Source organism: Bidens hawaiensis, unplaced genomic scaffold (assembly GCF_021521415.1).
Source record: "Bidens hawaiensis isolate Kalapana, Puna unplaced genomic scaffold, B.hawaiensis_p1.1 tig00026600_1, whole genome shotgun sequence".
Taxonomy (NCBI): Eukaryota; Viridiplantae; Streptophyta; class Magnoliopsida; order Asterales; family Asteraceae; genus Bidens; species Bidens hawaiensis.
The window spans coordinates 146,403-198,735 of record NW_027505074.1 but is presented as its reverse complement, the minus strand read 5'-3'; the positions used below and the strand labels follow the sequence as shown (position 1 = coordinate 198,735).

General features: G+C 37.7%; 3 protein-coding genes across 3 annotated transcripts in view; 2 read left to right on the top strand and 1 right to left on the bottom strand.

Annotated features, from left to right (window-relative positions):
- LOC143610504 (legumain-like) overlaps positions 1-3,037 on the top strand; it is a 4,585-nt gene extending 1,548 nt beyond the window's left edge. The window contains exons 2-9 of the mRNA XM_077084966.1: positions 961-1,125; positions 1,237-1,393; positions 1,470-1,555; positions 1,683-1,882; positions 1,982-2,030; positions 2,117-2,323; positions 2,410-2,610; positions 2,700-3,037. Of these exons, the coding sequence (XP_076941081.1) occupies positions 961-1,125; positions 1,237-1,393; positions 1,470-1,555; positions 1,683-1,882; positions 1,982-2,030; positions 2,117-2,323; positions 2,410-2,610; positions 2,700-2,879 (1,245 nt within the window). The 3' untranslated portion in view covers positions 2,880-3,037. The remainder of the gene's footprint in view (positions 1-960; positions 1,126-1,236; positions 1,394-1,469; positions 1,556-1,682; positions 1,883-1,981; positions 2,031-2,116; positions 2,324-2,409; positions 2,611-2,699) is intronic.
- A 13,386-nt stretch (positions 3,038-16,423) lies between these two features.
- On the top strand, positions 16,424-20,304 carry LOC143610507 (vacuolar-processing enzyme-like). Its single transcript, XM_077084969.1, has 9 exons — positions 16,424-16,672; positions 16,758-16,922; positions 18,357-18,513; positions 18,625-18,710; positions 18,799-18,998; positions 19,090-19,138; positions 19,224-19,424; positions 19,500-19,706; positions 19,999-20,304. Exons 1-9 carry the CDS (start codon positions 16,475-16,477, stop codon positions 20,179-20,181), a joined length of 1,446 nt encoding a protein of 481 aa, XP_076941084.1. The 5' UTR covers positions 16,424-16,474; the 3' UTR covers positions 20,182-20,304.
- A 7,330-nt stretch (positions 20,305-27,634) lies between these two features.
- On the bottom strand, positions 27,635-29,242 carry LOC143610513 (uncharacterized). The gene is made up of 2 exons (XM_077084974.1): positions 28,271-29,242; positions 27,635-28,063 (listed from the first exon to the last, which is right to left on the bottom strand). Exons 1-2 carry the CDS (start codon positions 29,240-29,242, stop codon positions 27,635-27,637), a joined length of 1,401 nt encoding a protein of 466 aa, XP_076941089.1.
- Positions 29,243-52,333: the final 23,091 nt, after the last annotated feature.

Here is a 52,333-nt window from a genome sequence, read left to right as displayed (position 1 = left end):
ATTGATCACGTGTCTTGAATTATAATTATAAACTTATATGTAAAACTACATATATGTAAAACCACACACATATATATATATGTATCTTTTTAAATAAATTGATTAAATTTTAATAAATAATAGTTGATCAGAAAATGATGTCATGCCACTGCCACCACGTAAGCAATAGAGCATTAACTAACCAAACCACCGAAAACAAGAGTAATAGAGGGGGTTAATATAGTCATTTACGTTTCTTTGCCAACAAATTAATGTTGATGAACTTTGCCCCATTTTATATTTTGGCCTTTACCTGGTAACACCCCCCTCCCCCCAACCAACCACCAAAAAAAAGAGGGTGTGGCATCGTTTTTGTGGTGGTTTAAAGGTGTTTGGTGGTTAAAGTGGATTAGGTGGCCGTCATTAAGTGTTAGCTAGCCCACCACCTCTTCACAACACTTAGTCTTAACGAATTCCGAGGCCAATAAGCATTCTATAAAACTCCACTAGCTTTGATCTTTTGTTAGTTTAAAATCTCATATATCCATACATCAACTTAACATATTTAGTCCCCTTACAACGTACACATATTATATCAGTTAATAATTAGTGTCTTTTGTCTACATTTTCTATCTTATTACTTTTATGTTTTGCCACTATTACTTTTTGTATAAGTGTTAATTGGTTTAACCCCAAAAGATCGATTTCCTTTTAAATGCTGATTTAACTTAAAACAAATTGGTATGGTTTTCTGATGAGACCGGAATTATCGGTTAATAGTAGCATTTGAAGTAACTAATCATAAGTGTTTCTGTAAAATAAATTAAAGATAATTTGTTAAAAGTCTAGATAGAAGATGTGAATCAAATTTCAATCGAAATATAGTTATAACCGGCTTCTGCCGTAAATATTTACGAAGTATAAATTGTTGTTGGTTTATGCTATTGAATATAAATATAATATAAGATTGTTGTATCACAGGCGGATGTTTGTCATGCGTATCAAGTACTTAAAAAAGGAGGATTGAAAGATGAAAACATAGTCGTGTTCATGTACGACGATATTGGAACACATGATTTGAATCCAAGGCAGGGCGTCATCATCAATAGCCCCAAAGGTGACAACGTCTATGCCGGTGTGCCAAAGGTACATTGCTAAAACAAAAAGAAGTGTCAAATGGTTTTTGATTTAATATCTGTTCGCTATTGAGTGACAGTGTCCATCAATTGAGTATAGAAGGTGTTATTACATATGTAGGATTACACAGGGGAGAATGTCACGGTAGATAATTTGTTTGCCGTGATTCTTGGTGACAAGAATGCAGTAAAAGGTGGAAGTGGAAAGGTTGTTGATAGCAAACCTGATGATCGAATCTTTCTTTTCTACTCTGATCATGGAGGTCCTGGAGTTCTCGGTAAGGTGTTCAAGAATATTGTTGAAGAATATATGCGACTATTAATTATTTCTCAACAGTTTAACTTTGTTTGTAGGGATGCCCAACACGCCACATCTCGTAGCAAAGGACTTGGTAGATGTTCTGAAAAAGAAACACGACATGGGTACATATAAAGAAATGGTAACGTATATGGAGCTAGGACAGCTAGTCCTGATAGACCTTGCTATGTATTATAAAAACCAATCATATGTATCCAAACAAAAGGTTGTAAATTGTAATTATCTCTGAAAAAAGTTAATGTGTGTAGGTTATATACTTGGAAGCATGTGAAAGTGGAAGCATATTCGAAGGCATACTTCCCGAAGACCTTAACATATACGCTACAACTGCATCGGGGGCTCAAGAGAATAGTTATGGAACATATTGTCCAGGGACGGAACCACCTCCACCGCCGGAGTATATGACTTGCTTGGGAGATCTATATAGTGTTGCTTGGATGGAAGATAGGTATTTTGTTTCATTCATCCATTTAGTATCCTAAAGTGTCTATTAACATGAACTTGTTTTGTGTTTAATTTGATGCTATTTATATGGTTAATTCACCAGCGAGACGCACAACCTGAAGAAAGAAACTCTCGAGCAACAATTCAACAAGGTCAAAGCTAAGATTTTAGTGTACTTTTTTGTTATCGTAAATTCTCGTAAAGAGTTTTTTTTAAATCAACACATTTTCATGCACAGGTGAAGAAGAGGACATCTGATGCGAATACTTATAATTTGGGTTCACATGTGATGGAATATGGCACCAAAGCTATTAAACCGGAGAAGGTCTCTTTGTATCTAGGATTTGATCCAGCAACCGTAAACTTCCCTGCTAATCAGATTCACTTTGATAAGCTGGATGGTGTAAATCAAAGAGATGCTGATCTTGTATTCTTGTGGCAAAGGGTAAACTATATTGCTTTCTAGATACACGAGTAAGCTTTTTGTGCACTATTTACTAATTTTGGTTTCGCTTGCGCGTATATGTGTAGTACAAGAAATCACCGGAGTCGAGAAGAGCTGAAGTTCTTAGAGAGATTACAGAGACATTGACACACAGGGGGCATTTGGATAGTAGCATCGACATGATCGGTGTGCTTCTTTTTGGACCACAAAATGGTCGTTCGATCCTCCATTCGTCTAGAGGTCCCGGGTTACCTCTAGTGGATGATTGGGAATGTTTTAAATCTACGGTATGTTTTACTTATAATTACAAACTTTTTAACATGTTATCGTCATTCTATTATAACGATATTTACTAAAATTGTGATTGGTAATGAAGGCTCGGTTATTTGAGAAGCATTGCGGGTTGTTAACTCAATATGGCATGAAGCACATGCGAGCCTTCGCAAATATCTGCAATAGCCTAGTTGAGAAGAAGACAATTGAGGAAGTGTTTATCGCTACATGTAGCGAGAAAAACAACGCACCGTATGGAACCTTGGGTGCTTATAGTGTTTGATTTTACACATGTTCTCAGGTTATGTTTATTTATAGCATCACCGTAGTTGATGGTGCTTGGTTCTGGTATATGTTTTTGCATGTTTCCGGTGAAAATAAATGTATAATGTGTATAATCTTTGGTAAGGTGAATGTTCGTTTATAATTTAACTTTGAAAGTTGGGGTTTGGGTTTATGTAGGGGTGTCAATTCTTGACACGACCTAAAACCCAACCCAAACTCGACACGAAAAAAACAGGTATTGGGTCGGCTAACATGATCCGTTTAAAAAACGAGTCGGGTTCAGGTTGACCTGTATAAAAACAGGTTGACCCGTTAACCCGTTTAATTTTTAGATATTTTAAAATTAATATTATATTCCCTCTTTAGTTTTATAATGTGTTGAAGAATTTAATTATTTTTAATCTCCATATTATTCTTTTAGGTCTCTAAAATTCTATTTTTCGTGAACGACACTTTTAAATTCTCAACTAAAATTTCAATACTTGAAATGCATTTCTTCTGTCAGTTTATCACCAATATGCATGAACATATCGTCAAATCCATCTATATCTTTTTTTTTATTTTTTTTTTTTGTCAGTTTTACCAATATGCATGATCTATATCTAAATAGACTCATGAGACTTATGTTTAAATTTCATTTGAATTTTGTAATTTGCAATATATGGTTTTGATATTATTATAATTTGTATGTCTGATTATATATATTAACTTATTTAAAAAATATGGGTTAAACGGGTCATGTTCGGGTCGACCCGAATTTATGTGTTAGTGGGTTAGGGTTGACATATTTGACACGAATAATAATATGGGTCGGGTTCGGGTTCGGGTTGCATATTTTAACCCGACACACTTGACTCCCTAGGTTTATGTCTGGGTGCACTTGATTACGGGTTCATTTGCTTGGGTTTAGTAAAACTTGCATAGAAAAAGTGGAAATCATTATAGCAACACATAAATAATAAGATATTAATTTATTTCATTATTGTATTAGCTTACGATAAATTCGTCATTTTAAGTTTAAAGTACCTTTTGATTTCTTACTATATGGTTTAATAACCTTACCCCACGATAGTTAATGGTGTAGTGAATAATGCTTTAATTAATAATTTATTATAAATGGATATGGATTATTACCCATTAAAATATGACGTTTATTCACCATCGGCAGTATGGGACACTACTCCCAAATCACAATCCATTCCTTTGTGAGTGAATGTGTATTACAGGAAGTGTGTCTCTCTCTCTCTTCGAACTTTGTGAGTGGCTCATGTAAATGGTGGCTCTGTATTTACATGAAGTAGTTATAGTTATAACTAGTCATGAGTGAAGGAGAAAATAAGTATTATTATTTATTAATATGTTTTTCTTTTTCTTTTTTTAAAAAAAAAAAACAAAATTAGGGTTAATATTTCATCACATAGAATTTGTATTGATATATAAAATCAGCCAAACGATTTACAATGAAGTGACAGGTAAACGGGCAACAAGCTACGTTGCAACCCCTTTTTAAATTGCAAACTCAATTCTACTAAAAAAAAGGTTTCGGTTCTTATTTTCTCGTTCACTCATAAATATGTTTTGAAAAAATATTTACGAGTGAAGGAGAAAATAAATATTGTTTGTTAGTATATTTGAAAATAAATATATGTTTGTAGGCCAACACCGCAAATTTATTGGTGATTTCCAATATATCACCTACATATATAAAAACCATTTTTATTGGTGGGTAAGATGTCATGTCTAATAATGTCCCATCGGTGATTACCACGAGTTTACAACACTTTTAAAAGTTTTGTTAAAGCTGATTACTTGGTTCGTTTCTATGCTTTGCAGATGTTGCACTATTGGTCCTCAACATTTATATTACACATTTGATCTTAATAGGTGTAAACTTATTACTTAAGTAGCAGTCCAGACATATGAATATTGTAATTATGGCGGTTTTTACTTAAATTTTAAAGAAAATTCTATGTAAAATAACCAAACTACACTCGATAATAATAATAAAATAAATGTGGGCCCCACCCAACCCCACTTCTTCATCTTCAACCACTTGAAATTGAGAACCGAGCAACTTCGTATTTGATCGTCATCGAGAGAGGAGTGGGTAGAGTTGTAACTATTTTGATTTGGTTTGAGTTGACATTTTTTGCAAATTAGGCTTTGGTTAGTAGTTTTTTATTGGGCTTTAGTTATTTGATGTGTTACAGATAAATAACAAATCAAGTTTCCTTACGTATTTTATTGAGCTTTAGTTATTTGTTTGCTTTTTATTCATTTTTAGGGCATATATATTTGTTTAAACTTGTTACAGGGGTTCATGTGTAAAGGAGCGGAAACCGAGGCTTAATCGTGGAAGAAAGGCGCACGAGAAATCAAGTTTCGATGTGAGAGTTCGTATTTCAAAGCAAGAAACAAAATATGTTCGAGAAGAAAACGTTAGTTCGATGTTTAAATGAGAGGAATAACATTCGTGTGGGATTAAAGATTGAATCTGGATGAAATTTGTTAACATCACGTCCAGATTCGTGACGAATCTAGACAATCTGTATGTCTAGGTTCATTGTGCTCCGCGAAGAACTAAGGGACCCTTAGCGACGCACGAGAATATCAAAACTTGGAAAATAATCAGCTGACTATTTTGCCCTTAGTGACAAGTGAGAAATCAAGAGCGCAACCCGTGCTACATGCGAGGGGCCGTTTTGTCGGCTGAAAACCCCTAATAATCAGGTTTAAAAGTTTTAAACCATTCTAGTCGATGACATTCGATTCCAAACGATTTTGGTAGAGACTTGGCGCGATTTTGGTAGCGAAGAAGCCATTGGGGATTGAGATTGAAGATTGGAGTTCATAATCGGGTATTAGCGAGTGCTTGATTCACTTTTCTTGATTTCTCTTGTGCAATCATGTTGTTTGACACCATGATTTCGATTATTACTTCTCTTTTATTGTGTTTGAACATGATTATTAGCTAAGCACGTTATTTTATTAGGTTTTGGACGATAATTTGTTAAGTTTTGGCTCGTTCATCGGTTTCGAGTACTGTTAATGGATTAATGATATTGTAAACGACCTGATTTCAGTTGATGTGGTGTATTAGTATATATCTGCTTCTGATTATTTGTTAAATATCGTTCTAGATGTTATCTTGTTGAACGTCTTTTAGTTATAGATGCATGTTTAGGTTTGCTTACTATGTGCGTGTGAATGTCTTTCAGTTTACTATTTTTATTGAGTGTAGTTTGGTTATTTTACATACATGGAAAGTTTAAGGACCACCATAGTTATAATATTAATACCTCTTGACAACCTTAGTAATAATTTACAAATATTAGGATCCAGCATGTAATTATTAAACGTTAAGGACCAATTGGGCAATATCTGCAAAGTATAGGGACCAACCAAACAATTAACTCATTTTGGTAATTTCCTTTTAGGTAATTTACAACTATTAGGATCCAACATGTAATTATTAAACGTTAAGGACCAATTGTGCAATATCTGCAAAGTATAGGGACCAACCAAACAATTAACTCGTTTTGGTAATTTCCTTTTAGGTTTTACCCGTCACAAATTAAATTTTCCTTTCATACTTTTTTTTCATGTGTTTTAACTATTGTATGTGCGTTCTACCATATATTTGACTCCTCATAGCATTTCACTTTCATTAAGTTTACATTAATAATAGCATTTGTTGATAAACCCAACAACTTGGATGGGTATAATGTCTTGTCCATTTCTACATTATTTTGACACCAATTAAGACGTATTTGGCGTCAAGGTTTTGTCTGTTGATGTGGAATCAATCAAGAATCTTACATTTTAATATAATTATGTTTGCACTGATTGAGAGACACACACCCAAACCCACTAATTTATAAATTTGTGCATGTTGTGTGGTCTATGTGTAAACCCGGTAGCCTGTTTACAGAAAATCGATCAGCCTGTTCATAGAAAATCTCTCAGACCGCTGATCAAAAGAATCGCGCAAAAATACAGATCATAAAGTCTTTACGGTCTAAGTTTATAAAGAAGGAAAATTGAATTTGAATAATCCAAACTATTAACCATTGACTAGCAATAGTCCCAGCTAACAATCTGGCCAACGTCAATCTCAACTTGTATGTTGCTTGATCGGTTTAGAAAACATAGATCAGGCCCGACTCCGAGAACAATTAAAAACTTTTGGGCCGAAGGACAGGTGAAATTTTTTTGGGCCTTAATAAAGAAGAATATCTTGTTGGGTTGAAACAATTTAATATTTAAATGAGTCTTACATTTTTGGACCTTATGATTTGGTTGTGTAAAAAACATTTTTTTTAATAAAATAAGGTTAAAATGTCTTAAGTAAGGTTATAACCCACAACCTTTTGGTTGAAAGTCATACCCCTTTGCCACTAAACCAAGCTATTGGTTGTGTAATTAAGTTTAAACATTATATATACATATTGTTTCTCATAAAAATATACATATAAATTTTTCTTTAAAAAAATACCGTCCTATCGGGGTTTCGGGCCGGGGTCCGTCAATCACCCGGCCCTCCCTTATAGCCGGCCCTGTCATAGATAATGTACAGTAGAGGGCAATAAGTTTAAAGTCACCGTAAAGAAACGCATGAAGTTAAAATGTTAAAAGTTAAAAGTTTGAATGGAAAATCCATCCCTGCCAATCAAGTAGCGGATCTAAAAAAGAAAAGTTGAGGGGTAGCCGATACAAAAACGAAGAAGCAAAAAATTGCACTAAAAATGTATTTTGTCAAAAATTTATTTTCCTTCTAATTTACAAAACAAATATTATTTTATATATCAAAGAAACGTCTCATACAATGTAATACTCTTTTACAATTTCCAAATTAAGGCTACAATTTCCTAAAATTATAAATCCCATCTCACGTATTTCAGCACATTATGGGTTGCTCTAAATTGATATGTTCATTAATATCTAAATATAAGTGTAAGTATAGACATTGCTTCAACTCATCAAATTGCTATATATATCAAGGCGTGTATCAAATGTTGCACGCATTGTGTGTACAGAATTTACAAGAGGTAAGTGTCATTAAAGCTTTTAATTGATAGAACACACTATAATAAGAAGTTATTAGATCCGTCGGTAAAGACTTGTACCATTTGTGAAGGCTTTTTATCATCGTTAATACTCGTTAAGGTAGTATTGATAACGTTTAATTAACTTACGAAATAAATTTCTTCATGTTTCTTTCTTTTTTGCTTTTTCAATACCAATCCTTATTGCTATCTTAAAAACGTATCCAATCCTTATTACATGCTATGATTTTGATTTTCGTAGCATTAGTAACTCATCAATAAATGATCTGTTTTTGTTAAAAAAGTTCTATAAAGTTTCCTTGACTCGTATCAAACATTACATATACACCACAATAATTGTTGCTTAGACTCCTAAAAGACTTCAATATTCTATTCACATTGAAATGATGAGACAATGAGGTGTGGATATCAATTTGATACCTTTTACATTACGTCATATCAGCGTCACATCACCCACTCATTCCACCTCATTCTTTTCATGTATCAAGGAATTACTCTCTAATATATTTCCTTCAATTTTCAAATAAAATAATAATTTTAATTTAGTAAAGTTATTAATATAGCTATTGTCAGCCATTTCTTTTAAGCACGCCAAATGCCCCATTCGATATCCTTTAACGTTGCCTCTTGAGCTTTTGCAAATATTATATGTTATTTTTTTATTGAAGCTATATATGGGTTTATAAACACGACCCAATCATGGCAAAACCATCTACAAGATGTTAACCTTTCTTGTATGTTATTCCTTCAAGTTCATAAGAAGAATTAGGTGCAACTCCGCTTTCAATGTCGTTAAATAACGGTTAATGTTCAAGAACATTTAAGTCATCAGCCGACCCAAAGAGAGGACAAGGAGGGCGACATATCAATACCCACTCTCCCAAGACGCCATAATTGTTAAAAAAAAGTAGATATTGTTTATAACTAGTTTCAATTTAAAATAAACATAAACAAAATGACTTCTTATTGCAATGGAAATAGTGTTAGTGTATCAAATTAAATTTCATCGGTTCAATTCCAATAAGTATTCTTTTTTTTTCTATAGAAAAAACTTTTTTTTTATTTATATGAGTCATTTTAATAATTTGTTTTTTTAGGTTAGTATTGCGTTTGGAAATTCAACCAAATTGATAAAGTTGACAAGTTATTTATCACATAATTTAAAAAGTGATTTTAGTGGACCTTTTTTTTACTCGTCCTGAGCCCCTAAATTTTAAGAGATACTCATAGACGGCTCTATAAGTCGTTATTTGAACATGTAACACCAAAATAGGAATGCCAAAAAAAGGCAAGAACTTGCTGGTTGAATAACATGTATATAACTAATAGATCATTGTTCAACCCGGCGGGACTAAAAAAGGCATGCCATATCCATAAATCCCGCGAGCTAACCACTTCGATGGCTATCGTTGAGTATTGATGATCTCCTTGAATGAATTTGCATCACTACTTCATTGGACAATTCCGCCAATAGCAATGCATATAATCGATGCTTCCTATCATCCCCAGAAATTCATGGAGTTTGTCGTGTGCCTCGTATAAAAGTTCTATGTCATGACTGGTTGGTTGACTCAAATACTCTTTTCCACATAAATGAATTGTAGTGTCAAATATTGTAATGTGTCGTGTAATGTTCTTTTCAACATCGCTAGAAATTCGTCATATGCGTCGACAACAACCCCATATGCTAGTTGTCGAATAGCGGACGTGCACTTTTGAATGTATGAAAATCCCGGTTTCCCCTAGCATCAATACGTTGCTGAAAATATTCAAAATTGGCCTCCAAACCACCAACAATTCGCAAAAGTAATGACCGCGACATCCGAAACCTTTGCCTAAAGTTTTTTGCGTTGAATTTTGGATCTTCGACAAAGGAATCTCTCATTAGTTGTTTGTGTACGGCTTCGCCATCTCTGTGTATATATTGTCTTGTTGATTTAGGTTGATGAACTGCTGCTCGTCCGACTAAACCAACTAGTTTGACAACTGTTTGTTCGTCATCGCTGGACAACGGAATACTAAAAGTATCCATTTTTTCTATATGGGTAAAGAATTTTTGTAGATGGAGTAGAGATTTTAATGTGAAGAATGATACTGGTTTTTAAATATATAGATAGATTAGTAAATTCATTTAAAAAATTTATTACCTTTATAAGGACCCTATAATCGCTCTTTAATGTTATAGAAATATAAATTATGTTTAACTTTATAAAGTCAAAATAGGCTCGAGTTGATCGACTAGATCCAATTATAGTGGAGGTTGACCACTTTTGATCGATTCCGAGTAACCAGGCGGAATTAAAGAAAGTAGTCTCGGCACCATACATTGTAGCGATTACTCTTCGAGTACTCGACGCCTAGTCGGGATTTTTACAAGGACGTAACACATACAATTAAATACCATACCCTTTAGCCTAAGGGTTAATGAAACATAATTCTGTCATGCTTCAACTATTTTGTTAGTAATATCATTTTGCTTCTTTATATTTTACAATTATTGCATCCGTTGGTGACCATGATAAACCCAGCCACTTCTTACGAATTTGATGTTTCGTCCGTATCTTCACTATTTGGATACTAAGAGCCAATTGACAATGGCATATTGTCATGTCAATTGTCAAGCATGTTAAATTTAGACCAACTGGTATATACCCCTCATTTTCATGAGGGGTCCTATGTGACGCATAGAGAGGGGTCACGCGTGCCATTGCCAACTGGCTCTTACATTTGATCGGAAGAACAATACGATTCATCTGATGTCAAACTTATCTCGAAACGGTGATTCAAATGACTTGATTTATGTTAATTGAAAATTTCAAACACCCGAATTGAAACATTGTGTCGTCGCTTGGATCGCCGTTTCGAGATAAGTTTTACATCGGTTGACTCGTATTGTTCTTTCGATCAAAAGCTCTAAAACATCGGTTTGAAACTCGGGAAAAAACTTAACGAAGTTAAATGTTTTTTAACAGAGGTCCATTAAGACAAAAATAGTTGAAAGTTTGGAACTCTTATAGTGATTTTTAAAGTTAAGATTATTATTGGTCAATACACAAACGTTAGGATTATTTATTAATAATTTGCCTTTTAAAATTTAGTTAATTAGTACATGAGCAGACTCACTAAGTTCACATGAACTCACTGTTATAAAAAATTTACGTACAAAAGATATATAAAAATTCTATGTGAACCCATAACAAAAAGTTCAAAGGAATTTCCTTAGTGGTAAATCCTATGCCTTTAGTTCCTTGGCATTAAATAAAGAACTATGTCCCCACCGTATAGCTCAGTTGGTTAAGGGGAACGTAAGACTTGGAACAATAAATAAAGAACTGCAACCTCCCATGAAAATTGAAGCAGTTCTTAAAAAGATATCCAACTGGAAAATTGGCTATTTCATCTTCAAATAGTGATGGGTGTGGATGGAACTTTCAGAATAAGTCATAAAACGCTACAAAACATTAGGTTTAACAAGACTCGAACTAAAGGCATTAGGATTATCATGGCAAGCGGGCAACAAGCTGCGCCGCTACCTCTTTTTGAATTGCAAAACTGAAATTAAAAGAACCAACTGAGCCTTCTTTATTCTAGCTTTTATACCTCCATTTAATGTATTTCATGTATTTATACCACCATTTCACGTATTTATACTTTCATTTCATATATTTATACCTCAATATTTTTATGTGCATATATCTTCATTACATGTATTTATGTATTCGTTCCATGTATTGCTAAGCAAATATTTAGTTGAAATTTGATTTTGGTTATTAATCGAAATTAACAAAATCAAACCAAAAACCGATCAAATAGTTTGTTTGAGACTAATAACTAAACCGAACCATAGACCGTTATATATGGTGGAAGACATAGTCAATTTCCATTTGCACATAACCTTTTGATCCTAGTCAATTCTTCTAAAGTGGAGGCCTGGGTCAAAAGTAAACTTATCACGAAAGATCGTGGATTTGGTTCACATATCTTTCTATTGTGTGTTTTTACTTTACCTCGTAAATTTTTGGTATTATTTATCACATCTTTTAATTGCAATTGCATATTTTATATTGTTCAATTATTGGAATTTAAAACGAAATAGTTTCCATTAATCCTAAACGATTACAATAACAATACCAACCAAGTGACAGATAAACGACTAAACAGGCAATAAGTTACGACACAACTCCCTTTTTAATAGTAAAGCCGTATCAACTAAAAACGAAGCTTTTAGTCTTAGGGGCTGAAGAATTGTCATGCAGGACTCGCTGAATCATAGTCAGAAAATCCAAAGCTTCCGGGGTCACCAAACCAAAAGTATCAAAAGCAAAGGGAATAAACACGCGTTAATTCTTTAAATAAGATTTCTCGTATTTAGCTACTTTGTCTGGTTCTGTTTTCAACGCAACCTGACATGCCACAAACCCATTGTCCCTAAGCCCAACATGAGTGAATTCTTGTAAGGCCCACACAAGCGCGTTACCCACTTGTCCACCAAAACACAAGAACATCAGTTGATTGTAGTGTAGACCTCCCTTCAAGTGGATATGTCAGCAAATTGATGGGGGCCTTCTCTTTAGCAAAATATCATACTCGTTTTAAGAACATCAGATGTCACACCCCAACCTAAGTCGGAAATGTCGGGGCGTGAGCTGATTGTCACAGCTCGCAAGGTATCTTGAAATTATAAAGCGACAATAACTAATTAATTTATTAATTGACAACGAACATTTAAGTACAACAAAAATAGAGAAAATTACAATACATAACCAACTATTATTGTTTATGTTTAACATCCTAAGGTCATCTCTACGTGAGCTTCAGTTCGATAAGCAATCCAATCTATAACCTGCAAATGCGTACAAAATATATATATTTGTCAACAACACATGTTGAGTGAGTGATTCACCAGTTTTGACACGAACAACATGATAATATATAATGATATAAATAATAGAGTAAAAATAAGCAAAACTGTTATCTGTGAGTATAAACAATGAAAGTGTTAAGCAAGTAATGAATGTCGGTGAAACCATTGCCAATGTGATCGGGCTCCGGCCACTACGATGGTCGTATGATCATATTATATTGAGATTATGTTGGACCTCTCCTAATGCGATTCAAGTAAGCAAATAGCAAGTAACAAACAGTCATTCAATTGATACACAACACAAAGATCACAGTTTACGGTTGATAAATAATAAGATAAATAATATGATAAGTGGTACGTAAGTGTCCCCAAAATACTTGAAAACAAGTAAAATAGGGGAGTGATTACTCACCTGATTAGAGGAACGAAATACGAATGCGGATGTGAGAAAAGTAAACCCTTCGGGATATACCGTCAAGGATTCCTAGTCAAATGATATGAATTAATTATAAATTATATAACTCGATTTAATGAATTAAGATTCAGATGTGATTTGAGTTATGTTTGGAACTATAATATTATGGATTGAACGATTGTTTACTATTGCTATTGCGAAATCATTAGTCTAAATAACTAAATATGAGTTGAATAACTATATGATTATTCAATTAATATTTAACTAAATATAACGCAATTATAAATGTGTACTTATACAAACATAACTTGTAATATATTAAATAATTTAAGACAAACGTTAAAATATATATATTTATTCTACAATATACATTGTGGACTGTTGAACGAAAATCTAGTTTTATAAATATAAGTATAAATTAATACATTTAAAATACAATTTGTATAATTTTTAAAGGATAATACATATATATGTATTATATTTAAAACAAATATAAATAATTTTATAAGGACGTTCCATGACGAGAAAACACCAATATGGGTGTCGGTTTTAAATAAAGTAATGTCAATTTAATATTATTAAAAAAAATAAATAAAATACATATATATATATATATATATATATATGTAAACGAAAGTTTTTACGAGTTTTGACAAGAAACACAAACTCCAAGATGTCGGTTTAATAAACTAATAATGATTAAATCATTTTTATTAATTATAATTAATTAATTAATCCTTTAAACAATTGAAAAAAAAAAATTAAAATCACAATAAAAACCGCCTCTGCCCAGATTAGAACCTGGGTAGACGGCCGGTTCAGGCGAACAACATAAACACACCAGACCAATTGCTCTGGTATGACAGTTGTAGATTAGATAGATACGATTTGTTATATACATAAACCCCCATAAACCCCCAAATTCATTATAAACCCTAGATTATAGAATCATTCAATCTGATCTACAATTGATGAATTAAGGTTAGGGTTAATGTTAAGCGCTGAAAAAAGACAAATACTCATAAAAATTACCAGTTATCGTTGAGAATTGATGGTCAACGGGGGACGAGAAGCTAGCGGCCAGTCTTGATCTTGTTCGTCGAGTGCAGGGTGTTATTATTCAATTAAACATAGGGTTAGGTTCGCGACGGGTATACGATGCTGAGGATGAATTTAATTGTAATATCATGTTTGTTAACGTGTAAATAGATTATCAAACGATGTCGGCCAAACAAATAATAATTACGGACGCGTTTTGATTGAATTAACAAAATTATAAACGTCGGTGCACCGAGTAAGGAATGGTTGACAATATACATTAATCAATTTCCAAGTTTAGAGCGCGGATTAAGGTTCAAGAAATCAATTAGGATCATCGGTACGGGTAAACGGGTTTGAATAAGGGTTTGGGTAAATGGGTAAAAAGATTATAATATATTAATTATCCAGATTTGCATAAAAGGTCCCTGCAGTTTAAGTGTGGGTGCAAAAGAGGTTAAAACAATAGTTTAGGGTGTAATTTGTAGATGAATGAAAGTTATTTTGATAAAATAAGTAAGTACAAAATAATAATAATAATTAAATGTTAATGACTCGTTAAATGCGATGCTTCGTTAATAAACCCGATAACGAAAACGAGTCGGGTATATATATTATATGAAAATTCGAGTTGTTACATCAGATGGAACATCCCTAACCAATCATGCATGTATTCAAACCCATGTAGCTCCTTACGAATTGCATGCTCATCAAAAGATTCTAAACAAACCTTGCGACAAATTGGACCAGGCTCATCAGCCAGAACGTATTGTTCTTTGACCTGACTCGACACAAACTACTCGAAAAATTAACATTTAGTTGTGTTAAATTTGATCAACAAAAAAAAGTAAATCCATAGAGAAAAAAATTCCCGGATTTATCATCGGTTAAGCATCATATTTAAAGTAAAAACTGTCATCAATATAATTTTAATCCTTAAATTAATTTAATCAACTATCTAAATGGTTTTTCACACACTTTTTAGATCATATTTATTTTGTATTTGATCCTCTATAATTCCATAAATAAATGATTTGTGAGCTACTTTCCATTATAAATAAGTTTTCGAAAATGAATATCTAGGAGAATAATGTGATTACATTGCAAGATGCACGTCAAAGACTTTGTATTAATAAATGTCATTTTCTTAAAGATAAAAAAAGGTTACTATTTTTGTCATCATAGACTCCACAAATTGTGTGAGGTGAACTCCTTGGTTATCCTTTTCCAACTTGTGGTGGACGCAATCAAGCACAAACATGACCTAATCCAATACCCCACGTTTCTTGTACATTCATGCAAATTAAAATATTTTCTTTTTTTTTAAAGACCAACAACAAACTTCTTCATAAATATCTTTGAGCATGAACAATGAACGTAACGAAAGCCACACAAGTATATTATTGACTCAAAATGAGAGTATGTTTAAAAATAGAAAGGTTTTAGATATAAGATTAGACCAATATCACGGTCAGGGGCGGACCTATGTAATAGGTTGGGGGGCGTCCGCCCACCTTAAATTCTTTTTTTAGTGTTATTTGTATTTGAAAATCTCGATTGCCCCCTTAAAATTAGTGTTAAGTCCCGATATCACCTCACAAAAAAAATAATTCCTGGGTCCGTCACTGATTACTGTACGTATAAAAAACTTGATTTTTTTAATTAATTAACGTACTTTAAATAAGCCAAATATTTTTTTATTTGATGATTTTATATTGATTATAGACTTGGTTAAAAGTTTGTTGCTACGAGAAATAGAATAAATAATGAGACCCAATTTGACTTTGATTGATAAAATCATACCAATATTTCCACCACTAGAATATGTTTGAAAAAAAATAACTTAGATCATATAAAGTAACATTATATGGTGCAATGATTGCAAATTGTGAAACATAGTGGAGCAATCACCTTCTACATCATGGATGACAATTCATCTTTGGAGCCAACCTCAATTGCCCAATTACATATTCTATCTCCTTATTTTGTTACTTTGCACTACCATTTTTATACAAAAGAAAATCCGAAAGCTAATCCTTGTATGTTTATCACTTAACGTGTTGCTAACAAATTAGTGGGAGATTTGTGTCATATATATATATATATATATATATATATATATATATATATATATATATATATATATATAAGACTCAAGTGTTCCCCTTCATATCTCCAATATCCCTCTTAAGCCATTCACTTGTGTTGCAATGGCGTCGTGTCGTTTAGTTCTTAAACTGATCAACCTGTTCTTGTTAATCTTAACACCATCTTTGGAAGGTGCCCAGTTGTCATGCCATCTAAAAGGGTTGTGCTCACTTGACAAGGTACAAAAAGAAGAAAAGGGTAGTACAACATGGGCAGTTCTTGTTGCTGGCTCAAATGGATATTATAATTATAGGCATCAGGTGAATATATCTTTAGAAACATATACCTTATGTGATATATATTTATTTAATACCGTATTTAGCCTTTTTGTCTCATATTGTGTAGGCTGACGTTTGTCACGCGTATCAAATACTAAAAAGAGGAGGATTAAAAGATGAGAACATCATAGTATTCATGTACGATGACATCGCAAATCATGAGAGTAACCCGAAGCCGGGGGTTATAATCAACCATCCTAAAGGCCATGATGTTTATGCTGGAGTGCCTAAGGTACTACTACCATACTTTATTATTATTATTATTATTATTATTATTATTATTATTATTATTATTATTATTATTATTATTATTATTATTGTTCTAAGGTATACAAACACAACTTCTTTGGGTTATATACTGTGTAATAGATTTATTATATATTGCTTTGTTTCTAGTATATGTTCCCTAAATTGCTAAATAAATGTGATCACAATAAACTGAAAGAAATGTCGTAAACTAAAACAAAATATCAATAATAGAATGGTGATGTTATAATTTTATAAATATAGCTTAAGTCACATAATCTTTTATTAATTGAAATAGCTATAACTAAATTATGAAATATTTTTTTTTGTAACTCGCAGGATAATTTATATTAGTAAGTGGGAGACTTCAGACTTCTAGAGGGCCATTGACCCATTGTCCAAAACCTTTATACATTGGCTAATAATAAAGTTTTGATATATTAAATATTTTCAACGACATGACCTTATAACTTATTAACCATTTAATAAAACAGTGTTTCAGTTGTTCCGCAAGGAATTTATTATTCTTTTTTGAAAGGCTAAAGAATCTATTATTAAGATACTATAAAATTGGCCAAAAACTTAAGTTACAAAATAATCATTAAAATTAGGGAAAATTCCCAAAATGATCCAAATGAGGAAAGAGAAAAAAAAAGATTCTAACTATATCAAGATTCCCAAAACAACCATAAAATATGGACTGAGAAGACGCATTGAGAAAATAAACGACTAGATCTTTTAACCAATCAAAATGGGACATGTGTAAGGGTTCTGACACACCAGACGAGATTTTTAAAAATCTCGTCTGGTCCGACCATATTTTTAAGTTTATTAACTTTTTAAAAAACCGTCTCTCCAGACGGTTGTTTATATTTCTCGTCTGGTCCGTTAATATTAATTTTTTCTTGATATTTGAGCTTTTTTAATTTCGTCTTGGTAGACGCATTTTGTTTGAATTTCGTCTTCCAAGTTCATATTTTTAGTTAAATTATAAGGTTAAGAAACAGAAATAGAAGATTTGATGTAAATACTCTAAAGAGTTACTTAAGGTTTTTTGTTTTAACGATTTAAAATTAAAAAAACTCGGTTTAGTCTCTGTAATTTAATTTAATTTAATTTTTTTGCTACGGAGACAATTAGTTTTCCTTTATAATTTCTAAGGAACACGTACCAAGTACCAACCATAAGTCCATAAAAAGTTATATACAAGTTTATAGATAGATCTTTATACTTCATTATACAGTTTGAGAAAATCAATACAATTTCTTATAATGTTTTCATTGAAAACTTTTCTTTTTAAAAGGTTGAACTCATCAATGAAATTAACCATTACCTCATGTTAACCCTCTCTATTCGCCTCGGCTTAGACTCGGCTTTAGTTTATCATATAATAGTAGTTCTAAGTGATTATTTTTTTCAGGATTACACAGGGGAGAGCGTAACATCAGCGAATCTCTATGCCGTGCTTCTTGGTGACAAAAAATCAGTGAAGGGAGGAAGCGGGAAGGTTGTTGCTAGTAAACCGAATGATAGGATCTTCGTATATTACAGCGATCATGGAGGCCCCGGAACACTTGGTCTATACCTTAGCATCCTAACTCTTTTTTATAAAATATGCTCAATAAAAGTTTTTTTATTAGTTATGAAGATAATTATTAATTCTTTAAAATATATAAAAAAAAATATAGGAATGCCAAACTTGCCCAATATCTATGCAAAGGACTTCATAGAAGTTTTGGAAAAGAAACATGCTGCTGGGACATACAAAGAAATGGTTAGCTTTTATTTACCTAATTTTTTTGCAAAACAAACTTTTGATATTTTAAGGAATATATAACCAAATCCAAATTCTATTCTACTAGGTTATATATGTCGAATCCTGTGAAAGTGGGAGCATCTTCGAAGGTTTGTTAAAAGAAGACATGAACATTTATGTCACCACAGCTTCGAACGCAGATGAAAACAGTTGGGGAACTTATTGCCCCGATATGCAACCTCCTCCTCCACCTGAGTACAACACTTGCTTGGGTGATTTGTATAGCGTTTCTTGGATGGAAGATAGGTATATATGCGTGTATATTTGTCTCGTTCTGGTTAACGCTTAGACATTCATTTTTGGATTTACATTCGGTTTTATTTTTATTCGTTGCTAGTGACCAACAAGCTACCGATGGAGAAACATTAGAGCAACAGTACAAAAAGGTCAGTGACCAAATTTCTAGTAAAATAAACTAATTGTCTAGTAAAATGTTCTTGTTATAGCATAAAATTATATATATATTTTCAGGTAAAAGTGAGGACATTCAATAACAATAGTTCTGAAGGATCCCATGTAATGGAGTATGGTACTAAGGACATTAGGTCGGAGCGCATATCCCTTTATCAAGGCTTTGATGCATCTACTGTTGCTGATAACACGCTTATTACCAACGCACCTATGGGTGTAGTAAACCAAAGAGACGCGGATCTTGTGTTCTTCCAAGGGAAGGTAGGAGACGAAGATTTTGGTCTAAGTTTATGGAATGTTTATGTAATAAAAACTAACTTTTGCAATGTTGTATAGTATGAGAAAATGACCGGAGGGTCACAAGAAAAAGCAGACATGTTGAAGCAAATCAATGACATAAAGAATCATCGGTCGCATTTGGATAGTAGTGTGGATGCGATTGGGGCAAAACTATTTGGCTCGGGAAATGGTTTTAGCGTGCTCAACTCTCTTCGGACTCAAGGGAAGCCAATCGTAGATGATTGGGGATGCCTCAAATCCATGGTAATCATAATCTGTCACTACTAGAAAAAAAGGCTTAAACGAATATTCACCAACAGAAAAAATCGACAGTTATTACCAAACCATCTCTCTAAATTCAAAAAGAAAAAAGTAATATTATTATCTGAATTGGTGTTAAATATCCGTTGGCGATCCAAGCTAAATATCCATGGGTATTCCGTAAGTAATTTATTTTACGGGTAGTGAAAGCAATTTATTTTATATTGCTTCTATTTAGTTAAGATGTAAGATGTTTAACATGTTTTGAGTTATGATGTTGGCTTTACTTCATCAGGTTCGAGTGTATGAGACGCATTGTGGTGCATTGACAGAATACGGGATGAAACATATGCGGGCATTTGCCAACATATGTAATAATAATGTTACCGAGGCAGCCATGGTGGCTGCCTCGGTAGATGTTTGTGGCGGGCATGATGTTGGGCAATGGAGTCCTTTGAAGATAGGATATAGTGCTTGATTATGAAATTGTGCTCTAAAGAAAACAAGTTGTGCATAGTGCATACTAGGGTCTAAAAATCATAATTTGTGGTTGTCTATACTATGGATAGCTTCCTTACGATTTGAATTAAATAGCTGTAACTCTTGGTTTTATAAATTTAAAGGTGTATTCCCGTTAATTATATTACCAAAGCAATGATACTTGTTTTATAGGCTCCAACTCGTTATAACATTCAAAACCGATTAATCGGAATCGCCACAACCGATCAGTTATGGTTCTGGTTATATATTAACCGACATATCGGATATGGTTGTGGCTTCGACCCAAAACCGTTTCAGACTTATGGGCTGCCGGCTGAATTCTGTGATAATGGAATTCAAACGGTTTTTTAGTTATGATCATTTTTTTATTAGTTTGGGCCCAATACCACAAATGGATTATGACAACACAAAAATTGGGCTCAATATATAATAAGAGGATTAAGATTTATTCCTATTCTATAAAGAAATTTTGAAAATATATATATAAAAATTTTTATGCCCCGACCAGTTGTCATCTGAAATATCCATGTATAAAATAAACTTAGATGACTTTGAATTTGTGTTGTGTATTTTCTTTAAAATAGTTATTATTTTATTTAATTTGTAGGATAAATTGTGAACTGTGTGAAACTCTGCACAAATTTTAATTGTATATACATTAACTACAAATAATTGCATTGTAGTTACCTTACATGTTAAATAAAATATCGTCACAAGTCTCTTATCCAAAAGGGTTTTGCAATTTTTTAAAACACAAACAAACACGAACCAAGTCACCAACGAATTATGGGAGAAAGATTATAAAGGGAGAAAAGGAAGAAAGACTATGGGACAATGGGTATTAAGCCCATAGCTATATTGGACTATACCCTATAGCCTTATATGTTGACGCAATTTGGGCTTACCAAAACCCACGGTTTCATGTAGAGGTGAAAAAAAAAACGTACCTGAAACAGATACTCGGAACCGGTTTTTTATACCCAGGTATTCTATACCCGAAATCGAAACCGACCCTACCCGTAGGGTACATACGGATAGGGTATGCATTTTGAGCTCAATACTCCTCGTACCCGATTTATGTTCGTAAATAGCCGAAACCGGTCATACCCTATTCCCATACCTGGTTATACCCGATACCAATATTCTAATTCTCGAAATAATAAATGAGTTTTTATAGTATATTTTTATTTTACTTCACAAATTTTATGTTTAAGTTTTTTTAAAATGCATATTATTAAGTAAATAATTTATACTTAAGTGGATTTATGGTTTTGGTAATATACTTTAATTATTTTTATAATTACAAAGCAAATTTAAAGTTTAAACAAATTTGAAATTGTATGAAAAATTGACAAATTCAAAACCGGGTATTAATACCCGGTCGCACCTGGACACATACCCGGTTTCAATACCCGGTAATTTCCGAACCCGATCATACCCTACCCGGGTACATAGGGTTGAGTTCTTCTCCTCTATACCCTACCCGATTTCTCTTAATACCCGATTTTCCAATACTCGATCATACCCGAAACCGGTTCCATATCCGAATTTGGGTATTAGAAAAAACCCGATTTGTACACCTCTAGTTTCAAGGATACATGTTTCTTTAAAATTCTTTTTTATTTATTTTTTTACTTATTTATTTTCAGGTAATTGACATGAGGATCTTTTCGTCGGTAAGAGTTGACTATATACTTCAGTTTTATTAATAATAGGATTATTGGATTTAAATAATCTCACTTTTAATGGGTTGGCTAATAATAATTCCACCTGAATTATTTTCCTATGGCAGTCCTACTTTTTCCATGTTTTTTGTTTTATGATCTGCCGTTAAAAATAATTAATGGGGTTAGTTTTTGGCTGATGTTGTTTGATGAGTTGGCATTTAAAAATCCTACATGACATTTTTTTTCTTTCTAGGCTTTTAAAAATTCTACTCACTTCACCTTAACTTTGCCGGAACTGCACCGACGAAAACCCAATGAAGTCACCGGAGGTTTTTCCGTCACCATTTTCAGCTCAGCCGGCAAGAAACAACGGCGGCCTACGGCGGGTTTTGTCTTCATTCTCCATCGCTTTCGACGCCTTCATCTTCTACTCCGGCGCCGTCTCTACATGCTTCTCGTCTGGATTTTATTAACTTTTTCAAACCCTTAAACACCCACAACACCTCATTATGAAACACCCGCATCTGATCATAAATCCTCAGTTTCCGTCACGGACAACTTTGTGTCGGCGATTTTACCGGATGTTTGAAACAACACCCTTCATTCAGGTCGGGTTCCGAAGAACGGGTGGTTGTGATATCCGGATGGAATTAGAGCTCCAATCAATCATTTGGGGGTTAAATGGGTGAGTGATTCCACATAATTTGCCTAGAAAGGAAAAATAATTCCATGTAGGGTTTTTAAATGTCAACTCATATAGCCACATCAGCAAAAAGTTAACCCCGTTAATTATTTTTAACGAGGGATCATAAAACAAAAAACATGAAAAATGTGGGACTGCTAGAAGGAAATAATTCAGGTGGGATTATTTTAATCCAATAATCCTTAATAATAAGATAAAATACATAAAGATTGGTGATCATGAACCAAGTTTAATTGATTTGAATATGTTTTAAAAATAAAAAACTGGCCGTGCTTCGCGTTGGTTCTAAACATAGACACACAAGGAATTGGTTTTGACATTTTTTTATATCGGTATTAATTAACCTAAATGTTAATATAAATAGGTACAAATTAAAAAAAGTTTGAAAAACTATCTATCTAATAAATTTAAAGAAAATCAAAACAAAAATACCATACACAATATTTAATGAGTTGTACATATGTTAGGGTGATCCAATAAATAAATAAATAAATATGAGAAACCATTAGTTTACAGGTAAAATTCTTATAAAAAGCTCATATTTACATGTAAAAAAAATATTTTATTTTAAATTCTTGTACGGTATTTACATATAAACATACGTAGAAGACATTCTAATATAAATATATATAAAGATTAAGAGTCCGCCACTACTTTAAAAAAGAATCATTGTTCAATGAAATGCAAAAGAAAAATATTTTATTTTGATTAGATGGCCTGTTGTGGTCCAGTGAACGGATAAATTGAACCACGTCACTCGCGAACACCGCAATAGGTGTCAAGCGAACAGTGGTGCGACGAGCAAGCGCAGCCAACTAGCGGCCGCGATAGGCAATTAAGTGCCACGAATGGCTAGCGAACCACAACAGGCTCAAGTGAGCGGTGGCCCAATGGGTGAAATGTTAGGTCCAGTCAATGCCATGTGACGCGATATAATAGGAAGAATCTTGATCAGGGGCGGATCCATAGAAATAGGTGGTTCACCGGAATCACCCGAGTTTCGAAATAGTAGTGTATTTTTATATAGGAAATATTAGAGGAACCACCTTATAAATTAATTAGGAAGAACCACTCTGTTTACATTACAAGTGCTAGTGTAGCCGGTAAGCAGTTGGTTCTATTAACTTAAGGCCACGTGTTCGATTCCGGTTCCAGACCCTTTTTGGACGTTTTTTTTTCTAATTCAGTCTTATGCCCTTATATCAATTTAGGGTTTTATAGAACACACAATACACAATTACGATGCCTCTCTGACTCTCTCCCCTCTTCAAACTCATACACACGACTACCATATCACTGTCATTGCCTGCTAGATTTCTGGCCGACCACCCACCTCCTGTCTTCTACTCTTCCTCGAAGCTCGAAACCTCCCACTTTGAAGGTAAGTTCACATTCATTTGTTATATGTTAATTGTTTTGATGTTGTTAACTGTTAAGTTATTTGTTAAATTTTAGTTTTAATTTGTTGGTTTTAGTTTGTTAGTTAGTTTTTTAATTTGTAAAGACTATTGTATTTATATTATGTGTTTTTTAAAATCTAATGACGTTGTCTCTTTTAATATTTTATCGTATTTTTATTATGTAATGAACTTTGCCCGAACTATCGAAACGACCCGAACCTCATACCGACCCGAAATTTCTTATACCCGACTTTATGAAGTTGAAACATCTAAACGTAATGCATCACCAGAAAAAAATTTCTTAATCTGTCACTGATCTTGATGATAACTTCAATCACGACACCTAACCTTATATGTGCCTCAAGCTAATTTTAAAGCTTAAGGTTTATTTTAGGGAAAATTCCAAAAATAGCCCTTTTTTAGAGAGAGAAAGAGCAAAATAGCCCTAAATTTCAAGATATTCCCAAAATAGCCCATCTAATTTGGACTGAGCAGACGAGATCTGAAAAAAATCCTTCGGCCAATAAAATTTAGACAAGTGGCAAAATCCGACGAGATTTTTAAAAATATTGGAGGACCAGTCCATATTTCCTATTAAAAGTTCTTGAAATTAAACAGTCTTGCCAGACGGTCTTTTAATGTTTCCTAACGTGTCCCCATAACTTCCACAAACATAGGAAAATGTGCCTTTAAATTTAGTTTTTCAAGACGCATTTAGGGTGAATTTGTACCAATAAGATCATAAATTTATAAATATTGAGGGATCCCTCCATATTTTTGAACTAAAATTTATATTCCAAAGCGTTCTGGCCAGACGGGTTATATAAGTTTCTTATCTCAACCATATATATTTTAAACTTATAGAAAAATGTGCCATTCAACTTTGTCTTTCAAGACACTTACTTGTAAAATTTGAACGAAAGGGATCATATTTTTAAAAATATTGTGGTACCCGTTCATATTCTTCACAAAATCTTTATATTAAAAAGTTGTCTTGCCAGACGGGTTATATAAGTTTCTTATCTCAACCCTATATATTTTAAACTCATAGAAAAATGTGTCATTTACCTTTGTCTTTCAAAACATTTACTTGAAAAATTTGAACTTAGGGGATCATATTTTTTAAAATATTGTGGTACCCGTCCATTTCTTCACAAATCTTTATATTAAAAAGTTGTCTTGCCAGACAGGATTTTTAAGTTTCTTATCTCGACCCTATATATTTTAAACTCATGAAAAAATGTGTCATTCAACTTTGTCTTTCAAGACACTTACTTGAAAAATTTGAACTTAGGGGATCATATTTTTGAAAATATTGTGGTACCCGTCCATTTCTTCACAAATATTTATATTAAAAAGTTGTCTTGCCGGACGAGATTTTTAAGTTTCTTATCTCGACCCTGTATATTTTGTAACATGGAAAAATGTGCATCAAAAAATTTGTCTTTTAAGACACAATCTTTGAAATTTGTACGAAGGAGACGGGTATTTAGTATATTCTTACTTGTCCGTCCATATTTACATTATATCTATCTTCATCAATCCTCATTCATTCAATATTTTCATAAAATTCTAACTCTTCAAATCATGAAGTTTAAGAGGGGTGATCAAGTGGAGGTTATGGATATGGGTCCCGGGTTCGTTGGATCCTATTATGACGGCAACATAATCTCGACGTTCGGAAACGAGTACATTGTTCAGTTCCGCAACATATGACGACAACTTATTAATATAAAGATTTGTGAAGAAATGGAAGAGTACCACAATATTTTCAAAAATATGATCCATTAAGTTCAAATTTTTCAAGTAAGTGTCTTGAAAGACAAAGTTAAATGACACATTTTTCTATGAGTTTAAAATATATAGGGTCGAGATAAGAAACTTATATAACCCGTCAGGCAAGACAACTTTTTACTATAAAGATTTTGTGAAGAATATGAACGGGTACCACAATATTTTTAAAAATATGATCCCTTTCGTTCAAATTTTACAAGTGTCTTGAAAGACAAAGTTGAATGACACATTTTTCTATGAGTTTAAAATATATAGGGCTGTGACAAGAAACTTATGTAACCCGTCTGGCCAGAACGCTTTGGAATATAAATTTTAGTTCAAAAATATGGAGGGATCCCTCAATATTTATAAATTTATAATCTTATTGATACAAATTCACCCTAAATGCGTTTTGAAAGACTAAATTTAAAGGCGCATTTTTTTATGTTTGTGGAAGTTGTGGGGACACGTTAGGAAACATTAAAAGACCGTCTGACAAGACTGTTTAATTTCAAGAACTTTTAATAGGAAATATGAACCGGTTCCCCAATATTTTTAAAAATCTCGTTGGATTTTGACACTTGTCTAAATTTAATTGGCCGGAGAATTTTTTTCAGATCTCGTCTGCTCAGTCCAAATTAGATGGGCTATTTTGAGAATATCTTAAAATTTAGGGCTATTTTGCACTTTATCTCTCTAAAAAAGGGCTATTTTAAAAATTTTCCCTTTATTTTAACGTGGGGCTTAATTGAATGTTTCCGCCACCCGTCATTCTCATTCCCTTTCATCTTTCAAATCTTTTTGAGGACCTTCACTCTTTCACCCTCCACATGTAAAAAGTATAAACGGTTACATCAAAACAAAGTCGCACTAGTTAAGTACACATTGTATCATGACTACCATCAAATCAAGTACACACAGACTCAAGGACCCAAATGGCACTTGCGCCATAAATAAATAAATAAATAAATCAAGGGATTGATGTTTTGACCCACTAAATTTATTGACAAGCCTCGCTTTTCTTAAAAACTTAAAACTAGGTTATCCCGTGTAACATATGGGTAAAAAAAATATAAAAAGCATCAAATATACATATATGAATTACATCTTTGAACGTTATAATTTTATAAAGGAAAATTGGTTTTAAATACACCTAATTATGCTCTATTGGCAAATAACAGTCCAAACTAAGCATTTGGCTGGTGGCGGTCCAAACTAAAGAAGTATTTGTTTGTAACAGTCCGCGACTAACGGATAGTTAACTCCGTTAATTCAGTGCTTACATGGCACGTCTAGGTGTCCAGATATTGCTTATGTGGTGGCTTGCGTGGCAACTAAGCATAATAATAATAATAATAATAATATACTCTAATTTCTTTTTCATTTTTTCATAATAATAGATCATCTTCATCTTCATCTTTGGGGCCTGGGGCTTCTCTAAACCATAACCACCACAGCCAACCATTTTTGCCGGCTGCCACCCACTTCCACCATAGTTACCATTGTCGGCCACCAGGCCCGGCTCCGAAAACCGTTAAAAAAATTTGGGCCGAAGGCGAGTATAAATTCGGGCCTTAAGACTTAAGTAAAATATAAAACTCAATAACTCAAATAAAAGTAGATCATACGATTAAACCATAACCACCACAGCCAACCATCTTTACCGGCTGCCACCCACTTCCACCATAGTTACCATTGTCGGCCACCACGCCCGGCTCCGAAAAACGTTAAAAAAATTTGGGCCGAAGGCGAGTATAAATTCGTGCCTTAAGACTTAAGTAAAATATAAAACTCGATAACTCAAATAAAAGTAGATCATACGATGATAATTGTAATTTCAATACACAAAACATATAAATTGTAGCAAAAATAATCTAATTTACATACCTAAACGAAACGTGATGCTCTCCTAGTATTTTTTGAAGCAAAACCCTCGATCAAGTCTTGATAATTTATGCTTTCCAATACATCGCTCTCAATAGATATCAACGCCAAGCCGTTAAGTCTTTCTTGGGACATTGTGGACCGCATATAAGTCTTCAACAACTTCAATTTTAAAAAACTTCTTTCAGCCGAAGCCACAGTTACCGGAATAGTCAATAACACTCGATACACATTTACCACATTAGGGAAAAAACCATGTTGCACCACATTGTTTAAAGCATCCAAAGGTGTGACAATATCACTAGATAAAAATGTCTCAAATAACTTCAACTCCAAATAAAGCTCATCGGCATCAACATCGGACTCGTCTCCATGCTTTAATGCTTCTTGAAGAGTATAACAACACGACTTAAGTTTTGTTTCATCAAGCGTCTTCAAGTTTTTAGGAAACAAAAAACCAAATAGTTTTTCGTATTGTTCATATTGTTCAAATCTTGTTTCAAGAGAAGCAATCGCTTGGTCGACGATACATAAAAAGTAATTAACTTTAAAGTTCTCCTCGGGTGAAAATAAGACTTATTGCTCATGAGACTCGTCAAATTGTTTTTTCCTAATAATCGGACGCTTTTGAGAGAATACCGGATCAACACCCATTTCAATGGCAATATTTGTAGCTTCATCAATAGCCTTAGAGAAGCCCACTTCTCTATAATTCTTGAAGAATTTAATCAAATTTTTCACTTGTTTAATAGCAACATCGAGAATCATATTCTTGGATTGCAATCTTTTGCTCACGAAATTCACCGTTGATAATATTTCATACCAAATGATAGTTGCTAAATAAAATTCAAACTCACAAGCTTCATTCTTTGATAGCGAACGAGCATCGCTTTGAGTTTTAGTATCGGTGTCGGTATTGAGGTCCCTAACTTCAAGCAAAGCTTCTCTTACATCAATAAGTTGAAATCTAATCGGTTTAACACTATCCACACGACTTTCCCAACGAGTAGGACACATTGACTTAAGAGTCAATCCTTTAACATTGTCTTTTAAAATCGCCCACCTCTTAGTAGAGTTAGCAAAGACGGAATAAATCCGTTGTATGACACCAAAGAATTCTCTAGCTTTAGTGCAAGTATTACCCATGTCACATAATACAAGGTTAAGACTATGACAACCACACGCGGCATAAAAAGCTCTAGGATTTATATCTAAGAATCTCTTTTGAACTCCTTGATGTTTTCCTTTCATGTTTGATCCATTATCATAGCCTTGGCCACGCATATTATTGACATCAAGACCAAGAGACTTTAATTCTTCAAGTGTAACATCAAAAAGTCCCATACCGGTGGTATCATCAACAACTAGAAAACCTAGAAAAGATTCCTCAACAGTAAGCGTATTAGAGTTTAAATTGACATTGACATACCTCACAATTATCGACATTTGTTCTTGGTGACTTATATCAGGAGTGCAATCAAGGATTATAGAATAATACTTTGCTTGCTTTATCTTCTCGATGATTTCTGATCTAATCCGATGTGCTAGCAAACCTATTAACTCATTTTGGATGTTGTGCCCAAGATAACGTACGTTTAGTTCATCATTCATAATACGTCGTACATGTTCTTTTATAATTGGGTCAAACTCTTCCAACATCTCAATCAATCCCAAAAAGTTTCCATTACTTTTTTGATACAACTTCTCGTTGGATCCTCGAAATGCTAAACCATTTTTAGCAAGAAATTTCACAAGTGCAAGAATCCTAAAAATAACTTCTCTCCAATAATCTCTTTCTTTCTTGAATTGCTCGTATGCTACTTTGTCAATTGTTTCCTTACATTTCAACCTTTTACGCATTTCAAACCATTGTTTCATATTCTTCATGTGTTCAATGCTAGATTCATGATCTTTAAGTCTAATGGAAGAGTGTTTCCAATTCGCAAAACCATCGATATCCAACCCACCTTTCGGTTGCCTTTTTCTAAAAAGTTTACAACTGAAGAGTTGGTCCCAGCAGAGCCCAGTTGGACCCGCAAGACTCACCTCAAACAGGGACGTCTGCGCAGTTGGACCCACAAGACTCACCTCAGAGGGACGTCTGCGCGGTTGGACCCGCAAGACTCACCTTAAAGAGGGACGTCTGCGCAAAGACCAACTGGATCCGCAGGACCCACCACGCTCAGAGAGATGTGTTGGTACATGTGTGTCAGTAGTTCATAGTCTAGCATTTGTAATCGAGTCTGTAATGTAATTATGTTTTGTTTATGATTGTTTTGTAATACGCGAAGTTGTCAACAAGTTCGCTATGGCGAACTTGTTGAATCAGCGAAGTTATGGACAACTTCGCCAATGGCGAAGTTGTCGTGTATAAAACTGTTTCGCTGAAACAGTTTGAGTGTTGGTCGTTTAGGGTTTGTTTCAGTGTGTTTCATATTGTTACGAGTTATCTTCTGTAATAGTGACCGTGAGTCACGTGTTCGGTTATCAATATAACGTGGTTGATTTATTGCTCGTGTGATTCTATCTCTACACTCGTAACTACCTGCGCAGGGATTCCGCACCTGCGTTGTTAGCGATATCCCGTGTACGATCCGTCCAGGAACCTACAATTGGTATCAGAGCCGATCGGCTCGATTGTGAGGTTCGGGATTTCACGCGGGTGTAGAAAACGTCTCGTTTGACCTATTCGCGGGACGTGTTTTTGTTGGGATTGAGTTTTGCTAGTGCTTGACAGTCATTTTCAAGCCTTTGCATTGATCGGGAGCTGCTGGATTGACGAAAACAGATCTGAACAAACTTCCCTGTTCATCGGGCGAAGTTACCGTTCATCGGGCGAAGTTACCATTCTTCAGGCGAAGTTGCCGTCGCTGGAATTAGGGTTTTTGGCGAAGATATAAGGATTAGCGAAGTTAATTACAACTTCGCTCACTTCATAAGTTCGCCTTAGCGAAGTTATCCGCAACTTCGCTTCATACCCAAGTTCGCTCAACTCATAAGTTCGCCAGAGCTAAGCGAAGTTATTTTTAACTTCGCCAAATTCAAGCGAATTTAAGATCTCAGCGAAGTTCTCTTTCAGCGAAGTTAACCTTCAAGCGAAGTTATTCTTAACTTCGCCTACTGAGCTGTTTTAATATTTTTTTTTTCCAGGTTTTTCAGGTTTTTGCAAGGATGTCGTCGATCAACATCTCCGATTTGGTCAAGATGGAAGTAGAAGCGGGGTCTGCCACTAAGGCCCCGAGGCTGATGAAAGGAACTGACTTCGTGGCATGGAAGGATAGATTCATCCAATACATCAAATACCAGGATGCCAAAATGTGGGTGTGCATCCAGGATGGATATATCCCTCCAACTATGCAATACGAAGGCCGTGACGTAGTTAAGAAGTACAGCAAAATGGAGGACGAAGAAAAGAAAATGTACGAGGCCGAAAGCAAGGCCCATGCTGCGATAACAATGGCACTTCCTCAAGAGGTTCTCCATACGTTCCGAAAGTACACTTCTGCAAGAGAGCTTTGGGATGCTCTTGAAAATAGATTCGAGGGGAATGTGGGTATCCGTGCATCGAAGGTAAAACTTTTGAAGACCCAGTTCTCCGTCTTCAAATTTTTGAAGAACGAATCGCTGGATGATATTATCACCAGATACTATCATCTAATGACAGAGCTTAGCAATTATTCGATTGCTTACCGAGAAGAAGAGATCGTTGAAAAACTTCTCGATGCTCTCCCACCGAAGTGGGAAATGTACACCGTTCTTATGAGGGAAGACAGAGACTTTCCTAATTATGATCTTGAAACGGCAGTGAACAAGCTCAGAACTTATGAGCTTAATATGGTTCGAAAAGAAACACCTACAGATCAAATACAAGACCCTGGTATGTATGGTGCAAAGGTTAACTCAGGCTCAAGTTCGAGGCCTGAATCTGCTGCTTATTACTCTAAAGGGGAGTCAGGTTCTGACTCGTCTCATGAAGGAAACGTTTCTGTAAACACGAATGGTGATGTATGTTTCGTTGCTGGAGGATCTAGTACTTCAAAGCCTCAAGCATCCACAAGTAGTTTTTCTGCAAATGCATCAAGCAATAGTTATTCCAAGATGCCTATGAGTGTAAAATCTGCTGAAGAGCAGTTTGCAGTCTATGCATCATTTATTGCTTCCTACGAAAACTACATCCAGGGGAAGATTGTGGACCCTGCTGTACTAGATGAGGATTACGACCAGATCGATGCTGATGATCTGGAGGAGATGGACTTGCAATGGCAAATGGCAATGATTGTGAGGCGTGTGAAACGGTTTATGAACAAAACTGGGAGAAAGTTTGTAGGTGGTCGGCCTGGGTTCGACAAATCCAAGGTAAGGTGCTATAATTGTCAACAGTACGGGCACTTTGCCAAGGAATGCAGAAATGAGAGGGTTGAACGAGGACAAGGTCGGCCTACACAACATTCTGGAGTTAACAGAGAGATTAACGCCATGTTGACCAGAGAAGCAGGTGAGTACAACTGGAACCTGCATTCAAGTGGTTCTGGTGAGCAAGCAAACATGGCTGAGACTGAAGTTAAAGAATGTGAGAAGGTTGAAAAGGTTGATGGAACTGAGAAAGCTACTGAAGAAGAAACAGCTTTCATGGCAAATGACAAGGACACTCGCTCCGAGGTAAGTAATAAAAATATTTGTGCTAATTGTGAAAATTTGTCTGAGCAACTAACAACTATGACTGATCAGTACGTCCGTTTAGATGCTGACTTTAAAACTATTAAAGAAGATCACCATTTTACTAAATCAAGAGAAAACAGTTATAAAATTAAGATTAAAGCATGTGAAAAGGACATTCAAAGCTTGAAAACTAAACTTGCTGAGAAAATTGACATAATTGATCTTAGTTACGAAGTTTTAGAAGAAAAAACTAAATTGATTGCTGATCGGGATAAACAGATTGCTGACCATCAGGTAAAGGTGGTGGAACTGAACCGCAAACTTGAGCAGTTCAGGAATTCCTCAGCCATCCTTGATCACCTCGTGAGTGATCCAGGTACCTCTGCAAAGAGGGGAGGAATCGGATATCACGAAGTTCCACCACCCTTTAACCACAATTATACATATAATCCGAGTGTTCAGAAATCTGTTGATTTCGAGGTTACTCAGACAACACCTATCAAGATTACAAGTGTAGAACCAAGTGTTAGCTGTGGCGAAACAAGTTCGCCTGTTTCTAGTGTGAATATTTCTGTCTCAAGTCCTGTCTCATCGGATTCGGATAAGATGTCCGAATCTGGTCAGACAAAAGAGAAGGTAGATTTACCCACCGATGGAGATAAAAATAAAGTTTCAAAAAAGAGTTCTCCACTCAATCCGTACGTCCCACCTTATGTGAGACGAACGGCTGGTAACACTGCCTCTACATCCAAACCAACATTTGACAAGAAAATGGAGAATCGATGTTGCTTTAGATGTAACAAGTTAGGACATCTAGTTGCAGATTGCCCTTTGAAACCGAGATTTAAAGATGTGAAGCCAAATAAAACTGAGTATAAGCGTCATTTTGCTACTGCTAAAAATGAAAACTTTAAAAAATGCCAAAATGTATCGAATTCAAGTTTTCATAAAAACAAACCTCAGTTTTACAACCAAACCACAAGATATAACACTTTCAATTCTCAAAGGTTTGGAAGGCATTACACTCAATCTGCAGGGAGATTCCCTAACAGGACTTACAGAAATTATCCTGATGCTAACTTGAGAAAGCCAGGGTACGGGACGTATCGATCCAAGACCAATTGGTCTTGGGTCCCAAGATTCTAACTCTTTGTTTTATTGTGCAGGAACAGTTGAACAGGGCTGCCAACAATCTTTGGATTGTAGATAGCGGCTGTTCCAGGCACATGACGGGCAACAAACACTTGTTGCAAGATTTAAAACCTGTTCAGGGAGCTAGAGTTAGTTTTGCTGGTGAAAGCGGTGGAAGGATTACTGGTAGAGGGACTGTGTCGAATGGGAGAATGACACTTGAAAATGTAAACTTTGTGGAGGAATTAAAGCACAATCTGCTGAGTGTGTCGCAGATTTGTGATAAAGAATACACTGTCCATTTCACTAAGAATGAAGCGATTGTATTGAAGCCTGGTTTTCATATACCAGAAGAATGGATAGTAATGAAAGCTCCACGTGAAACGAATACGTACGTGATGGATATGAGGTCTACTGAAATGGCAACCGGAGAATCCTGTTTAATGACAAAGGCAAGCGAATCAGAATCAGAATTATGGCACAGGAGAATGGGACATATTCATCTTCGTAAGATGAACTTCATTGTCAAAAATGGGCTTGTGATGGGCGTTCCCTTAAAGAGTTTTAACTTTGAAGATAAATGCATAGCGTGCAAGAAGGGAAAACAACACAAGAAAAGCCATCTCACCAAGACGATCAACTCAATTGCTGGTACTCTAGAACTACTTCATATGGATCTCTTCGGTCCGGTGAATGTACAAAGTCTAGGCGGTACTTCTTACTGCTTGGTGATAACTGATGATTACTCGCGATACTCGTGGGTATATTTTCTGAAAACGAAAGACGAGACGACTCAGATGGTGAAGAATCTAATTACAAAAGTCGAGAACGTCATGAGTAAATCAGTTAAATTCATCAGAAGCGACAATGGGACAGAGTTCAAGAACTTTGAGATGGAAATCTTTTGTCTTTAGAAGGGTATTGAGCATCAATACAGCGCTCCGTATACTCCACAACAGAACGGAGTAGCTGAAAGGAAGAACCGAACGTTGATTGAAGGAGCCAGAACTATGCTGGCAGACTCAAAGCTTCCAGTGATGTTCTGGGCTGAAGCAGTTGCTACAGCCTGCTATGTTCTGAATCAGGTGTTAACAGTTAAGAGACTTGGAAAAACTTGTTACGAGCTTATGCACGGAAGGAAGCCCAACCTGTGCGGTCTTGAACCTTTTGGGTCTCCTTGTTCGATTTTGAAGACTAATTCGAAATTTGGTGAAGTAGCTGATGAGGGAATCCTAGTCGGTTATGTTGTTGGGACTCCCAACAGACGGGTCTTCAATACGACAACTTGCAAGGTGGAGGTGGTTTGTAACACCGACATTACTAGTTACCAACCGCCAAAACCAAGCAATGGACCTGCTGAGCTGTTTGACTATGTTAAACTTTTTAAGTCGTTTAACGTACCTACTTTGGAAATTTCTGAAGAAGACGAAAGAGCAGTGACGAAGATGATATTTGATGAGGAAGAGGAGGTAGTGCAACATCAGATGACAGAAAAATCTCAGCCTTCCACATCAAACCCTATCGATACCCCTGCGGCCTCAACTGAAGATGAGTTTATTAATCCTTTTCACTCTCAGCCTGAAACTACCATAGATGAGATCTCTTCAAACTTGGAAGACAATTTGCATGTCGGTGCTGTTCCGACCACGAGAATTCACAAAGATCACCCATTGGAGAATGTTATAGGTGATGTGTCCTCTAGTGTACAAACCAGAAGTAGCTTGAATGAGCACACCTGTGTTTATACAAGCATTAAAGATACAGGTATCATGAACGAATGTTTGTACTCTTGCTTCATAAGCCAAGTCGAACCGAAGAATTATCAAATGGCTTTAAAGGACAGTTCGTGGGTCGAAGCCATGCAAGAAGAGTTGGCCCAGTTCGAAAAAATGGAAGTTTGGACTTTGGTTGAAAAACCAAAGAATGTGCATGCTATAGGCACGAAATGGGTGTTCAAGTGCAAGAGAGATGAAAAGGGGATTATCGTGAGAAATAAGGCGAGGCTGGTTGTTAAAGGTTTTAATCAGCAAGAGGGTATTGACTACAATGAGGTTTTCGCTCCTGTTGCCCGGTTAGAAGCGATTAGATTGTTTTTGGCGTTTGCTGCATCTAAAAAGATGAAGGTGTTTCAGTTGGATGTAAAGAGCGCGTTTCTTAACGGGAAAGTTGATGAGGTTGTGTTTGTTGAGCAACCTCCGGGTTTTCCTGACCCAGACTTTCCGGATCACGTATACAGGTTGAGCAAGGCGTTATATGGGTTACATCAGGCACCTCGTGCCTGGTATTCAACGTTATCAGACTACTTGCTGGAAAATGGTTTTGCAAGGGGATTGATCGACAGTACGCTGTTTGTGAAGAGAGAAGGATGTGACTTCTTACTGGTTCAAGTCTACGTGGATGATATCATTTTTGCTGCATCAAGAGTATCCATGTGTCAGGATTTTGAGGCTGTCATGAAGAATCGATTCGAGATGAGTGCTATGGGTGAACTAACCTTCTTTCTAGGATTGCAGGTTGATCAGAAGAAGGATGGGATGTTCATTCATCAAACAAAGTATGTTCATGATGTGCTGAAGAGATTCAAGATGGAGGACAGTTCTCCATATGACACCCCAATCTGCGTCAATCACAAATTGGGCGCTGAATCAGATGGTGACGCAGATGTGGACCCTACTCTGTATCGGGCGATAATAGGTTCATTAATGTATTTAACTGCTTCTAGGCCCGATATAATGTTTTCTGTTTGTCTTTGTGCTCGTTTTCAGGCAAACCCAAAGGAATCTCACATGAAAGGTGTGAAGAGGATTTTGCGGTATCTTAAGGGCAAGCCGAAACTAGGGTTGTGGTACCCAAAGGGAGGAGACGTTGAACTGGTGGCGTATACAGATTCTGATTATGGTGGATGTAATCAGAGTCGGAAGTCAACAACAGGAGGCTGTCAGTTTCTTGGAGGAAGATTAGTTTCCTGGCAGTGCAAGAAACAGACATCAGTTGCAATTTCAACATGCGAAGCTGAATACATGGCAGCATCCAACTGCTGCTCTCAGGTTTTGTGGATTCAGCAACAATTGCGCGACTATGGTCTGAATTTCTTACTTACTCCTATTTTAATTGATAACACTGCCGCCATCTCTGTAATTAACAATCCCGTGAAGCACAGTAAAACTAAGCATATTGACATTCGTCATCACTTCATACGGGATTGTGCTGAGAAGAAACTGATAAAGATCGAAAAAGTTGATACACTTGAAAATTTTGCTGACTTGTTTACAAAAGCGTTTGATAAATCCAGATTTCAAAACCTAATTGAGCTAAACGGGATGATCAATCCCGAGTAACCATGTCTTTGTTAAAAAAAAAAAAAAAAAAAAAAAAAAAAAAAAAAAAAAAGGGTCATTTTTGCTTAAAATTAGTCGGTTACCTCAGTTTGATGAACATATCCTCGGATATGTTATGGTCCTCGTTTTTCGACTTAGAAAATAAGGATAGCCATTAACCGGAAGACTGAAAGTAACCGGGGCAGCTATGATGTGTGTTCTTTCAGTTGCTGAAAATTAGTCAGTCATACTTAGTAAGAAGGACACATACTTGTATGTGGTCGGTCCAGTTGATCCATTGGATCTTCAGGATAGCCGTTTACCTGACGACTTTGATGTGACTGGGGCGATTGAAATTAAAGTTTTTTTTTGGGAAATGAAATTACTTTTCAAGTCTGTTACGTCGTAAGAAGTTCTATGCTGTGTTTAACAGAAAATTGATCCAACCTTGGAAAATGATGTATATACTGATTGTGTGTGCTTAACTAGTGAAGTTATTAGGCTTAAAAGGCTTTAGGACAGTCATTGTATGTCATGGTAATTTTTATGGTGCGTAAAAGTGTATGTGATACTAACTTAAATTTACTCGAATTTACGTGGAAACTCCTTAAGAGTTTTTGTATGTCTTCATACATATCTTTTCGAAGGATAGGCAGAAAAGCGACTACCCAGTCATACACGAGCCCGTGAGTGTTCTGATTCCCGTGAAGAAAGCATTTCAAGATACTGCAGTGATCCAGATTCGGGACTTGCAGTGGTTTAGTACTCCGAAGTCGATAAAAATGTTGATTTAAAAAAAAAAATATATATATATATATATATATATATATATATGTGTGTGTATATTTTTAAATACTTATGAGACATAGTAACAATCAAGACTTCTCACGTCTGGAGTTAGAAGAAAACGGGAGGCAGACATCGTGTATCTACAAGATAATCAGACATTATGGGTCGAAGTCAATTCGGGGTGACTTGGGTATAGCCAAATACGCTTTGAGAATAGATAGAAGACATCATTATCTCTGAGATGTTGCCAACTTAAATTTTTGAGCTTAACTGAACCTTAATCCGTATCACAGAAACGATGAAAACCATTTACGTTATTTACATGCTTACAACCTGTGTCTCTATGTCATAATACAGCTAAACACGGATCTAAGTGACAGTCACATCGTTAGTATGATTCCTGTTAGGATCTTTTCTAAAACGCAGTGGTCCCTGACTAGACTGAAATTTGATCCCTTATTTCATTAAAATTTTTCTAAGTTTTTTTTTGTTTTTTGTAGTTATATTATTGTATTGTTGGTTACTGGGTCTTGATCATATTTGTTTAACTCTTTTTGGTAACTTATAAGGTTAAATTCAAGATTATTCAAACTTAAAGGGCTGATTTTGAAAATTACGGGCGAAGTTGTTGAATTCGGCGAAGTTGTGCTTAACTTCGCCTTGGCGAAGTTAAGCATAACTTCACCTGAACCAACTCTGCCCTATATAAGGGATTTTAAACAGTAACAGTATCACTTATTTTCGAAATTCCGGCGAACTTGTTACAATAACCATTATATCCGGATCTTGTTATTCACTTTCGATTTCGATCTTGTGTTCCTTGTTTCTACTATACTAGTGGTATGTGTTGTCAATATCATCCTATCTTTCTCTTTATAGTTTTACACGGTTTGAGACCTCGGGTCGTCGAACCTTAGAAACCAAGTTTTTCGACCTCACGTTACGTGTTCATGGACGACCTTTTCGTCCTAACACCATTGAAATATGTTGGACTTCATTGTTATATCCTTAAATCGGTCCGAAACGTCGGATAAAACTTGTTTGAATCTGAACAGTCGCCGTTTCAGATTCAGGCGAAGTTAAGGTTAACGCGAAGTTATTCTCAACTTCGCCAGTGGCTTAAGTTCGCCTTCAGCGAAGTTATCCACAACTTCGCTTGAAGCTTAATTTCGCCTATGGCGAAGTTATCCATAACTTCGCCTTGAACACAACTTCGCCTATTTCAAATTTTTTATAAGATTTCAGACGAACTTACAGATGAAGCGAAGTTGTTCCCAACTTCGCCTCACCTTTAAATTCGCCTGTACATCACAACTTCGCACATGGTACACAGCGAACTTGTGAGATGGTTATATGGTCTCCAACTTGATTTGTTTTATGCAGATATGGCTGCTGTTGGAGGTGCTGGTGGTGATGATGGTGATGAGCAACGACAATTCTTTCCAGCCCATAACCAATACATCACTTTGGATCCAGACGCACGAGGCGTTGAAGACTATAGGGAGATTATCACATTTCTCCAACGATCACGAGTTTTTCACGCGATCACTAATACACTACCCATATCTCTGCCCAACATTCAAGATTTCTGGCAGACGGTGTATTATGATTGCAGACCTGAGCCTCCAGTGATGCGAGCAACTGTCAATGGTCAAGACATACAGTTTTCCTCGGAAGATATACGGTTGGCTCTGCAGTTCGGTGATGAAACGAGAGACGACCCAACGGAGTTCGTAGCTCCTTTCCGTGACGGAGCTTACTTGAGGATGGGTTATTCGGGTCCGCTGGGGGACTCGCAGAGGAGGAAAGGCTTTCTGCTGGATCAATGGCGCTTTCTGATGCATGTGTTAATAGTATGCATGTCCGGCAGAAAGGCAGGAACAGACGGGATGGGTGCGACGATGCAATCGGCCATGATTGCGCTGACTTACAACCGCAGATATTCTTTTAGTCAGCTAATCTTTTATGAGATTGATCGTCAGAGACGGGCGACGGCGCGCGAGCGTTTTACTATGTATCCTCGATTTCTACAAATGATTATTAATCATGTCGCTCCGTCTATACCGCAAAGACGCCCTATCAGATATGTTGAGTGCGTAACAAAACGTATCTTTGCTCAGTGCAGGACGTCGAGCACTCGTAGCAACCCTGAGCGGCGTCCCAGGCATACTCCACTTTTCGGGTATCTCATCAACCCGGAGTATGTTCCTGCAGGAGGGGACGAGTTCAGGGATCCGCAACCACATCAGGCGGCAGCACCTCATGCTGTATCAGCTGCGCCTGTTGTATCTTCTGCTGCTGTGCCAGCTACTATATCTCAGGCTGTGTCCACTGCTGAACAAGTTGATCTAGATGCTGCTTTTAGTGGACATGGTTTGTTTGATATGGATGTCTCGGGTCCTCAGTTTATGGATGTTACCAGAGCAGCTACTTCAGTAGCTGACTCTGATCTAGACGAGACGTTTGCTGAGGCAAGAAGACTTATGGTGTCTCGGGAACGGACTACGGGAAAGAGGCCGAGAACTGTGGAGGAGGATGAGGATGAAGTGGATGAAGAGGAGGCAGTACAGATTGTGCTAAGACGTTCAAGAAGAGAACAGAGAGGTATAGGTTCGGGAGCTGGAGAATCTTCAAGGCTAGTACGTTTTGCTCCACCTGCCTTATCTGGTATGTCTCTTATTCCTACTACAGCACAGGTTACAGCGATCGAGACGTCGGCACCAACAGTTGTGTCTCTACCACCACAACCGCTTAATCCACCGGTGGTAGTTGCACGGTTTGTGGAGTCGACCATCACTTCTACTGCAGGGTTACCAAGGGTACCACCTGCGGTCACTTCAGCTACTGATGTTCCACCAACTCCATTGCCTACTTCAGATACCGAGAGGATTCTTTCGCTAGAGCGGATTGTTACTGAACAGTCAAAGACTATTGACCGCCTAGTGGAATCCAATCGACTACAAGCTGCCCTCCTGGTTGAACATGGAAGTATAATAGATGCCTTCAAGGATTACTTGGCATCTCAGGGGGAGACGACGTGTAGGGGCGATGAGTTGAGAACGAAAAGACGAGAAGATCATGACGATGATCCCAATGCACCTTCCGGTGCAGGTGATGAGCTGCCAAGAACCTCTCAGGCTCTTGGGGCTTCCACAACTGAGGGGGAGTCTACAAATGCAGCTGGTGATGATGTTGTAGTTGTGGATGACGACGCTGATGTTGAAGACGTTATCGATGCTTTGAAGGAGTTGGATGAGGAGGAGGACGATGAGTTGATGGATGATGACGACGTGTTGCCTATGGATGAGATTGAGAAGATTGGAGAACAGATTAATGTGGAAGATGTATTAGAAGAAGGTGAAATTGTGGATGATTCAGTGGAACATGAGATTCCAGCTGTTGAGAGATCAGAATTGGGGGATGAGAGCGTGATAGAAGAGACTGTATGGGAGGAGCAGCCGAACTGGAAAGAAGGCTGTGCTCAGTGGTTTGTTAAAACCAAGAAGCCTGCAGTGCCAACGATGTTCAGAAAGACTTATAATATAAAGGGCTATGCAGAGTCAAAGAAGGGAATCATATGCTGGTTGTACGACAAAGAGCTGAAACTATTTGTGATCAAACGGTACGACGGCATTCAGTACTTTAAGAGATTGTTGAGATCTCTGAATTCCTTACCAGAATGTGAGGTGAAAGATTTAGCGAGATTGGGGCTGATCAATAGAAGCAATGATGATATGGCAAGAATCATTGAGAAGATCGTATGGAAAGAAGCCATTAAAGACAAAAAGTTTGAACTGCTAAAGCCTCAAAAAGGAAAGTTGATAGAAGACAAAGATCGTGGAATGAGAGCTGACGGCAAACCATGGATGGTTATGAAGTATAAACCAGTCCGTCATTTGAAAGAAGTACCGATGAAAGTTATGCCCAAGAACGTCCTAAAAGATTTAAAATGGTGGTACGTAGATTGCGAGACAGCTGAGGCGGTAATGGAAGATGAGGATGAACAAGAAGTACTTCGGGTGTACGACCCGATGCATCTTGTTAATCTGTCGCAGGCTGATTTGAAAGTGCTCAACGAGAAGATCTTCTACATTCCTGCTTGGAAGGATCAAGCTAGGAAATATCAAGGGGTAGTGTCAGTATGTGTGAGAGAAGGGGCGCACGCGTAGAGGTGAAGATTACAAGACTCAAGATTTGAAGATCAAGATATGAAGCTACTGCCAAGGGGGAGTCTGTTGGTACATGTGTGTCAGTAGTTCATAGTCTAGCATTTGTAATCGAGTCTGTAATGTAATTATGTTTTGTTTATGATTGTTTTGTAATACGCGAAGTTGTCAACAAGTTCGCTATGGCGAACTTGTTGAATCAGCGAAGTTATGGACAACTTCGCCAATGGCGAAGTTGTCGTGTATAAAACTGTTTCGCTGAAACAGTTTGAGTGTTGGTCGTTTAGGGTTTGTTTCAGTGTGTTTCATATTGTTACGAGTTATCTTCTGTAATAGTGACCGTGAGTCACGTGTTCGGTTATCAATATAACGTGGTTGATTTATTGCTCGTGTGATTCTATCTCTACACTCGTAACTACCTGCGCAGGGATTCCGCACCTGCGTTGTTAGCGATATCCCGTGTACGATCCGTCCAGGAACCTACAAGATGACGTCCTTACGCGCAGTACGCAAGCTGTTCCCGCAGGAAAAGCCTCCCAATGGTCGACGTACTCCGCCTGTTCCCGCAGCTGCGGATACTAGCCATCAGGGAAGGCTACCCGCGCAACAAGGCTACACGCACAAGGCACTAACTCTTAAATAATTCAGTAATGTCACCTGAAGAAGGAATGAGCAAGCCGGGAATACTCCCGCCCAAAGCCGGGAATTCTCCCGCCCAAATGAGCCAGTCCGTACGCTACTGGAGGACCTTTTGTACTATACCTGCCAAGGTATGGACAAAAGATCTGACCAAAGCTGCGACAGCTCACTGACAACAGTACGACGAGCAGCACGCTCTAGTACTTAAAGTCACTATCAGCCGCTGCCTACTCACCAACCCTCATCGTGGCACGTGCGTAGCCTGCAGTTGGTGGAAAAGGAATAGTGCACAGCCGGCCATGTCACTATCAGCCGCTGTCTACCCACCAACCACCAGCAGGGCACGTGCGTAGCCCATAGTTGGTAGAACAGGAATACTATACAGCCGGCTGTACCTGCTTGGAAACCTACCTTCGGCTATAAATACTCCAACACCTTGGAACGGTATTATCTTATATCTTATATCTTCATATATTATCTGATATCTTCTCTCTAGCTATTTCTCTTAATATACACTTATATTCAAGAGCAATCTAGTCTGATTCTCACGCCGGAGGGTGGTCACAAGGAGGTACCCCCCCTTCTCAGTGACGAGCTCACGGTGTCTGTTTTGCAGGTCATCAGAAGAACAACCATCTTTGCCGGACCTAACCCTCGTGGGAAGCATCTATTTAACCCTAGATTATCCGTAATCTGCCGGGGTCGATTAGTGTTTCTTCATTGGCGCCATCCGTGGGACATACACCTCATTGGAATCCGACACTGTAAAAACAAAGAGCAGTTAGGAAAAGATGATAAAAAAATAAAAAATAAAAAGGCCAAAATAACCCTACGCACCTGTAGGGTCGACAACAGGCCGGTAGCCGCAGAACCCATCACCCGAACCTAAGGGATATCCATCTAAGAGGTCAGGCAGATGGGAAGGAGGCAGGGATTGGCTAGAAGCCCCAAACATACTTGCTGAACCGGCCGGAGACGAGGTAGTCACCGGTGCCGGAGGCACGGTTGAAGCCGCCGCGGTAGAGACCATGGGAGGTGAACTCACGAGAGGTGAACTCCCAACCGTGGCCGCCGCTGCGGTGGAGCCCGCAGAAAAAATCACCGCCGGCTCAGTGAAGGATGCAGTGAAGATGGCACTGACAGCCAGCGGAGAGGACGTCACAATTGGAACAGTTGCCTCAACCGGGTGAGCAACTGAACCAACTCTTGAAACAGGCGCGGTTGCCTGGGTCATCGCCTCGGGTAGGTTGACCAAACCTACCGTCATGGGTCGAGAGACGCTCCTACCCGCTCCACTCTGGAATGCGGTAGCATCCACACCTGCATGAAGACAAGATATTAAAAACAATGGCGGAAAGAATTGCGGGTAAGATTAATTTACACTTACGAGTTTTCTTGAGCTTGAAGGTTCTGACAGGCGGGGACGAACCCGATGGAGCCGGCCTCTTCACGCCGGTCAACGTCGTCGTACTGGGCGGATCGGAGGTGACAGCTGTCTCAACTTCCGGGACAGTTGTCTCACCACCACCAGGGTTCCCCGCCACCTCCTCACTTTCGGTCTCCGAGTCAGACCGGTTCCCCTGATCGGCGGTGGAGGCAACCTTCGCCTTGCCCTTCGCGCCAGCTGCCTTCTTCTTCCTCACGAAGAAAGGACCGTCTGCGGATTCCTCATCAGAAGATGACAAAATTAGAGGAATTCCAGTAGAGGTTTGAGCATGGAGAGGACGGGGGTTAAAGAAACCCTTACCTGACCGCGTGGCGCTCAAAATCTCGTGGCCCGGCGGGTAGACCTCCACGAACCTATCCTCCGTTTGCTCCAAGATGGGCAACTCGTTCTCGTCGAGAGCACTAGTACCCAGCCGAGCGGGACCACCGCTCTCACGCGGTTGCAGAAGCGACTGCAAATTGTTCCCCTCTGAAAATAAACAGAAAAGTAGTTAGAAGAAAAACCCTAAATCAGCAAAAAGATATGAAGCATACCGTAAGGGATAGAGTTCAAACCGTATTCGAGGACGATGGGAATCTGTGGCGCCTCTGCCCCAGCATCCTTCCATACCCGGCTCATCCCAAGCATCACCATCCCAGACTCCGCAAAGCGGTAAACCGGAGTCTGGATCTGGGAGATCTTGGCGAACCATTCCGCCTCTTGGTAATTGGAGGCGTGAAGGCTAGGGAGCGCCCTCCCGTTCTTAAACGTCATCACAATGGGGATGACGCGAGCGGAGACATAGAAAAACTCCCGCTTCCAAGAACGAAGACTTCGCTCGGTAGCGCAGATCTTCAAACCCTTGATCCGATTGACCAAGGTATACCAGCCCTGGATGCACCTCTAGGAGTAGAAGGTCATCAGGCGATCGACGCGGGGCTCAACGCCCAGAATATGGCACACCTATTCAAAATGGCGAACCTTTGCGATCGCCATCGGGTGCACCTCCGTTAGGTGTACACCGTGTCTCTCCAAAACACGATACACAAACTTCGTCAATGGGAACCTGAGATTCCCATAGATGAAGAATGCAACATACACCCCTATCTTGCCCTTGGGGGCATCGTACACCGTCTGGTGAGGCTCAGGAAACTCAGGCTCGAAGGGCTCGAGCATGAACTTCCTGACGATGTACTGATAAACGTCGACGGAAAGAGCACACTGGCACTCCCCAGCAGTACTCTTATCGTCCTTGTCAGACGTCGGGTTCTCGATGTACACGTCGGACTCCTCAGCAATAGCCTCAGGATCACGAATGGAAGACATGTTTCGGAGGATGGAAAGAAGAACGATTTCAGGAGAATGCTCGACAAAAGTTAGAGTATTCGCCGGAAATCGCTTAGAAGATGAAGTGAAACTGTGAATTGAGATGCATCCTCTCCTCCCTTTATATACTCATCGCAATGAATGCGATGAATTTAATGCGGGGGAGACGGAAAAGCGCAGGTGCAAATGAAACTATGACACGTGGAATATGCAAGCTGGCAACAACTGTCGACAGGACGCGCGCCATAAACTTCGTGGCCACGCGCCCGAAAACTCGCGCCCACGCGCCTGAAAAAGCGTCTGGAATGACCATATACTGTCACGTCGCCATAACTTCATGCACGTCCTGAAACTGTCAGAAGAAACCGTCAGACCACGCTGACGTCCCTTCAACAGTTGGACTGTTCTTATCCTTTCACCAACTCTTCGAATTTCAAAAAGATTCAAAACGATTCAAAAGTAAGCGGGACTTTACCCCCTTACCTTGGCAACCAAGTAACTATAAGACAGGTGCGGGTACAGTGTCAAGGCAAACCCTTCACATACTTAGTACCTGCAGGGAATTGAAGCCAAGAATACCTCGGCAACCAAGTAACTATAAGACGGGTGCGGGTACAGTGTCAAGACAAAACCCTTCACATACTTAGCACCTGCAGGGAATTGACGCCAGGAATACATTGGAAGTAAAGTAACTATAAGATGAGTGCGGGTACAGTGTCAAGGCAAAACCCTTCACATACTTAGCACTCCGCACGGAATTGAAACCAAGAAGGATCTTCTGGGCCATGCTTGCGGAAAGGGAAATAACATCCCCGCATAGCGGGAACGTTGAGAACTAGATTGTTGGAAGCTCCAAGATGGAATTGGTTGTTTAACATAATTGATCACTATGTTTAAAACTACCAAAACCCCGTGGAGAATCTACACAAGTGAAACTCAACGCTCCCGACTTGCAAGGAGGTTACACACCTACCCGCATCATACCCAAAGATCAAGCAGAACAGTGGGAAATTCTGCACGTGACATTAGGAAACCCGCGAGAAGAATCCCCGCGAAGACATTAAAACTAAACCCTTTTCAAAACCCTTTGCTTAAGTCCAAAAGTTCACCTCACTTATTAACAATTCATGAGAAGAACATTGGACTGGGGGGACTTGAAGAGGTAGGTCCCAGCAGAGCCCAGTTGGACCCGCAAGACTCACCTCAAACAGGGACGTCTGCGCAGTTGGACCCGCAAGACTCACCTCAGAGAGACGTCTGCGCGGTTAGACCCGCAAGACTCACCTTAAAGAGGGACGTCTGCGCAAAGACCAACTGGATCCGCAGGACCCACCACGCTCAGAGAGATGACGTCCTTACGCGCAGTACGCAAGCTGTTCCCGCAGGAAAAGCCTCCCAATGGTCGACGTACTCCGCCTGTTCCCGCAGCTGCGGATACTAGCCATCAGGGAAGGCTACCCGCGCAGCAAGGCTACACGCACAAGGCACTAACTCTTAAATAATTCAGTAATGTCACCTGAAGAAGGAATGAGCAAGCCGGGAATACTCCCGCCCAAATGAGCCAGTCCGTACGCTACTGGAGGACCTTTTGTACTATACCTGCCAAGGTATGGACAAAAGATCTGACCAAAGCTGCGACAGCTCACTGACAACAGTACGACGAGCAGCACGCTCTAGTACTTAAAGTCACTATCAGCCGCTGCCTACTCACCAACCCTCATCGTGGCACGTGCGTAGCCTGCAGTTGGTGGAAAAGGAATAGTGCACAGCCGGCCATGTCACTATCAGCCGCTGCCTACCCACCAACCACCAGCAGGGCACGTGCGTAGCCCACAGTTGGTAGAACAGGAATACTATACAGCCGGCTGTACCTGCTTGGAAACCTACATTCGGCTATAAATACTCCAACACCTTGGAACGGTATTATCTTATATCTTATATCTTCATATATTATCTGATATTTTCTCTCTAGCTATTTCTCTTAATATACACTTATATTCAAGAGTAATCTAGTCTGATTCTCACGCCGGAGGGTGGTCACAAGGAGGTACCCCCCCTTCTCAGTGACGAGCTCACGGTGTCTGTTTTGCAGGTCATCAGAAGAACAACCATCTTTGCCGGACCTAACCCTCGTGGGAAACATCTATTTAACCCCCAGATTATCCGTAATCTGCCGGGGTCGATTAGTGTTTCTTCAACAACAAAAACAAAATAGCTTGTCAACCTCTTTCGAATACACTAGTCATACTCTATCACAAGTCTCCTCATTAGATAGACGTCTTGTATACATGCTTGAGAAAACCGTCTTCCAATTGAATTCACCGGGCCCTTATGAATAGTCAAATCTCGTTTTGGACCTTTCTCAACCAAGGTATTGATCATGTACGGATTAAGGGTATCCCAATTTCTAGAATCAAAAATATCAATATATGTATTCATATTACCTTCATCCAAATTAACACATTCCATATTAGCATCAACATCATCTTCATCCAAATCAACATCATCTTTATCCACTTGAACATCCACATCAATATCGTCTTCATTCACATGACCATCCGCATCAATATCATCTTCATCCACATTGACATTACCATCAACATTTGCTTCAACATTAATCACATTATCTTTATCAACGTAAACGCATTCTTGTTCTTCTTTACCGCTTGAAGTTTGAGGTTCCTTTGGAAAAAACTTAAATATATCCCCAACCTGAGACTTTGTTAATTCTTCCGCGCATTTCCTCTTTTTAAGTTTTTGACTACCCGATAGATACTTGTATTTAGGAGGCATTTTTTCTGAAAAGTATATAAAGATTATATTAGTTAAATATATAATCATCTAATAATATAATCTAAAAAAACCTACTGTGCTAGTCTGCTAAATATATAATATAATATATATATATATATATATATATATATATATATATATATATATTAGTAAGTACAATATATAATATATTAATATTCTAAAATCTAACATAATCTAAGGCTGAGGGGTGTGGGGCGCTAACCGGGGCGCTAGAGCCCCTCCGCTCGCGCCCCGCGGCGCGAACCCCACACCACCGGGGCGCGAGCAGGGGCGCGAGCGCGGAAATCCAGGCAGGCGTGAGGCTGGTCGCGGGAGAAGAGAGATAAAAGGTGTCTTGGAGTTCGAAAAAGAGCCGTTGAGGGGTGTGGAATTAATTAAAAAATATATATTAGCTGGAGCCCCTCCACACCAGGGCCAGGGGCTCCAACGGGGGCTCCAACACCCCCCTTATCCAGTTTCTCTCTCTGCCACACGTCATAATATTATTGGCTGGAGCCCCCACTAGAGCCCCCATTAGAGCCCCCCACACCCCTTAGCCTAACACTAACAGACCAACAGCCGTCAGTCGGAGCCTCGGTTCTTTAAATCGAACATAATCCTCAACATAAATACAATCTAAATTCTAAATTCTCACATATTAATTACAAGAAACAAACCTCAAGTCTCAACTCAACAAGACGGACAGTCGGAGACTCGGAGACGGACAGTCGGAGCGGCGCTGTGAGACCAAAGATTGAAAGAAGCCGGCGTAGCGGCGCTGTGACTGGCCGGAGTGGGCCTGGACGCCGACGGATGTCACGGCGGTAAGGGTTTTAAGTTTCTTAGTTTCTGATGATCGTCGTTCGTATCGTGCCTCTTGGTCTCCTAATTCATAACCAGCACCACCAGGTATCAAAATCTGAAAATTATAAATTGTTTATGGGCTTTCATATTTGGGTAATTGGAAATTGAAATTGGGCCTTGTTAGAAGAAATCTGAAATATAATTTATATATAAAATATATAAATTTATTTAAAATTTTTCGGGCCTACCGCGGAGTCGGGCCTAGGTCCGTCGACCACTCCACCCTGGTCAATGGCCGGCCCTATCGGCCACCACCCACCTCCACCACAACCCACCATCTCTTGCAACCCAACTCCTTCCCATCTCCCCTTTATTTTCGGTCCAATCATGCCACCGCCAGCATTTACTTCCACGGCGAGACACCATCACCTTCTCCGACGAGCCATCACCAAAAGCCCTAATCTGCATCCGACCCAACGACGATGGTTGGAACCTTTCAAACCATAATGCTAACTTTTATTACCCACTCCATTGAACCCACTATGGTTCAACATCAGATGGGTGTCGCACTGTCGCGTATCTACAGATAACCAAATTTATAGTTAATTTCAATTCAACTCATCACCACTGTGTCACCGTTCTTCCTAGGGTTTCAACTTCAAGTTCCTGAGATTACCAACATAATGCTCATGTTCAATCGTTAAGAGAATCGGTTTATGAGATAAATCGAAAATCAGATCCTCTAGATCTGAAAATTTATTAGTTGAACGGAAGCAGATGACTCGCTTTAGGGACGGTTCTGGTGTTCTCGATTTTAGGTACAACTTTAGTGTGGATAATTAGAAGGCCATGGAAGATGATTTTGATAAAGAAGTTGCATGTTTGAGAAAAAAATTGGTGGTGGTGACTGTTTTACAGGAGGGAGAGGGAGAGGGAGAGGGAGAAGGAGAGGGAGAGGGAGAGAGAGAGAGAGTAATAAAATTAGGACTGTGCCACGTAAGCCGCCACATAAGTAATATCTGGACACCTAGACGTGCCATGTAAGCACCGAACTAACGGAGTTAACTATCCGTTAGTCGCGGACTGTTACAAACAAATACATATTTAGTTTGGACCGCCACCAGCCAAATGCTTAGCTGGGACCGTTATTTGCCAATAGAGCATAGTTGAGAGTATTTAAAACCAATTTTCCTTTTATAAATTATAAGGTATTACATAGAGGTGTGCATGATTTGGTTTGGGAGGTTTTGAGCAAACCCAACCGATATGCAGGTTAATGGACATCATAACCATAACCGATTCATTATGACGGTTTCGGTTAATCGGTTTTGAAGGTTATAACGAGTAGGTTTGGGTCGGTTAACCGTAACCAAAACAACGTATGTGCGCTTAAAATTTTGGTACCAGTTATTACAAAAAAATCGACAATACATAGTCCAACAAAATATATAATTCATAATATTAATACCAAATATAAAAAAACACAAAATATAATCTAACAATGAAATTTAAGTTAGTTCAATAACAAACGTGATCCAAAACCATCAAAATGGTATATTCCGACAATATGTTTGGTGAAAGGTAGCCTCAAACATATTGTTGGTTAAATAAATGGGTGTGTTCGGTTATGGCGGGTTTGGAATTATCTTTAACCAAATCCTTTAAAAATTCACTAAACCGACCCATCGGTTATGTCGGTTATATGATTCGATTATGTCGGTTAACTTGTTCACACATATAATAAATATTTATGAATGTGTAATTGCATATTTCATAAAAACACATACTAAAATACATAGATTGAGGAAAATTCACCAAACCGAGATCTGTGTACACCCCAGTGATAATTTTTAATATTAGGAATATGTATAGATTCAGTATTTAATTAAATGACTTTTTTTGAGCATATGAAATATGGTGGGGAATAGGGATGACGAAATGGCGGACGAATATGTGGCTGGGACCCAAGGAGGGTGTTTGCTTTGTTGGTTTGTAGAAGGGTGAGTAATTGTAGGAAGCTAGATGCGGCAAGAGTTTGGTCCTGCTTTCCAAACCATGACCATTAAAAAACATGTAAATTGACCCTTGAAGCTATGACCCTTCAAGTTTTGTCCTTTTTCTACTCTAGCCCCTATATTTTGTACATCTTTCTATTTAATTCTGTGCTGCTATTGTTGGCCGCCCTTATTAATTTCTCATTACAACACCTTGTAACCCGAAAGGGTACAAATGATAAACATTGAAATGGTAATATATATTATTAGTTTTAAATTTATTTTTTCAAATACGAACACGAACACGAACCTATTTAGAAACATATTACATGATATGACATGCTTATGAACACAATAAACAAACCTATGTAACATCTACATATATGCATCAATATCATCATCATCATCATCATCATCATCATCATACTCAGTATATCCCACCAATAGCAATGCTATGGTAGGGTCTGAGGAGGGTAAGATGTAGACAGCCTTACCTCTATCCCATAGGGATAGAGAGGTTGCTTCCGGTGAGACCCCCGGCTCGATACTAGTTTTGCATCAAGCCTTGGACATAAGGCACATAGCACTCAATCATCGGGACACCGGCTGATCGGTGCATGTGCCCTTGTCTTTCGGCTATCAACGCCACCACATGATGCCTGATTAACCTTCCGCCACTTTTAACGTTATTTTCACGAGATTAGTAAAATAACGTCAAAATTAGTGCAATTTTACTTTTGCCCACCCGAGGGTTCACACATATATACATTATATGCGCGCACCGCAAGCAGGGCGTTATATGCATCAATCTAAATGTATATATTTACATGAACTAGTGTACTCTGCACATGTGTATCTCATCAAATCATCAACAAAAAAGAATCATGCACATCGAACCTATATATATATATACATACATATCAACGCTACTTTAACCTTTTGGTCCGTCTTCCGTAAAATAAAATGTTTGTAAAACCTAAAGTCTCAAGGTCGATTTTGCTCATAGTTGGAGAATCATAGATTTTACTCTCAAGTGGATAATCGTGGACTGTTTTGTGAATCATGGTTCACGGACTGAAGATTTGATGAAGCTTATAGACGATGACGACCTTGGTTGAGGTTTAGGAAAGCCAAAAACATGATGGACTGAAGATTTGTGAATCTACCTTCGTGAACTTCCGTCTATCGAAGAGGAAGAATAAAAATCAAATGTGTCGACTAAGGTTTAGGTTTACTAATCACATATTTTTTAATTAAAAAAAATATATATATAAAGGGTTTAAACATGTCATTAACAAATGTTTAACCTGTTTAAACAAGAATTTATTCATGTGTTTAACACGTCGACCTTCAAAACCTTGAGACTTATTATCCAAGAGCTTGTTCTAGAAAACTATAAGTCCCACATGAAATTTGTAATTAAGTGATTATCTAATAATGAGGGAGGAGTATCCATCTTTCTATTAAAAAGGATGTACTGAACCTGTAAATCTTTAGACACTTTTTAAGAAAGTCAACTAAGTCTCGTAAGTAAGTTGATTTCGATTGTTGAATCATCTGATAACCAAAGTTATTCTTTTATAGATGATCACTATGAGTCAGACTTATAAAAAATGATTAATAGTTTTGTGTGTGTGTTGTTGTTAAGGTGCAGACTG

Coding starts and splice junctions, on each gene's coding strand:
- LOC143610513 (XM_077084974.1), bottom strand. CDS start 29,242: ATGAATGATGAACTAAACGTACGTTATCTTGGGCACAACATCCAAAAT. Junction 28,064..28,270: donor TTGAAATGGGTGTTGATCCG/GTATTCTCTCAA, acceptor AAAAACTTGAAG/ACGCTTGATGAAACAAAACT.
- LOC143610507 (XM_077084969.1), top strand. CDS start 16,475: ATGGCGTCGTGTCGTTTAGTTCTTAAACTGATCAACCTGTTCTTGTTA. Junction 19,139..19,223: donor TAGAGCAACAGTACAAAAAG/GTCAGTGACCAA, acceptor ATATATTTTCAG/GTAAAAGTGAGGACATTCAA. Junction 19,425..19,499: donor TTGTGTTCTTCCAAGGGAAG/GTAGGAGACGAA, acceptor AATGTTGTATAG/TATGAGAAAATGACCGGAGG.